Below are 56,738 nucleotides of genomic sequence, written 5' to 3' on the forward strand. Positions count from 1 at the left end.
AATAAAGTTCAGATTTTAAGTTTGTTGACTAACCCCTTCATTTCAAGTTCATTGTGGACTACCCCCTATTTTTTTTTATTTTGGGCACTTAATACCTTAAACTGTTTTCCGGTGCAATTTACATCTACCAACAAGTTCAGTTTAATTCATTTTACGTACATAGTTCAATCACTTTAATTTTCACTTTCACTCTAAGAATCTAGAAATTGGAGAGAATCGAACGAAATAAAAGATTTTTGTTCGACTATCGATAAATTGTGACTTCATAAATAAAAAGCGAAGAATTAGTAAAAAGAAAGTCGGTGCTTTGTAAGATTTTCTAATGTTTTATACTTGAGGATTTGGTTCCGACTCTGAGACGCTTTTGTCAATTTCTCCCTCTCGTTAATACCTTTCTGAAGGAATTGAGCTTGCAATTAGCCTGCTGACAGCGGATTTTGGCCTAGGGAAATTCGCGAGTCCTGAATTTGGCGAAAACCCGAAAGCGACGTTAACAATCTCGACACCTTCTGCACACAAAGCGAAGAAACCCTACTCAGAATCAATACGAGCGAAAAGTGGTTAAATTCCTACAATTGAAAATTTGCTAGCTGAATAGAAAAGCTGGAGGCACAATGTTGTTTCAGGTGGGGGGTCAAGGGGCTCGGCCGACTTTCTTTGAGATGGCAGCCGCTCAGCAGCTGCCGGCGAGTCTCAGGGCTGCGCTTACTTACTCCATCGGTGTAAGTGTCTTCGTCCTGAATTTTATTTTTTCTTTATTATTATTATTTTTTGCCTCTATACGCGCAATATTCATAGTGGATTGTGAACATTTTTTCCTGCTTTGAGCTCGGATGCACACAGTACGCAAGCTCGTTTCGACCCGCTGAAACCTTTAGCTAAAACTAACAGTAAAAGCCGTCGATTTATTGGGAAAAAAAAAGGAAAATGCTCTCCTTTCTTGTTTCGCCCCCGTCTGGTCACAACTTCTACTTTGCGGGTTCACGTCAACCCTGGTCTGAGCTCGCTACTAGAGCTCTAATGTATAGAGTCCAGGCGTTTTTCTGCTTGATTTTCTATTGGCTTAGGCTATATCTAGTTGTCCTTCATTCAGTAAGTTAGCTTTTTGGCAGCTCGAGGGGGCCGTTTCATTTCTGTTTAGCTGATTGTCTTACTGCCGACCTGCTTGCCGGGCCTGGAACAGGCAAGAGGGACAGGCGGTGGAACTTCTATGCTATGATGCTTAAAGACCCTCGCTCGTGGTTATTGATACAAACTGAGGTTTATTATAGTGAATTTGATGGCTTTGTAAATTTTGTTCTGGCAAATTATGAGCTACATTAAGGTACGGCCAGGCCAAAAAGAGGAGTAGGTTTGTCATGATAGGATATGTGAAGTTTGATAGAAGCTAGTTGATATTTCCCTGCTTCTGCATTAAAAAAAATTTCTATTCCTTCAACTGCAGAGTAAACCTTATTGGTAGTACTGCTTAATTATACTTCATGTGTCTGTGGAAAAGAATGGTGATGCTCCAGCAGGTTAAGATCTCTCCCTGCCAATTGAAGGCTAGAGGCAGAGATGCATGTTATACCTATATCAATCTTAAGAAAGCAAATGTAGACAAGGAGGAAGGCATTGCTCCTATCTGAAGGGCCACTTCTGATAATAGCATTGTATTTGTCATGATATTTTCTCTAGTTGTTGATTTTTATCTTCCAAGTAGTTCTCGTTCGAAATCAAATATTTTGCTTTTTGCTTTTAAGGTTGCTATTTTATGATTATGCAGGTGCTTGCATTGAGAAGGCCATTTCTCCATAAGGTGTTAGATTATGATGATGAGTTCTTTGCGTTGTTGATGATGGTTCTTGAGACTCACAGCTTGCGAACAACAGGTGTTTATATTTTTACGGCATCTTTTTATTAATTTATTTTTCTCAGAGTTCACTATTTCTTTTATTTTTTAATATGTAAACCACTTGGGAATGGGATTGCATTAAGTGGCAACATGAGTGCCAAGCGGGCAAATAATAAACAATGAAGAGGGGGCCTGAGCCACAAACTAGCAAGTATAAGGGAAATGCAAAAAAAAAAAAAAAAAAAAAAAAGAAGAGAAAGTGGCAGGAAACAAAGAAAAAAGGGTCTGGAACATATCTAACAGAGGGGCATCTGCTGCAAAAGAAACATTGTTGGGAGAAGGCAGATCTAGCAAGTGAATCTGCAATGTTGTTAACCTATATTGGATCATGATTTCAAGGAATGGTAAGGAGGCAGCCAGGGGAGTGGAGGGAAGTGGTGACTTCTTCAGACCCTGTTGATAGTGGAAAAAGAGTGCTTTTCTAACCACAATGAGTGAAGAAGTGAAGAGAATAGTCTCTCAAGTCATCAATAAGATCCCTCAACTTTACTTTTTTGGAGTCTCAATAACCAAAGGGTGCAGAAAATATGTAGCAATTGCCTCCCTTGCTGTCTACAACCCTAGGAAAAACTAGGTTAACTCTAGTAGTTTAGTTTCAGCCAGCTACGAGGAGGGGGTCCACTTTGTAAGAGGGGTAATATGGTGCTCATCGTAACAGATAATGGACCTAGGAAGGTGCCCAGTTTCTTTGAGTTTTGCGTGCCCAAAAAAGCTCCTTTTGGTGCACATTTTAATGACCTGACCGATGGATCCTGATGTGCCCTCAAAGGTTATTTTACTTCTCTTTCCTTAAGTCCCAACAATCCTTGCAAAAGAGAGGAGCCAGAGTTTTTCTGTGAGTGAAATTGCTCCCAAAAGTGGGGGCAAGGAAGAGAGAAGGCAGTGGATTGAGCATTTGTGAGACGGGGGAAGAAGCCATGGTGTAGCCAAACACCAAGGCCAAAGACTGTGCAAGTCCAGTACACAGCAATAGCAGCGGCGGCCAAGGCCAAATGCAAAGGCACGACCCAGAGGGGCGCACGCATATGGCCGGCCCGGAACCAGCTGCAACGGAAGAAGACACACTTGAGCTTGCCAAACGGATGGCCAAGCAACAAGGTATGAGACGGAGGATGAAGCCATGGTGTAGCCAGACACCAAGGCAAAAGACTGTGCAAGTCCAGTGCACAGCAATAGCAGCAACGGCCAAGGCCAAGTGCAAAGGCACGGCCTAGAGGGGCGCACACATATGGCTGGCCCGGCATCAGCTGCAGCAAAGGAAGACACACTTGAGCTTGCCAAACGGATGGCCAAGCAACAAGGTGCACAACAACCCCAGTAGCCAGCCCAGACACAAGGCAGCACGCCAACATAGAGTCCTGGCGGGGCGAAATGGGGTTGCTGGCGCCCATAGAGTCCTGGCGGGGCGAAATGGGGTTGCTGGCGCCCATAGAGTCCTGGCGGGGCGAAATGGGGTTGCTGGCGCCAAGAGAGTCCTGGCGGGGCGAAATGGGGTTGCTGGTGCCAAGAGAGTCCTGGCGGGGCGAAATGGGGTTGCTGGCACCCAAGAGAGTCCTGGCGGGGCGAAATGGGGTTTCCAGGAGTCCGGCGCCTGGCGCCAGGCGCGCTCCAACAGAGTCCTGGCGGGGCGAAATGGGGTTTCCAGGACTCCAGACGCCTGGGCGCCCAGGGCGCCCCTGACGCCAGAATTCGGATTTTTCGGATTCTAGCGGATTTCTTGGCGTTTTTAGAGATATCTAAAGCCAAAGGAGAGGTTATAAATAGAGGGGCCTCTCCCATTGTAAAGAGGTCGAAAATCCTTAGTATTCTTTACTTTTCAAGTGTATAGAGAGAGTTTTTAGCCTTGGCCTTCAAGAGTGTTTGGCCATCCTTTGTAATTTTGTATTCTTAATACAAAGTAGGCTTTTCTCTGCTATATCCCTTTCATTGTCCCTTTTGGCTTGCAACTTCTTGTGTGAAGTATTGGTTGGAGGATCCGAGGCTCAAGGAGGCTGACTAGTTCTTCGGAAGAGCTAGGCCGCACGGGGTAGATATTCCGCAAGGCTAGACGGACTTAGCCTAAATCTAACCGCGTGACAATTTGGCTCAATGGTCACATGGGAAGGACTGCTTGTGCGAGGTCTTGGTTTCAAGTCTCACCAGGTTTATTGTGTGCATTGAGTAATCAACTTCGAGAAAAAGGAGGGAAGATACATGTAAAAACTGAACTGCACATGAAGTAGCCCTAAACACAGAAGGGGCAGTGGAGGAAGATGGTCCCTTGTCTAGTCTGCTTCAAAGTAGAGCTTGCAAGTTTGATTTTAATTGCCGGCCCACACTTCTAAAGCTGGTTGAATGTAAGGATTTTTCCTTTGATTGCATACAAAAGGAGCTGATATGTTCTAGATGAGCACTGCTGCAGCTCTAAGACTATGATCGTGGTTATTTGCTTCAAAGTCTCCATTATCAAATAGAGCATGTGATGCAATACATCATAATGTGGAAGAGTTAGCTGAAAATACCTATGGACATGAGATGCCCTAAGGTTTCTCTTGTTTATGAAAGAAGAAGGAAGAAGGAAACTCAAATTTATTAAACAAAAGGCTCAATCAAAAGAGAAGGAAACTGAGTTTAAAGTGAGGTGACTTTTTTAAAGAGGATGTCCTAAAGTGGAAAGTCTATAAGCTGCAATTTCATATTTCAAGCCTGTTGCTGTTTGAAGTTTTAGCTAAAAAGTAACATGCTATTTTGATGGAAAGCGTCACTTTGGTGGCAACTTGTTATTTTAGTTAAAAGGCTTAGAAAGTCTTTTTTAATTAGAAGTTTCCTCCCCCCCACATCCCTTGGTGAGATTTGAAGCCAAGATCTCATGTTAGAAACCCCTCTATGTGACCATTGAGACAAAGGCCCAAGGTACACTCTACAAGTTGGAGATTCTGTTTTTTAAATTTCCTTCCCAGCAAGGTAGAACTAGATTTAGTAAGTATTAATTACAGTTTATTTATTTTTTATTTTTTGAAATAGGATTAGAGTTTATTTCTTGGAATGAGACAACATAGAAGTTCCCTATTTTGTTAATTTGTTTGCCTACAAATAGGCCTTAATGTAACACAAAAATCATCTTTTGCCTTCTGATTGAAGTTCTGGTTTATGTTCTCTAGTGAATAAACTTTTCCTTTTGTTTTTATTATCTGTTAGCTATTTTTCTTAATTGCTGTGGAAACCCTACTTTTCCTTTCAAGTTTAGCTTAGAGATTACATTCATACACCTAGCTGAATCAAAAATAACTTTCACTGAGCATATAACTGTAAAGATGTTATGTCTTTTATCTTTTTATTGCTAAGGAATGTAAAAAACTTTTGTTCACCAAATTAGGGCCATAATCCTAAGCATCAATTACTTCAGCTTTTTCTTCCACATTTTCATCATGATTTTCTTCTTTCTCCTCGTCATTAAAATAACAGTAAATAATTCTACCCTCTTTGTACTTCTATCTTCATGCACTGGTAGTTGCTTTCCTTTTTGAGGATATTGAGATTTTAATGACCTGATTTACCACAGTGCGGGCAGGTAATGTTTGACTTAAGTTGAGTCAGTTTTGAGGTAGAATTCTGTATGGTTGGTATACTGGATGGTGATGGATTATTTTTTTGTGTTTTGGATGAGGTAGTGGTGCATTAAATGTTTGGATGTTCTTTAGGTTGGTTAGAGGCTTGGAAGAGTGTTGGCTATACTACTACTTCGAAACTTGGCCTTTTGGATAACATTAGAAACATTCACGATTGTTTGGATATGCAATTCTTTGTAAATGTGAGGTTTTAGGCCATTGACATATCTTAGCATTGAGTCTTCTTGGCTTTCTTAAACTTTTAAGTCTTGCAATCAGCTAATGAATTTTTTGGGTATATCCATAAACAAAATGTTTACCTTGAGCGAGCTAGTTAAAACCTCTCATCCATCAGTTGTCTAGTGAGAGGCAAGATCTCCTAATTCATTAGTTGCTTCATGTGTTCCCATGTCTAAACTTGAACATTTATTTTTCAATGTATGGTGAGGGCTTGCTTCCAAGCAGCTGCTCTGCCCCTTAATTTGCATGAAATCATGGTTATTTGGATTTCATGTTGAATTTTTTTTATTTGAATACATTGTCATTTACATATATCCAATCTAGATAATCATCTACTTTTTTGTCCACCATTAAATTTAAGGATTTCCACTTTAAACCTGGTATCCCATTTGGCATTTTTTGAGTTTCTTGGGGCTCAATTTCAATAAAATTATCATCATGTAGCTTGTGGTTTTATTCATAAAACAGTTTTGTTGGACTTGAACCTTTCACTGGTGATGGATGGCTTGGATCAAGTAGTTGTGGGTCCACTCCACTAATTTATCTCCAAGTTGAGAACTTCCAACTCCATAAAATTTTGAAAATTGTTCAAGGATCAAGTTAAAGTTAATGGTCATCTTTGCTAGTAGCTCGTCTTGAGATTTTTGGAATTCCTCGCAAGTGATTGTATTTTGACTTGCCTCCGTATTTTCAATGCTGAGATGAAATCAACAATCTCTTTGCTTTTTATAAAGGATGCCTTGAAGCTTACCTGTATGTGAACCTTAGCTTTGATACCTATTTGATGCAACACATTAGTTTAGAATCATGGAATAATGAAGTTGAAAACTTCTTCTAGATTGTGGGTAACCTAAATTTCTACTACTTAGAGAACTACAATTTGAATGCAAAGTTTGATGCATAAAATTTGAAGGACAAAAAGTAAGGTTCCTACAATTATTAAAAGAAATAGAAAATAAAAAATAAAAACTTAAAGATGGGTATATCCAACAAAGAACATAAATTACAATGTTCAAAAGGTAAAAGATGATTTTTTGGTTACATAGGAAGTTCTTATATAGACAGAAAATCAACAAAACAGAAAACTTCTATGCTGTGCCATTCTACATAGGAAGAAGACAAACTAATGAACATCAAAAGGAAAGGAATCGACATCTAAAACATCTGAAAGATCAACACCCTGCCTTGCTAAAGAATCTGCCATGACATTTGAACTATGCACACGATGAACCCACTGAATGTCAAGATGCCTGTACTGTACAATCTCTTCTTGAATATGTAAAAATCTTCAAGGGGGTGATTTCATGAAAGAAAAGGGTATCATGGACTTTTTTGGAAAATTTGAGGACTTTTTGGGTTTTTTCCTATTTTTAGGTGGGGGACTTTTCTGGAATTCACAAAGGTTTCTACGGCTTTTTTGTATTTCTCTGTATTCCTGGAATGCTTTGGGACCTACTTATAATTTCAGGCAACTTCTTTTCAAAAGAGTCAGAAACCTCTTTCTGGTAAAACTAATTGATGAAGAGAATTAAGATTCTCATCTTCAACCTCTAGATTGGAAGTTAAGGGTTTCTTCGACAAAAAGTACCTACTGCTAATTTTTCTTCAAGATTAACCTCTGATAATGACAAACACTTGATTACGACTTCTCTGTTGAAGGCTAAGACCTAGAAATCGAAAACAGAAATGTTTCACAGTTTTGCAACAGACCCAACGAGCTTTGGGAGCTTCGAAATTTTGATTTTTTCTTCAATTGAAGATAAAAAACCTATGAACTAAGATTTCCAATGCCGGCGGAAAGGAAGCATCAAAGTAATAGGTACTTATCTGGATTTGTGTTCGTCTGCAACTTCTAGAGGTTCTGTGGCTGACACTCTTCAGTTTCTAATCTCGAGCTGTAGCTTGTGGGACTCGAGAACCTGCTTTAATACGATGTTGAATCGTATAATCTCATTGAGGTAATAGTAAGTAGAATAAGCAAGAGAGACAAAACAATGAGATGAAAAGAAAGGGAAATAGATGTTTTATCCAGAGTGAGCATATTCCTCTTGACCCAACAATTCTTTATTTATATTCTTCATACAGTAAGATATTGTAGATTTAGTAGGATTAAAAACTTATACAAGTTCCAATCAACTAAGACTTTACTCAAAGTAGGATGCTAATTTCTCCAATTCTTCATATACTTAGAATACTTTAGGTGATGTTTTCCATGAAAACAATTACTTTTTAATTAAAACTTCCAACTACAACAACTTGAAATAGGAAAATGTAGCTTATAGACTTTTCAATTTAGAATTCCCTGTTTATGAAAGTCATCTTTCTTTAAATCAGCTTTCTTCTCTTTTGATTAAGCGTCTTTTTTCCTTCTTTTTGCATAAACACGAGTGACCTTAAGATGATCTTGTGTCCGTATTCTTCAGCTAAGACTCTTCTACATTATGATTTACGGCCTCATCATGCCTTGAATTAAGGTCACAAGAAGAATGATTAAACTCTTGCCAATAGGTGTCTGTGATCTTAATTTGAGGATCTTGAACATATCTTAAAATGCTGGGGATGGTTTTAGCAAGAGTCCCAACCAAATATCCCACCAAAAGTTGGTAATTTGGACATGGACACAAAAACCATTTGAAAATTCCTGGATGAGCTTACAAATGAATCTCCAGATGCTGGAGGCAAAGCATGGGATGGGGTTTGGAGGAAACCAATTAAGATCATATTTTGTACTTTTCAACAAGAAGGCTTCCCAATATCGCACCACAATTGGTGCTATATCTCAAAATCCATTTTTACGAGAGTGGCTCATTGAGCTTTTGATCGCTGTTTGCTTTTGAAGAACCTCTGATTTAAGGGAATCTAATTGGCTTTCTGCTCTTGAGCTGCATGGCACTGTAGCCAGAAAAGAAGCAATAGAGCAGATTCACTTGTTGGGCAAAGTAGTACTGCTGCCTTTTGATAGACGATTCTACCTTTTTCAATAGATGAATAGGCTTTGGTGGAAAATATGGAAGAGAGCACTGAATGAACATGGGTCAAAGCGCAAGTCACACAAAATGCAAATTTGGGTTACTTCTCTAGTTGCCTTCTCCACAGAGTTTTATTCCTATTTCTAATTATTAAATTTATGAAAATTATGAAGAACTCTCTTCATTTTCAACATTTATAAAAGACCCCTAAATTTCCACTATTTATAAAAATACCCCTAAGTTCCCACTATTTATAAAAATACCTCTGGTACCCAAACACCAATAACTCACACTCACCCTAGCCCCAGCTCATAGGCTAGCAGTGCTAAATATTGTTTGAAATGTACTTTCTGTTGTTGTGCTTGTTTCCTTCTCTATACATGCTGTTGTAGTTTCAAATTCATTTTCTTCTATATAGATACTTATCAATCTTATTTTCAGATGCTTCTTTTTCCGAATCACTCTATGGCTTGCGAAGGAGATCAGTAAAGATTAGTCCTAGTAAATATGTACCTCAAATTGAGGCAGGTGGTCATATTCGTAATCCTGGATTGGAGAAGCGCCAAAAAATTCTGTCAGTTGTTTTTCTGGTATGAATCTCTTTGCTTAGATAATTTTGCTCTGAAATGTTTTGAGATGGAGCTTGTATTCATTTTCAAAATTGATTTATGCATACCCTGCTTCCTCTGGAAATTCACTATACTAACCATTTTTGTTTGAAAGACTATACTACCTAAAATTTTCAATCATCTAAGGCTATGTCCTCATTTCAGATACTTGTCTCTTTTCATGAACACTATTGTTGTCGGAATAAAACTTCCATTATTGGAAGGCACTGCTACCGCAATAAGGATAATTGCATTGCCTGTTTCTTTACGTGTCTTTTTCTTCCATACTCCTTTGCATAATGACTGAACTGGTTCAAGTTTTTTGTACAAACAATGACCAGAGTGCTTGTTTATAGGTCATTTTACCATACTTCAAGTCGAAATTGCAGTCAATATACAATAAAGAAAGAGAGGCAGTGCTGCAAGCAAGTTTATGGGGTCGTGACGATCCAAGATATAATGACACTGACTATTCTACAGGAGAAACTTCTAATTTACACAATGAAGCACGTGATGGTGGACTTTCACATTTGACACTCTTGAAAAGGAGGATCCAAACAGTTGTAGGTGCTTGCTACCCTTGGTTGCATGCAACTAATGAAGGTAAGATACAGCTTAAGGTGATTGCCTATAGCTGTTGTGCATGGCCAAAGCTTAATTTTGTTAGTTTATGATGTAGCTGTTTTATATTAAGTGGACCTAAGTAAAAAATACATAAGATGACTAAACTGTTCCTCTGGGATTCCTTTACATAAAAAGCCAATTAAACCTGAAAATAACTAAATAAAACAGATCCAATGCCACCCTATCTCTTAGCAGGAACCATATAACCTCGCTGGTTGTATGGGCCATGACTCTATACTCAGCCCACATAAGCTTGTTGGTTGTATGGGCCATGACTCTATACTTGGCTTTAGCATTGGACTGAGCAACTATTGTCTGCTTCTTGCTCTTCCAACTGACAAGGTTGTTACCCACAAATGTTCAGTATCCTGAGGTAAACTTCCTATCAAGTTTTGACCCAGCATAATCCGCATCTGAGTACCCCTTTACTTCGATGTGTCCATGGGAGTTATCAAGAAGCCCCGAACCTAAAGATCTTTTGAGATACTTTAAAATCCCTTGTGTAGCCAAGAAATGAGACCTTGTAGGATTTTCTATAAATTGACTTATTATACCAATTACAAAGGAAATGTTAGGCATAGTTTTTTGTATTTTTGGGAGAAAGTGAGAAAACTTAGTCTTCTTTGTCGACTTAGTCTTATTTTTGGGACTCTAATCATTGTGTAATTTAGATTGATTGCCATAAGGGGATCAACTGGTTTTGCTCCTAGTAGCCCATACTCTTGTAAAAAATCCATAATATATTTCTTTTGGAATAACACCTCATCTTTTCCTCGAGCTGCTTCTATACTCATAAAAATACCTCAACTATCCAAGATCTTTTGTTTGAAAATGATGCCTTAGATAATGCTTCACTTCTTTAATACACACTTTATCACTTCCCGAGAGGGTGATGTTATCCACATAAAAAATCAACACTACAACTTCAGAAGGACGTCTGAGAACAAAAAATGAGTTACCACAGTGATTGCGAGAGAAGCCGGAAGCAATGACTACCCGACTGAATTTCTCAAACTATACTCTTGGGCTCTGCTTTAACCCATAAATTGCCTTACGTAATTTACACACTTTGCTAGTCTCTCCCTAAGCAACATACCCAAGTGGTTGTTCAATATATACCTCATCTTGAAGGTCCTATATAAGAAGACATTCTTTATGTCGAATTGATGTAATTGCCATCCTTTATTTACACCTTACCAAAATCAGTATACGAATAGAACTAAGCTGTGGCATGGGAGAGAACGTATCAAAGAAATCCACACCATAAGTTTGGGTGTACCCTTTGGCAATAAATTGAGCCTTATAGTACTTAATGGACCCATTAGAATTATATTTCATAGTATGCACCTATCGACATCTTACAATAGATGCAACAAGAGGGGGGTTACGAAGACTCCATGTACCTTAAGACAGTAAAGCTTCCCTTTCGTCATCCATGGCTGCCTTCCACTAGAAACATTTTCAAAGCTTCTTCCATAGTGCAAGGAATAGAGACCGAAGACAAGGAAGTTGTAAAAAATTAAAAACGAGATGAGAGATTATCAAAGGAGACATACTTGGAGATGGGATGTCTAGTGTATGTATGTTCCCTTCCTTAAAGCAATAGGAAGGTCTAATTCATCTTCATCAAGACCATCTAATGTAGGAGTGATGGGGGAAGAAGCTTGGGCTGATCATCTTGTATTGCAGCATGTGAAGGCTTCCTTGAGTGCAAGAGAGAATCCTTATGAGCCTTACCACCACTTGTACAAATATGTTCCTATACTGGTACACTTGTGAATTTCTTATAATAAACTTCTCCACTTGGGGTAGGGGTACATCCCTAGGAGCATCCATCATTGGAACAAGGAAAGAAATACTTAGGCTGATTGAGGAAAGTAAGATAGAAATTGTGGTAGGCATGAAACAAGGGACATGCTAAAAAAAGGTGACATTAATAGAAATATATTACTTTTTAGTCTTAGGGTCATAGCAGTTGTACCCTTTTTTATTTCGTAGATACTCCAAGATTGTACACTTGATGGAGTTTGTCAATCGAAGACATAATCACCAAGGATGAAGTATGTACATCCCAAAACCCAAGGGCAAGTATAAAACAAGGTTCCCTTAGGTAGAAAAATTTGAATTAGTATGCAACCACTCAACATGGAGGTGGACATGCTATTAATCAAGTAACATGTAGTGAGTATTGCATCACCTTAGTAAGGTTTAGGAACCCTCATTTGAAACATAAGAGTCCTAGCAATATCTAGTAAATGACAACACTATTTAAAAAAAAATCTAGTAAATGATGATTTTTTACGTTCACCAACTTCAGTTGTCATGGGGTATAAGGACAAGATGTTGGATACAAAATGCTTTGGGAAGAACAAAAGGTAGGAAAATTCTTATTGACAAACTCTAGTCCATTGTTAGTATACAAAATTATGAGAGAAGCACCAAACAAATTCTTTATTTCATTGTACAATTTCATGCGTACATCAAACACTACAAATTTATTTTTGAGGAGATACACCCATGTGACACAACTATAATCATCAAGGAAAAAAAAAAGTACTTAAAACCCAAAGGCACTAGGTAGCGTATATCGACACTACACATCAGAATGAACTAACTCAAACACATTGACTACTTTTATGACTATTGGATGGAAACGATGCCCTATGGTACTTCCCAAGCTGCCAAGCGTAGGGATCGAGTGGGAGAAGGAATGTGGGAGCAAATGTTAGCTGGAGATGGATGTCTCAATTTAAGATACCAGTGGTATGGAGAAATTTTTGTGTGAAGTGGATTAATCATATGTGACTCTTCGAGGTAGTACAACTCATCACGTTTTTGCCCCCCATCAATAGTCCTCTTCGTTCTCAAGTCTTGAAAAACACAACTTGAGGGAGAAAATCTTGTGATGCAGTTTAAGTTCTTTGTCAATTGACGTACAAATGATACATTGATGGGAAAGTTGGAAACGTATAAGACAAAACACATTGATAGACTGATGTGGCTTGAACCACACTCTTCCCCTGGATAGTAGAAGAGGAACCATTAGCTAGCACAATTGATTTATGAGGAGATGATGTAGTTTAAGGATAGAAAATGGGAAGACATGCTTGACATGTGTGCTAAAACACTTAAGAGTCAATGATCCAATTGGGAGAGGAAGACACGTGTAAGGTAGATATGCCTGAAGTAGCTTGGGTGGCGTTAGCAATGGAGGGAGGATCAGGAACTGAACTACCAAATGAAGAGGACATCTGTCCGAACTTTGAACTAATGGTTGAATTTCAGTTTGAATAGATGCAACAAACTGACCCCCTATGCCCATTCTGCAACTCTGACGCTGAAACCACAAGCCACATTCTGCTTCAATGCATATTCTCTTAGAAGGTGTGGACCTGCATTCTTAGTAAGTTTGGGTTACAATTCTGCATGACGGCTGATCTACTCTCGTTCAGTAAGTCGCTCACTAGTACCTGCCTGGCCTTGCAAAAATGATGCTCTCTGCCTGTGTTGGTTTCATCACGTGGGAGCTTTGGAATGAGCGCAATAGAAGACGATTTGATGCAAAATGTGAATTTGCAGATCGGGTTACGGACCGAGTGGTGGGTCATATATCTACTTGGCTTCTGCCTAAGAAAGCCTTCACTTCTTTGTTGGGTACCCCTATTTGTGAAAACTGGAGAAATTTGGCAATGATGCACTCTGGAACAAAGATCCCAGTTTTGCAAGAATGGACTCCTCCTGAACCCGGTTACCTTAAGTTAAACTTTGATGGCTCGTCTCTTGGTAATCCTGGGATTTCTGGTTTCGAAGGAGTTATTTCAGATCATTCCGGTTATCAACTTTTCTCTTATGCTGGCCCTCTAGGCATATCTGACTCTACGTCTGCAGAGCTACATGACCTCCTCTCTGGTCTTTGCGTCTTCAGAGACAAATGCAACGGTCCTCTTCATATCGAAGGAGACTCAAAAGTGGTTGTTGGATGGTGTGAGAGTTCATCCCCTCCCCCGTGGCGGCATTGGGATACCTTTCAGGAAATTTTAGAAATTACCTCAATTGTTTCTTGTATTTGGTCCCACATTTCGAGATCCGCTAATTCGGCAGCAGATGTGCTTGCCAGGCAGGGAGCTACCCTACAATCGCTGGTTGTAAGGGACTTGCTCCCCCAAATTTTGTAATTTCTATCGTTTTATTAATATAGTTTTTTTAAAAAAATAAAAAAAATAGATGCAACAAACTAACCATTGCCACCACAACTCAATGGAACATCTTTCTAATTGGGCTTCCCAAATTTATCCTAATGTCTATTTGATACATGGTTTGTTCTTCCACAATGGATGCTCCTTGACCTATATCATGACCAGCCCCATCTCTTCCTCGACCTTGTCCACCACTTCCACCCCGAGTCCTCTTGCATTCTCTGTTCTATTGGGTGTGGGGTGGGTGCGTGGGGGCAGAATTCATTGCAAACACAATCAGGTGATTTAAAACTCTTTATCTCTAGAAGTTATTGTATCTTTAGACCTTGTCCGCCAGAAATAACTAAATTAAACGGATCTAATCACACACTATCAGTTTTTTTTTTCAAGCTAAGGGAGCTCTTGTTACAACCAACGATTGGAGGGAGATTCCCACTTTGGCCTGATTGTCAGCAAAAGAATTGGGTGAACGGGGGACCCGATTCCATGTATGTTGTAAGTCTGAGGTAATACTACAAATATCAAGAAAGGTGTCCCAATGTCTCCATGGGGGAGCTTTGGCTTTAGCGCACTATGTGATGACGATTTTGGAGTCACCCTATACATTTAGTGTGGCAGTGAATCTATCACGGTTGAGTTTGAGGCTATGGAGGAAGCCGGCACGTTCGGCTGATATGGAGTCTAAGAGGCCAAGAGGGCCAGCATAGGCAATAAGGAGGGAGCTGTTAGCTGAATGGAATCCGCCGCCAAAGCTAGCAAGGCTTGCGCAACCAATGGCGCTACGGTTGAAGTCCAATTTGAGAGTTCTAGCTGGTGGGGGTTGCCATTCTGCCATAGTGACTCGGCAAGGAGGGCGCCATGACATTTGAACTATGCACATGATGACCCCATCAAATGTCAAGATGCCTATATTGTACAATCTCTTCTTGAATATGTAAAAATCTTCAAGGGGGAGATTTCATGAAAGAAAAGGGTATCATGGACCTTTTTTGGAACATTTGAGGACTTTTTGGGTTTTTTCCTATTTTTAGGTGGGGAACTTTTCTGGAATTCACAAAGGTTTCTACGACTTTTTTGTATTTCTCTATATTCCTGGAATACTTTGGGACCTACTTATAATTTCAGGCAACTTTTTTTCAAAAGAGTTAGAAACCTCTTTCTGGTAAAACTAATTGATGAAGAGTGTGAAGTTAAGTCCACTACCCATCCCAAAATGATTAGCCAACTTAGGAAACCTCTTTCCTAACTAATAAACTCAAGATATTTGTATGCACTAATCTATGTGGGACTATTTCTTAACACTTCTCCTCACGTGTAGGCCTTCTTTTTTGTGGCTCTACAAGTGGATAATTTAGGTGTAAGCTCTACAAGTGGATAATTTGGTGTTGATTGGCACATTTGGCCAGGTTGTTAGTGGTCAGAATTTTATTCAAGCATGTAGTCTAGAGGAAGAATCTGGCTTGAGGTGGGGTGTTGATGTGCTGGACTTGGGCAATTTGGTGTTGATCGGCAGAGGAAGCATTCTAGTAGAGTTGGTGGTATGATGAGGCAACATAGAAGGAATCACTGGGGTTGGCTAGCCAGATGAGCTTGTCAGGGATGCGTGGGCGAAGTTTAGCCTGCGCCAGCTCAGAGATGAGTTGGGATGCAGCCATAATTTCCGTATCAGAGAGGCCTTGTCGGAATTAGAGGTCCTAGTTGCCATTTCCCCGCCAGACTTTGGCCACCGAAGATGAGAGGCAGGTGGTAATGCTCGAGAGCGTGTGGTAGGTATCAGCTAAAGGCTTGTTCCCCAACCACCAGTCAATCCAGACTTTGGTCTGGCAGCCATTATCAACAAAGCATTTGGTTGAAGAGGTGAAGTTGGGAAGGAGCTGAAAAAGTCGCTGCCAAATAGGGGAAAGGCGGTGCAGGTGGCCGCCCTTCATCCACCAACCATCACTGATTCCAAGCTTGCAGCCACAAAGAGACACCAGATTAGAGTGGGCTTCATATTGAATTTTCACAGCCATTTCATGAGGGCAGAATTGGTATCAGCAGTGGTTTGAATGCCAAGTCCACCAATGTGTGTAGGGCTAGTAGGCCTCCGGCCAGCTGACAAGTTGATATTTGTGTTCGCTATTTGGTCCACCCCAAATGAATCTATTCTTCAGGACTTCAATGCGTTGGTTGACCGATGCTGGGCAAGAGAAGATGGACAGGTAGTAGTTAGGGATGCCAATGAGGATAAGCTTGCTGGCTTTAGATCGGAACTTCCCCCTCCAAGATGCAAGTCGATTTTCTAGCTTCTCAATGACCGTACTCCAGTGTCGAGTAGAGGGAGTCCCAGGTAGCTACAGGGTTGTTGATTATTGTGCAGCCAAGATAGGTAGCCATCATGTGGAGGTTAGTGCTGTCAATGTTGTATGCCATGAGGGAGGACTTGTTCCAGCTAATTTTCTGGGCAGAGGTCAGTTTGAATAGATTAAGGAAAGTTTGATATTCCTGATTTGGTCGATGGAGCCAGTGCGACTGGGAGGATGTCATCTGCATACTGCAGAAGGCCAATGTCCTGTGATGCATGGTTTGATATTGGGGGCAGCCATCCAATCTGTTTAGCATGTTGGACCATAGCTGACTGATATTCTCCGACGATATTGAACAAGAATGGGGAGAGCGGATCCCCTTGCCTGATTCCTCTGGAGCCATGGAAGTGCCCGCAAGAGGTGCTGTTGATGAGGATTGAATATGTGGCCAAAGAGAGGCAGCATCGGATCCAAAACCTCTAGCGGTTACCGAAAACCATGCACTGGAGGAGGTGATCAGTGAGCTTCCAATTAACCTGATCAAAGGCTTTTTTCAAAGTCGAGTTTGAGGGCAATTCTTGGAAGCCTAGATAGGTTGAAAGAATTGAGCATCTCGTGGTCAGCCATGGCTGAATTGAGGATGTTTCACCCATGAATATATGCGCTCTGCCCGTGTTGGATAATTGTCGGAAGGACTACTTTCACGGGGGGGAGGTGATGAGCCTGGCGATCACCTTATAGGCTTTGGAGATGAGGCTGATAGGCTGGAAATCCTGTGGCCGTTTGACATTGGCTTTTTTGGGGACCATAGCCATGAAAGAGGCTCCTAGTGCATGGTTGGTTATGCCACATTGATGAAAGTTGTGGACCATGGCAATGACATCATCCTTGATGGTTGCTAGAGATTGGCATTTGGATTCTTGGATCCTGATAGTAGCTCGCTTATGGCGTGAGCTAATTCCCCGGACGTTCTAGGAGATAATTATCATCGGGATTATGATTTTGGGATTCCAGCTGGCTCGTCCACTCCAGGAAGTTGTCCAGAGTATACTGCCCCAAATTTGTCGGCTAGCTCCATCATCTGGTTCCATGTCATCTCGTCGTACTTGTCCTTTTCGGATTTGGAGTCCAGCAATGAATTGTTTGAATCGCTCGCTGGAGGAGAGAGGAGGGGGGGGGGGGGGGGGGGGGGGGAGAGATGTGGCTCGAGGCTTGGTCGAGGTAGAGACTCTTTTGTTAGAGGATGCTGATGCAATGATCAAGGAATAGAGAGTACATTCATTGTGGTGGAACCGACCGGTTTTTAGACAAATATTGGGAAATGTTTAGAAAGCCACTATGAGCAAATTCTACTATGGCCAAAATGGACCACACTCCGTACTCTAGCCCAAAAGAAGAAATTCAGCAACTACTTCAGAGACTGGGTCAATTGACTTCCAACTTTACCACCACCACTTGCATACAATCAGATTCCTCCACTACAAGTGCCTTAATGGCAAGTAGAGGTATGCAAACATTGAATGTGTCCCATTCTCCCTCTTGGATCATTGGGGTAGGAGCGTCCACACACATGTCAGGTATGCCATCTTTATTAAGCCTATCACTCAGTCTTATCATATTGTTATGATAGCTGATGGGTCTAACTCTCCAATTCATGGGGAGGCTACCATTCACACTACTCCTTAGATGTCCTTGCACGTAGTTCTTTTTGCATAACTTTCGTATAAATCTTTTATTTGTTAGTAATATTAAAAAATCTCTCAATTGTTTTGTAATTTGTTCTCCTACTTCTTGTGTTCTTCAGGATTTACAAACAAAGAAAACGATTGGTTCAGGATATGAGAAAATGGGCTCTATGTTCTAGATGATGTGTTTATTTAGAAGGCAATTGCTCTTACAACTAAAGATTCTTCATACCAGTGGCACATGTGGTTGAGACATTTACCCCCAGCTAAGCTTCGCCAATCCTTTCCGTCTTTACCAATTGATCTTATCTTTTAATGTGAATCATGTCAACTTGGGAACTAGTTTTCGAGCCAGTTCTAGTCTTAGTTCTAGATTATTTGAATTAATCAATATTCATGTATTATGCCCATGTTGAGTGCCCGGTTCGTTTGGTCTCAAGTACTTTGTTTCTTTCATAGATGATTTTAGCAGAGTTATATGGATGTCTTCTGAGGGAAAAGTTCGAGGTTTTTGATGTAATTCTAAAATTTTTCAATGAAATAAAAGTGAAATTAGTGCCAATATTCATGTTTTTCGTATAGATAATGAACTTGAATTTCTAAATCACAAGTTTACTACTTGTGATCTTCATGGTATTACTCATTAAACTGTGTATGTACCCCTAAACAAAATGGGGTTTGTTAGAAAATCAATTAAAGGAAAAATATTGTCATTTTGAACTCACTGTAAACTCCAGCAGCTACATCATCTTATTCTGTGTTTAGTTTTGTCTCTAGCCCTATTTTCATGTAATTTGAACAAGTATGTAGAGAGATATAAGCGTTCAAGTGTTTTTAATTTATAAGGGGCATTTTTGTAATTTATTTTCTAAACTATTAGGAAAAAGCCTGGGGGTTGTGCTCGACCCCCAAGAAGAGCCTTTCCAGTGCTCTGTTGTCTCCCTTCTTTTCTCTCTTTTACTCTCTCTAAAACCCTAAATTTCACTCTTTTATATGGTATTAGAGCAATAGATCTTGGTTGGAGCCCTTAGTTTTCTTGCGATTCCTTCTATTGAAGCTTGCGATCACATAGAAAGGGGATTTTTCGAAATCTGCTGACTGGTAGGTAAAAATTCGAACTTTTGCATTCTTCTTCTGCCATAATCTTAGGGTTGATGGCTCCTGCTGCTTGTTGAGTAGTTCTGAGACTGTTTATTGCCTCATGAAGGTTTACCAAGTGAAAAATCACTCTTTTTGCTTTGTGTGACCCCAATCCTGGATCCTCTGCTTGCATCATCTTGGGCTGTGTCTGCGTCAGCCCTAATTTCTTGGATTTTTTCATGGCGTATGCAGCTCTAAGTGCATTGAAGTTGACTTATGTCCTAAAGGAGGGTTCTTTCTTGGAGTTTTCTCACTTTTTCTTGCTGTGCAGCTCATTACTGGGCTTAACCTGCACATGTCATCACTATGTCAGATGATGTCAGCCCTAAAAATTGAGAAATTTGTGGGATTTCTGAGTGCTACCTTCAGCAGCATGTAACTTACATGTTAGGGCTGATTGGTAGTCCCAATTGGTAAAATCCCTATTTTTTTTTAATAGTCACACTATTGTTTTTGTGTGTTTTTTTTGGACTGTTTAGGGTTCATATTTGTGACATACATGGCTGATTCTGGTGAGGTGTTTGCCCCTTCGAGGGACTCTAGGAACTTAGAAAGGAAGGATACTATTATGATTATTTCTGAGAGACTGAATAGATAAAACTATCTGAGTTGGTTACGATCAATCAAATTATACTTGAAAGCTAAGAAGAAGTTATAATGCATGGGGATGACCCTCTTGTCCCTTTGAATGATGATTGGGAAGATAAGAACAGTCAGGTTATGACCTAGCTGATTAGCATCATGGATTCCAAGTTAAGGAATCAAGTTATGAATTGTGACACAGCTAAGGAGATGTGAAAGTCTTTTGAGTCTGTTTATGCTCATGAGAGCAACTTGTCTCGAGTTGTTGAACTATATGCCAAGATGTTTAGCCTCAAGAGAGGTGAGAGATCTGTAACTGAGTACTATAGTGAGTTGGTTGGTATATTGCAGGAGATAAGTTTTTCCAGCCATTTCCTATGGATGAAAGGGAAACAAGAAAACAGGATGAATTGGTACACATTGCAAAATTTCTGGTTGGTTTAGGGCCAAAATTTGATGCTATTAGGCACAACTATTGGTCTCAAAAGATGTTCAATCATTATCCACGATGTATAACAACATACTATGTGTAGAGAATGCTATTTTAGCCCAGGAAAATAAAGATATGAGCAACATCTCTGTATTAGCATTGAATACTCAAGGTTACTCAAGAGTCATCTAGGGGCAGAGCTAGAAATACTAGAGGTAGAGGAAGAGATAATCAAGGAGAGCAAAAGGTAGAGGTGATACTAAAGGATGGTTATTGTTCCAACTAGTATTAAAAATGCCTTCCTGTATAGTAATTTGAAAGAGGTCTATATTGAGCAACCTCATGGGTATGGTTGCTCAGGGAGAAATATGGAATGTGTGCAGATTGAAGAAGGTTATGTATGGACTTAAGCAAAGTCCTAAAGCATGGTTTGAGAAATTTAGCAATGTGATTATAAAGTTTGGATTTCATAGGAACCATTGTGATCATTCCATGTTCATATTAAAAAGGCAGTTTGGGATTGTTCTCATTTATATGTGGGTGACATGTGTTGTCAGGAAGTGAGTTGGAAAGAATTGAGCAAATTAAAAAATATTTGGCAATACACTTTCAAACAAAGAACTTAGGACAACAGAAATACTTTATTGGTATCGAGGTGGTTCATCATAAGAAAGGCATTGTTCTATCTTAGATATGCTATAAGAGTATGGTCTCTTGGGTGCATGTCCAGTGGATACGCCCATGGAAGTTAATACTAGCCTTCATGATTCTCAAAGTTTTGAAAATAAGGATAAGACACAATACAAATGCCTTGTGAAGAAGTTAATTTATCCCATTGTTACAGACCAGATATATCTTTTGTAGTGGGAGTGGTCAATTAGTTCATGGAAAATCCGAGAAAAATACACTTAGAAGCTACTCATAAGATTTTGAAATATTTGAAAGGTACTTCTGGAAAAGATTTGTTGTATATTTTTCACGGGAGAATTGATGTTTTGAGATACTCGAATGAAGAATATGCAGGATGTAAGATGGATAGGTCTACCGTTGGGTATTATTGCTATGTTGGAGGTAATCTGATGAGTTGGAAGAGTAATAAACAAATAGTAGTGCCAAGATCTAGCGCAAAAGTATAGTATAGTAATGGCTCACACAATGAGTGAACTTATGTGGGTAACATTGGTACTTGTTATTAAGTGTGATTGTTAGGTAGCCATTTTTTATAACCAGTAATCTTGTTTTCCATGAGAAAACTAAACACATTGAGGTAGACTGTCATCCAAGGAAAAGTTGTCACTCTATATGTGAAATTATCTGAACAAGTTGTTGATGTATTTACTGAGTCCATTGGAAGACGTGCATCTGGTGTTTTGTGAGCTGGGTACGTTTGATGTTTATTCCTCAGCTTGAAGGTGAGTATTTTCATTTAATTCTGGGTTGTATTTAAGAAGTTACGGGAGATATTATAACGAGGGGCAATTCTGTCTTTTTGTACTAACCCTCACTTAACTGATTCAATCAAAAGATAAGAGGGCTTGAATTCTGAGCCTTCCACATGCGCATCCTCCTACTGCTTCCTCATTCTCCTCTCCTGTTATTTCTTCTAATTTTCCTCTAATCTGAATTTCATAATTTTACACAGTTTTATAGGAGTAATTTTGTCTCTCCATATTATCGTTTAAGTTAACCAATGGAGCTAGATGATAATGATCGTTTGGAGTCAAGAACAGAACTTTAATTGTTTTCCATGGAGTTGGGGCTCCATAAATAGATATTTTCAAGTATGTGTTCAAATATGCTATCTTTTGGGATGTGTAATGGCCCTTGATTTAAATTATTTTATACCCTTCGAAAACTTATAATCATAGTCTGAATGTGCTTAATTTCTTTGAGAACTTTGGCCATAAAATGATTGCTTGTTTTGCACTTATAGCAAACTCTCATTTTTTGAACTTGCTATCAGACTGAGATTTGGGTCCAGCTCTTGAATCTGAACTGGATAGGTACCGTTTGCAGGATTATCATTTGCTTACCAACTGCTATATCTATTGGATGCGACTGGTTTTTATACTCCAGGGCTTCATGTGCTTGGGGTCCATGTATGCCGAGCAACAGGACAGGAGTTGGTGAGTCTTTTGTTTTAATTTCTTTTTTTGTCCCATCCTTAAGTTGCCTGCTAGAAAACACTTCACTGGAAAAGATGGGTTACTGGATAGGAAAGATCTTCGAACTGACAAGTTGTAGACTGTGTTAGTGCCTCACCCCGAAATTGAGGCAGATTAAATTATTGGTTAAGAGCAGTGCTTGGTTGCGTGTGGATGCTTTCTGGAGCATGACCTAAAAGTTTTGATTTGTGTGCCATGTAATGTCAAGGTAGATGGATACTTCTTCAAGAATATCAAAGATCAGAAGCCGTGAACGTGAAAGACTCCGTGGTCCTCCTTGGTTGAAGGTATATCTTTACCATATGTAAAATGCAGAACTTTGTCAAGGCTCTGTGATTATTACTAAGGTCATGCTTATCTTCTTTAGAGTAAAATGCAACTAGGACTAATTTCATTTCATTTGAGAAACTTAGTTTTTCCTTTGTCGTTCATACCTTTTTGATACTTTTATATTTCATATTTATGGGTTCATTTGTTTTCAATGTTTTGTTTACAAGCACAATTTATTTATTTAATTATTTGCAATGGACAGACATGACTTAAATGAATGAAATGGTTTTGGACTGTTTCTTAGGTTAAAATGTTTCTTTCATTTCTCTAACTGTGTTTAGATATTCTTTTTTCTTGTAAACTGCATATTTTATGTGGGAATTAACTTCGTCTTAGTATTTAACAGATTAAAAAAATGACAGGCTCAGTTTCTCATTAGCAGTTGACAGATTTTAGAGTGGTTGTTACAGTCATTTAATGATCTTCACCTTGGCTCTTATGATGCAGGCACTACAAAGAGTATTGCTGAGCTGCATCTATACTACACTAGATTATGCTCAAACTGGGCTAATTACTGCAGTTTTCTTCTTTAAAGTGAGTTTGTTTAACTGCTACTTCTGTTCATGACTTGACCTCCATACATTGTACATTAGTATTCAGTCAACTTCTGTTTCTGTTCTTTTATAGCATCAACTTGCTTCCTGACCTGTTCTGTGTAATAATGGTCCATGCCTTGAAGCTACTGGTGCACTAGTAGCTGAGTTATCCGATCTTTTGCATGTAATTTGTGTTACACATCCTTGGTAGTGTTAGCAGCCATTGCAATTTTAGGGGCTGTTAGTAGGCTTGAACGTGAGAAAGAAAGAGAGAGAAGAGCGCCAGAATTTCCAGATCTTCAGCTAAATATTGGATTGGGAATGCCACACCAATCTACAAATTATCTTTTCCCCTCTTGATATACCCAAACTACCCTTACATAGCTTGAGCTCTGAAGAGAATTGAAGGTGCACTCCTTCCAAACAAGAATTAGAAAGTCGGTTTGGAAGTAGAAAGTTTTGAAAATAAACTACTACACACATTCCCTTACACCCTTCCTATGATATTGTTGAAATAAAAGAATCTTATGCACATGCTGAAAAAAAAATCTTAGTAAAAGTAGCCTAACAATCCTCCATTCCTTAAGAAACCTTTTTTTCAAGGTTTGAAATCTGGATAACTGAAGAATAAGTCATCTTCCACTTCCCATGTGGTTTCCTCGGTTGGTAACCACTGCCAAGTAACTAGAATATCTGTGCACATCCTGCAGCTCACTTGAACTCACCTCTTTCCATGGATAGTAGAAGGGCGAGGGATAGTGCTGTCATCATGCGAATGCTGGAGAGATGTATAAAGTGGCTGGAGTAGGCCCTATGTGCTTCTTCAGCTTCAGTTCATGGAAAATAAGATGGATCAATGCATATGCTGGGAGGTCCAACTTGTAAGCCACAGGGCTGATCTTCTCTAAGATCTTGTGGGGGCCAAAAAATTGATAAGAAAGCTTGTGATGCGGCTGATTTGCCATTGACATTTGTTGGTAGGGCTGCAACTTGACATAGATCCAATCTCCCATGAACAACTTACAGTTAGTGTGGCCTTTGTCATAAACTTATTTCATACGATTCTGGCAACGCTAGGGATAGTTTTAATACCTGCTACATCTCATCTCTTTCTTAAAGCTGCTGCTCCAAAACATGAACTGTTGTAGTGCCAAAAACTTATGAAGGAAGACTTAGGGGAGGTCTATCATAGACCACCTCAAAGGAGTGCATTCGATGGCTGAGTGGTAGGATGTATTGTATGCATACTCTGCTCATGGAAAGAAACACACCCATTGTTTGGGTGCGTCTCTGATGAAGCACTGTAAATAGGTCTCCATGCAGTGGATTAAGACCTGTTTGTTTAACAGTTTGCAGGTGATAAACAGTGCTGGTATTTAATGTAGTGCATTCAAGCCTGAAAAATTCTTGCTAGAAGGAACTAAGAATTGTAAGGTCACGATTAGATACAATGGAGCAGGGCATACCATGTAATTTTAGTAGCATGAGTGATGAACACTGCCGCCAAGGTATTGGCTGGATAGGGATGCTTAAGAGGCATGCAATGAGCGTATTTTCTCAAACTGTCAACAACCACCAATATGATCGACTGACCTTCAAAAAGAGGCAAACCATCTACAAAATACATGGCGATATCCTCCCATACTTGCTGGGGAAAGGGGAGGGCTTGAAGTAAACCGGCAAGAGCTGTTGTTTCATATTTATTTCTTAACAAACAGAATTGGCCGCCACATAAGACTTGTTGTCTAGCTTCATGCCCACCCCAAAAAACTGCTTCAGCCACATGTACATGTGCAAACAACCTTCATGGCTGAGCGAGGGAGTGATGTGGTGTTCCAGCAGAAAGGCATGAATAATGGAAGAGATGCGGAGAACTACAATGCAGCCTTTGTACAACATGATGGAATTGCATAGAGAGTCCGGTGGCTGACTTTCCAGATCTTGTTGCAACTTCTGAAGGAGCTTGCTCAATAGAATACAGCAACGGTGGCTGGGGATTCCAGGTCTTGTTCAAGATCTTGCATCAATGGCCCAACACGAACTTTTTCATGTTGTGGCATTGCGAAAACTGTTCCAAGAGTCGCAACAATTTCTGCTCTTGCATCCTAGCTAACCAGACAACATAAAAAAAAAAAAAGAAGAGGTGGACCGACATACACACCTCATTTCCAATGTCAGCCCCTAGACCACTAATGAAGCAACCAATGAGAGCTCTTTCGGACAATTGCACTCAATTAGCAAGCTTCTTAAATTTGTCTTGGTTTTTATTTTTTTATTTTTTTATTTTTTTGGAAGTGGGGTGATTGGCTTGGTAGTTTTTAACTATGCTAGTCTGGTGCAGCTAAGAAAGTGTGACATCGAAATGTTGGTAATTAGTGGGACTAAAATGGACACAAAGAGCTCAAACCAACACCTCCCAAGAACGGAATGGTTATATGACATGCAACTGGAACAACGTGAGACTGTCAGCGAGGGTAATCTTATCCTTCATTGGGTGCAATGGTACTCAAAAAACTGATTGGCCTTGTAAGTCCATCTTGTTAGGTCTTTTGGCGGTTTGTAGACTGCAAAATTTAAAAGTATGGGGCTAGAGACCTGCCTTCTGAGGTGGAGAAGCCCCTGGTTTGTTAAAAGAGCCCCTACACTTGGAACTTGAGACTAGTTCATAGGCAGGAGGTGGTCTTGGCCTTTCTCGTGGAACCCTTCCCTTGAAGATCGTGGGTGTGGGTGCTGACTGCAGTTTGGTGTCTGCCTCATTCACTTCCTGTGTTTGGCAAGGAGAGCTGGAGCTTTTCTTCTTAAGGTTGTCCACTGCATGAAAAACATGCTGCATAGCTGCTAACAATTTCTCCTCTGAAGTTTGACGCACAACTCTCTTCTTGGCGGAAAGTGATTAAATCTGCTCAGAATTCCTCCTTTGTCTTCCAAATGTGGGCTTGAAAAAACTTCCGCCTTTGCTGTAACTCCATCGAAATGACTAGTCATCGATGAAGGGAAAAAGGTTAGTTGGAACATCGTCTCCGACCTTCTCTTTTGAGTTTTAGCTCCTAGTAGTCGTTCCCATGGAAATTGTTTCCAAAACGAAATCAGAGACAAACAAAGAGAGTAGCTGACCTCACGAACAGCAATACTGAACCCTGGAAGACTTTAGACTTTCCCTTCTTCCTTGGAAAACCACTCTGATACTAGTGTAAGCAACCATTGCAATTTTGGGGCTGCTATTAGGCTTGAAAGTGAGAATGAAAGTGGGAGAAGAGCACCAGAATTTTCCAGATCTTCAACTACACGTTGGGAGAGAAACAATAGGAAGAGGGAGACTGATTTGTGTGGATTGGGAATACCCTTGGAGTCCACGAATTCTCTTTTTTATTAGGGTTTTATCCTCTTAATAAATTCTCTAAATAATTTCTCTAACTACCCTTGCTTAACTTGAGTGCTCAAGAGCATTGAATGTCTGCTTCTTTTAAACAAGAATTAGAAAGTTTTGAAAATAAACTACTACCCACTTCTCCTTACACTCTTCCTAAGATATTGTTGAAATAAAGAAACTTATGCATGCTGAAAATAAAACCTAATGCTGTAAAGTAGTCTAGCAGTAAGCAAGTAGGAAAAGAAAGAATAGAAATGTAATTTAGGACACTGGAGTATGAAATTTGCTGACTGTCTATGAATTTTTTGTTTTATACATTTGTTTGATTTATGTTATCTTTTGCCAGATGATGGAGTGGTGGTACCAATCTGCTGAAGAGAGAATGTCAGCCCCTACTGTGTATCCTCCTCCCCCCCCTCCACTCCCTCCTAAGGTGATTCATATTCTTTTCTACTTGTAAAAACGTTCCTCATGGAGCATTTTCAATTCTGTAGCACTTATAATTTATTGATGGGAAAAATGATATAAATTCTAAAATTTATTATGTTTCACTGTAAGTGTTGGTTCCAATCTAATTGTGGTCAAACACAGGTAGCTGAGGATGGTATTCCGCTGCCACCAGACAAAACAATTTGCCCGTTATGTTCACAGAAGCGTGCTAATCCTTCAGTTGTTTCAGTTTCTGGATTTGTTTTCTGTTACACCTGTATATTTAAGTATGTTTCACAGGTTAGAATCTGCAACACTCATTTTAAGTTGCAACTGGCAAAATATTTTAACGTTTCATTTCCGAGAGAAAAATTGTCTGAAATATATTCATTGTCGTTATTATGCTTTTGAATGCAGTATAAACGATGCCCAGTGACCTTAATGCCTGCAGCAGTTGATCAGATAAGGAGGCTTTTTCATGACGTTTAAGGGGACGTCCGAGATCCCAGATTGCTCACAGAACCATTCTAATGATGGTGGAAAGCAGGAAGATGCCTCTGCCATTTTTCGCTTGGCGTGATTGTTAGTCTCAGATAAGGCTTTTCTGCATGATAAGGCATATTGGTTGATACCAACCCCTTGTGGCTGCAGCTATATGTAAGTCATGATAAGTTAATATTAGTTTTAGATAAAAAAAAAAAGTCTTGCAGAGCTTGAATTTATACATAATGCAGTCTTTCTGTAGTTGAAGATAAAAACTTGTGGGAAATCAATGTATATTCCCCTTTCTCTCTGCCCTTGCAAGTCATAAATCTTATTAAGAAGTCACTTTAACAGTTTTATATTTTTAAAGTAAATAAAATTAAATAAAATCTAATAGCTAATAATTATATTTAAAGAACAATTACAGAATTGAAGAGTGAGGGACAACCCTTGTGCTTGAGATACTCAAGAACTTGTACAGCAGTTGATTGGTATCTCTAATCCTCGCATAAGGCATCAATCTTTAGTTGGAATGGAATTATGCTATCGGAGATTTTTAATATCACTTTGGTAGACAACGTGGCTGATGAGTTCAAAAAGATGGAAACCCTTGTGCTTGAGATACTCAAGAACTTGTACAGCAGTTGATTGGTATCTCTAATCCTCGCATAAGGCATCAATCTTTAGTTGGAATGGAATTATGCTATCGGAGATTTTTAATATCACTTTGGTAGACAACGTGGCTGATGAGTTCAAAAAGATGGAAACGAGGTGGGGCATGACAGTGAATTGTGAAGAAAATGAGTGATTGTAGGTTTTCCTCCATATTAGTTTGGTTTTATATTATCACCTAGATATGTTTAGAAGAAACGGGATAAAGAAACCTTTATAATCAAACATACTGTCCTCGTATAAACTACACAAGCAACTGAAAAAGTTTTACAAGGAAATATATAGGATGGGATGGTCTGATATTGATGATATTACAAACTAGAGAAGAACACCGACTACGTGCATCAATGGTGAATTCCTTCGGATACTAAAACGAAGGGCAAAAATTTGGTTTATACAATGGAGAAGAGTACATAACATGATTAACTTATTTTACTCAACAAAAAACAATGCTTCAAGACTGGGGGCCAGTCGCTTTCTGTCAAGCCTTGCCTGCCTAAAACACCTTTTAATTGTAGGACACGCAATGTCTTCCAAAAATTGTGCACTTTATTCTAATTCACATCCACCCACAAACATGAAAAATGTCTAGAAACTTCAGTTGACAACATCAAGAACCAATTTGCGCGACTTCAGCACAGACCATTTCAATCGTCGGTAATAGGCTGCTTGGAGAAGAGCCAGAGACAGAACGAAGATCCATTTGAATCCCATCTGTAAATGATAGGCACAGTCAAATTATGTTACAACAATGAAATTCCACCGCAACTTTCTTAGGATGAATGCACAAAAAAGCATCAAATTAGTTCATCACTCAAATTACCAGCTTCCTCTCCTCCATTTCAGGTTCTGCTGCCCATGACAAAAATGTGACCACATCTTTTCCCATCTACATTCAGCAGTACGGCACAAAATTACAGGCATAGAGAAATGGATACTGAAAATGTTTGACATGGAGAACTTTGACAAAAATATGGCAAGTTTGGGAGAGAACCTGTGCTTCACTAGCTGGTACCCCGTCCTCGTACTCAACAGCACCATCAATGAGCATTTTTGGCATTGCTATGGCGCCACCAGGGAAGTAAGGATTGTAGTGGAGACCATCTCGAATCTATACAAGAAACACAGCTGCTCATATCGAAGGTCATATTATGGATAGCTAGCTCTCCTGACCTTTTTACTAGTTAGGCAGTGCTCACATTTCAAACTTCTTTTTTTTTTTCTCTCTTTTTCTAAAAGAATCAGTTAATACTTATAAATGAATTATTATAAAAAAAATTCATCCCAGAATGATAAAAGTGAGGTCAATAAAAGCAGAAGTGTATATATACAAATTATCGAATGGTATATACAACAGAAGAAGGCCATTAGGTTGGTAATCCAAATGCTGCTGACATCTGATTGAAGAGAACAAGAATATGGAGGGATAAAGGGCAGCAGCACATTGGTCGATAATAGTTAAAATAGGAACAAAATATCTTTGTAACATCATTACCAAGACTAGTGTATTGAAAAGTTTCAGATTACTAATTCAGCTAGTGATAGTTTCACTTCATGTAATATCTAATTTATATGATCATTTGCATACAAAACCAAATGTAACATCAGAACAGTAACATGAGTTGCATGCATCATCGTTTCAGCTTGCAATGCAGAATTTGGAAAAAGAAAATATTAGAATAATAGTAGAGTTCACTGAAGTAAAAGTTCCGGATAAAGCTGGAAGTTCCACAGAAGGTAGACATGTGTTTTATTATTAGTTGATAGGACTGGCCAAAAATTTTATTATGGTTCTTAATGTGTTAATTAGTTCTATTAACCGGCCATTGAACCTGGATATGCACAAACTTGTAACGGGAATTCCCAGTTAATTACAGGAAGCTATTTAACATGATTGTAAAGATAGATATGGTGAAAAATCAATCAGATCATAATCACCTAATCCTTGCTCCAACTATTTTGGAGATGGCAGAAGATTATCACATGATCTTATAATGTTGCAATGGAAGCAGGGATTCATTCAAGATTGAGACACAGATGATGTGATTACAATATGGCAACTGAACTTTCAGATGTGGAACCAATAAAGGTTAATATGTAGCCTGAATGAACAGGAAACTCAACGACTGAATAAAAATTACAGGAAAGAAAAGCTTACTTGTCACCCACCAGCCACAAACCAAACACTCGGTTAATAAAAATGAGACACTGAAATAAGATTGTAAGACTCACTCCTCTAGGTTCTAACAAAAAACTAAAAGGCAATCTCATTGATCCTTTTTGCACGCTGGTTCCCAAGCCCTAGTAGGACTTCAGTTTAAGAATAAAAAGAATCTCCATGTAGCCACTGAACTAAAGGATCAATCGACAGAAGATAAATTTAGCATATGATAATCACATAAATCTCAATAAGCAAAAATCGAAAGCAACGGGCAAAAAGAGGAGCTCTGATGGAGAACTGCAGGACATGAAAATATAGCAGCTACCATAGTACTTGCTAAAACATGATAAAATTCAAGTTGTTGAGCACAAGAAATTCAAAGCTCAACATATTTTTTTCTTTTTGAAGTAATGAGCAGGGGGATTCCATGAAGAGAAATTCCCAAAGGAGCAAACTATAAGGGAAAGGCTAACACCTACAAGGGGCAAAAAAGAAGGAAAGAAAAAAAAAATAAAGCAAATCACAACAAGAAATCACCAAAAGACTAGTCTAGAGGGAGCGCATTCCCAACAAGAAGATGTGGTGGGGAGGCACCACTCCTAGCAAAGGAAACAATGAGGCTATTGGCACTAGTTGGAGAGTGTGCCTAAGAAATCATGAAAGCCTGACAAAGATCCTCAATCTCATTGAAGAAAACAAAGAACTGCCCATCAAATTGCTGTCCTAGAGGGGTTTTTTTTTTTTTTTTTTGAAAAAGATGTATTTGTATTAACAAGAGAAATTACAGACAAGGGAGCATATCCTTGACAACCAACGATTGTAGGGTAGCTCCCTGCTTAGCAAGCGCATCGGCTGCCGAATTTGCGGATCTCTGAATGTGAGACCAAATACAAGATAAAACTGAAGTAATTTCAATAATCTCCTGAAAAGTGTCCCAATGGTGCCACAGGGGAGGGGATGCACACTCGCACCATCCAATGACATCTTCGAGTCCCCCTCAATATGAAGGGGACCGGTGCACTTATCTCTGAAAACGCATAGCCCGTTGAGAAGGCCATGAAGCTCCGCAGACGTAGAGTCGACGATTCCTAAAGGGCTGGCATATGAGAAAAGTTGGTTGCCTGAATGATCTAAGATAACCCCACTAAATCCAGAGAGCCCGGGATTACCAAGAGAAGAGCCATCAAAGTTCAACTTAAGGTAACCAGGTTCAGGAGGGATCCATTATTGCATAATCGGGACTTTTGTCTCCAGTGCATCCTAGCCAAATTAATCCAATTTTCACGGATAAGGGAAACCACAAAAGAGGAGAATGACTTCTTTGTCAGGAGCCAAGAAGAAATATGTCCCACCACTCAATCCGCCACCCGGTCAGCTGCTTCACTTTTACCATCAAACCTCCTATGATTGCGCTCATTCCATAGACCCCACGGGATGAAACTAGCACAAGCAGAGATCCTAGAGGGGCATGTTGAAGTGATCTACATAGACTGAACACCTTGAAGGACCCTCAACTCCACCCCTACTGACACACAAGCCAAATGGAATAGACAAGACAAAGCATATAATGCCTATGTTATACTGAATCGCACACTATTGCCAATAGACCCAAGGTTTCCTGTAAAAAATTAAGCTTAAGCCAGCTACCCAGAGGGAGAGATCAAAGGCATCATATAATATATGGCAAGCCAAAAGGCTCAAACGATAGATTTCACACAGATTTAAATCTTGTAAAGCTTGAGCTTTTGTATTTGTGCGGACGAGATGCTGATATATTGAATCTTTTAAAAGGAGGCTCAGATTAAATTCATGTGAAGCATGTTGATGAAACAAAATGTACAAGGTTGGGCTACAAGACTAATCCAAATTGTTCAATATTGTTGCCTCCTATCGAGAAATTTGAACAGACGATTGGGAACAAGAAACTGAAGTTCACTAGTAAGAGAAAGAAGAATTAGCTACTTGGAACTAGACAATTTAATGGATGCATTTCAGAAATCTTACTCGTAGTTAGCAGATTTAGAAACTAAAGTTTAAGAATTTATTGAGTTTTGTTAATATTTCAATTTTTATATTAGTTAGCTTGCCATTATGGTTACATTCAATAGGGTTTTCTTTGGGTAAGCTTCAGTGCCCATTAGATCACTATTTGTGTTTATTGTTAGCTCCTATATTTTGGTTATTAAGTTGGTCCAGCAGAAGTTATTATAATATTCGAATAGGCCCTCTAATTTTACAGCCAGTGGCTTAATAAAGCCACTAGAATTTTGTTTCAGCAACAATGAGTAAAGCTGAGGAAGGGAATCTAATTTTTATCTATATATGCAGATACCCGATAACCAAGATCAGCATTGTATGCCCCCCAATGACTTAAACCTGCATTGTGACTGTTTCTAATGTTTTAATATCCTTTGTGCGGGTAAGAACATTTGAACATCCAGATGGACAAGGCACTATAGCAGATGCCATTTAACAGCTATACATAATCAATATTATAGAAGTGATGCTGAAAGGTTCATCACTTTCATAATAGTAATGATTTCCTTTTGCCATTCTACTTTTACAAAGCCAGTGCAGAGAACTGTCAGCACATAGACCTATTTCTGATAAGCAAGTGCAGAGAACTCTCAGCAAATAAGCCTACAATATATGTGTACATCCGCCATTTTGTGTAAATGGATGTTTCAAAATTCATGCAGGACACAACCCTTTACTTGGATTGGGCTCAACCAATGATCAGTGCAAGGTAAGACATAGCGACATAGTAACACACAAGTCAAGAGGAAGGGAATAAACATGAAGGATATAGAATATGTAAATTACTGCAGCAAGAATTATAGGATAAAGGCATAGAGGATGAAAGTGGGAGATGAAGCCTAGTAGCCTCACAAGCTGAAGCAGAAAACAGATACAATGGGCACATTAAGATTGAAAGAATTCAAAAATGAATCATGGCTATCCAAAATAACTAAGACTAAATATATGCATGCTTTAGATAACAAAATACTAAATGTCAAATCAGATGGCATAAGTATATTACATATACACCAGCAGGAGGATCACGATAACCAGTAAGCAGCGCAAATACATAGTTCTGTCCATTATGACGAGCCTGCGTCCACATAACAGACTTATGAGTATTAAGAAGACCAGAAGAAAGAGTTAAAATGGTGTCAAATTAACAGCGATCGGATTACCTTAGTGATGAGGCTGAGATCAGGAGGATATGCTCCTCCGTTAGCAAACCTTGCAGCCTGTTCATTAGCATAAGGTTGAGGGAAGCGATCACTTAACTTACCAGGACGAGTGAACATCTCACCCTCATCATTTGGCCCATCAACAACCTCAATCTCAGCAGCCATAGCCTTGGTTTCCTCTTCTGTGTATGCCACTCCCACAAGATCACGATAAGAAACAAGAGACATTGAATGGCAAGATGCACAAACTTGTTGGTAAACTTGATGGCCTCGACGGATCCTGCTCAATATCCATCAGTGTAAGAAATTGGAAGTGAAATGAGTTCATTAAGTTACGAATGTGCTGAATCAACTGATAGACAAAGGCAGTGGTAAGTTTTCACTCACGATGCATGGTCATAGGAGCTGAGAATGCCTTTGTGAGGCCAGGGATAGCTAGGACATTCTAACCCATGCTCTGCTTCATCAGCAGATGCAACAGTAGCAAAAGTCAGAAAACCAGATACTCCTGCTCCAATGAGAGCAAATGCTCGGAATGCTTTGGTGCCAGAAGATTCAAACCCATCTTGATCCTGCTTCAACTTTAATGATGACATTACTGGAAGGGCCTGCAATTTAAAGGTAACAATAAAAACAAGAAACACCTAAGACATCTTCAAATATCAATGGTAAAAATGCATCAATGTAGTGGCATTATCCCCCAAAAACAAAAAGAAGACACAAACTCAAGAAATGTGAAACACAATATAAATTACAAGCTGAAGACCAAACCAACCTAACAACTTCATACAAAGATTTAGAAGCCTGAACATTGAAACCCAGACTAATTCTCATTCAAAGAACCCGAGGCTAACTAACAGAAAATGCTGTCCAAAACCAAAAGTATGTGCATTAAAAACAACCTCATAATGTTTTCAGATTGTCATTTCCGTCCCCTCAACATTTCAAAAAATTACATATTTTTGGAGAAAAAATATATGGAGTTGCATTAAGTTATAAAAAAAAATCTGTCCCTTTTACATATATTATAGGAAAATTTTAAACCAAGAGAAAGGAAAGGAAAAAAATGAAAAAATGGACCTCTTACTTGAATTTTCAAGAAAAAAAAAAAGCATCATGCTTGCAAGTATAAGCCACTGAATTTGGTTATTAACCAGATCCAACTCATTTAGGCTCAGTTTTCTAGTCAGCTGTCTGGTTGGGCCCCTAATACTTTCATTGACAACTAATATAAGTAAATTGATAGTACCATCATTGAATCAAGCAAAATATTTTAAACCAAGGGTACATGTCCCAAATATCAAAACAGGATAGGTCTCTCCCATTGCTAATTTTTTTAGAAAAATTTACTAGCTAATATCAAAGGTGCAAATACATAGAATCAAAGCCATCTTAATGGAATTACCTCCTCATCCAGTTATCTTTCCTAGCTCACCATAGAAATGATGCTGGGTACAGTCTAAGTGATAGCTGATAACAGTTTAAGGTTCTAGAATCATGACTGATGCCAATACCGCAGTATGATTCTCTTTAGATAGTTTGGTTTAATAACATTCTTGAATAGATCACCACCAGCCACAGTGATTGTAGAATATACCGCTTAAGCTAGAATAATTCAATACACTTTGTTTTTCCATTGACATGAATGTAAAAAAAAAAAAAAAAAAACAGAAAAAAGAAAGAAAGAAAGGAACCAACTTAAGCACACCGGGTGCATCGGTCAACAAAATCAATAGTTTAGAAAAACATATATTTCCAAAGCCAAATCAGCGAAAAGAAAGAAGAGCCTCTGCAAAAGGATAAAAATTAGGGTTTTTCAAAAGTATCTTACTAGAAACCAACCTCACAATATGAAAGAAGGTTTATCATCGATAGGATAATCTTACATTAGATTTAGATTGAAAACTTCTCCTCAGAAGCTGATGAATGGCTCTGCCCGTAGCCATTTCAGTGGATTTGACGCGTGTTAACTTCACTGCCAAAAGGGACGACGAGTATTGGAGATAAACATTTCGAGAGGACTGAACAAAAAACAAAAAATAGAAAATCTGAAAGTGAATAGATCGTGGCCCTCATTTACGCACCTGAGATGAATGGAGGAGACAAAAACGCGAACCAAGTCCGGGAGACTTCGATCTTCCAAAAGAAGAGGGATAAAAAACAAACTGTTTGAAAGCAAATAGAAAGAAGGGTATTCTCGTAATTACATGAGACGATTTGATGCTTCTAAAGTGGCCACAGTTCCACAACGCTTGGCCTCAGCCTCGCCGCGTTGTCTCTTTCGCGCGACTGGTATTCTACTATGCATCGCCTCCAAACTTCTTCTGATCGCGTTGATCACAACCGTCAATGTTTCGGTCATATGCATGCGGGTTGTCTTTTCGGAATTCGGGCTGCAGCGACTCTAGGCGGACCTCACAAACATTAGATTCCAACCGGCCCAAGCCCGGTAGGTTTAAGATCTATAATCGGTGATCTGATTCCTTTTCTCCTCAGACTTTCTCGCACTGTGTCTCGAGTCGCCGGTCGATCTGCTCCTTTCTGCGTTGTGAGACAATGGCAGATGTATCTGAATCGACGACCAGCATGGAGTTGGCTGAGCCCAAACTGCCGCACCACCTCGAGCGAAAGTGGACGTTTTGGTTCGATAACCAGTCCAAGCCAAAGCAAGGCGCCGCTTGGGGGAGCTCTCTTAAAAAAGCCTACACCTTCGACACAGTCGAGGAGTTTTGGTGGTGAGAGATGCAAAATAATCATCCTGTTTCGTTTTAACGATGTGGTTTGGTTCTTCCCTCTGGTTGCTATTCCTCTCTTATAATTTGTTATTGGTTGCTTTGGTGCTCGCAGCTTGTACGATCAGATTTTCCGTCCGAGCAAGTTTCCGGCCAACGCCGATTTTCACTGCTTCAAAGCAGGGATTGAACCCAAGTGGGAAGATCCGGAGTGCGCAAACGGGGGAAAGTGGTCTGTAACCAGCACTCGGAAGGCCAACCTCGATAGCATGTGGCTTGAAACGGTAATAACAACTATTTACTGTTTTATTTTGGGTTTTTAAGTGTCTCATCCTACCTAATGATAGTCTTACAGCTAATTTGGTCATATTTTGCAGTTGATGGCTTTGATTGGGGAGCAATTCGATGATAGTGATGAGATATGTGGGGTTGTTGCTAGCGTTCGTCAGAGGCAGGACAAGCTTGCCCTTTGGACCAAGGCAGCACCCAATGAAGCTGTTCAGGTTGCTACTTCTATCCAATTGTTCAAAGTCTTTTCATTTTTATATTTATTACCACTAATCGTTTAGAGCTATCCTCTAGTCACTGCAGAATGCTAGTATTTAATGTTTGCTTTCTCAGTCACAATAAGGATCTCTACTGTTGTTTTTTACTCTGAAAACAGACAACTTCTGTCAAACAGGCACTAGAAGTTACTGTTATTATTTGCTTTCAGCTATTAAGTTTCTTTCAGGTCCAGCTTTCTTAATGAAAACACTGCTTGGGTTGGAATATTTCTTATGTACTATTACATTGGCAATAAAGCCACTATAATCGTGCTCAATAAGTATTAGACTTCTAGAATCCATGATGTCACAATCAGAGGAAAGGTAGTCAAAGATAACTAATGACTTTATTTTTTTTTATTTTTGTAACAATGACTGAGGGGATTCCATCAAGAAAGCTCCTGAATGAGAAAAATACAAGCAAAAGGGAAAACAGATACAATGGTATAACCATTATAGAGGCAACACGGGTAAAGCATAAAAGACAAGAGACAACAAGTAGGGGGGAAATTGCCAACAATGAGGTTTAGCTGGGAAACACCCTCCCTGGACAATGAATTAGGTATGCCATGTCAAAATAAATAAATAAATAAAAATTAATTAATTAACTATGCCACTGGCACTCTTAGGGTTATGCGACCAAGTAATGATCAAAGGTTTACTGATATCTTCACTTTCATCAAAGCATATTAGGAAGCAACTCCACATATGACCATTGCCTGATCCCCTTTGACAACTAGGAGAGAAGAAAGTTTGCCAAAAAAGAGTTGTCCATGGAGTAGGACCCATAACTCTACTGCCATAGATTCACAATGATCTAAAGAGCAAAGAAAACATGTTACCTAAAGTGTTTCAAATGACCCTCCCTGACCAGTTGGCCTCAGATTGCCCTTTGAGCTATCATGGGATTGAGCTATATTCATTTCATCAAGAGGTTTGGTCTGTGAATCAAAGTTGTTAATATCATGATTAACAGAATTTATTAATGTCTTCAGTTTTTTCTAATGAGTGAGGCAAGAAGATGGGAGGTTTCCAGAGTTTTACTTGCCTGGAAACTAATACAGTGTATTGCTCTCTCTATAACTTCATATAGCCAATTTTGCTCCCCCGCAAAAGACCTGTGGCACTGTTTGGCAATATCCTAAGGGGTGGCAGCAATGGGCAACATCAAAAAGTTTTTTTGTATCAGCACAGCCTGGTTCAGGGAGAGGTTATTACTCAGTAATTTAATAATTCTGTTTTTTTATGTATCTCTTCTCTAGGTCTGCTGGTTGAACACATCTTGTTACCAAATTTTATTTTTATTTTTTTCTAACAAAGGATGGGATAGAGATCTTTATTAAAAAAGAGGGTAGGATTACAAATTGCAGTCTTCACAACACTTAGGGGGCAGGCTATAAAATTAAAGGGTATAACAGCAGAACAAACAAGAACAACTATAATAATTAACAGAACCAAAGAACAAAACAAAGAACTTAAGGCCTAATAATTAGACCGGAGAGAAATCGCTCCATGAGATAAACTGTAAGCGTTAAGAGTTTGCACTGTGTGAAGTGTGAATCCAAGTAAGAGACAGATTGCGCCAAATTGAACACTCTTATCCATCTGGGCCAGGGGGTTAGCCTGCCTCTTGCACCACGAAATGACAACATAGGAGTTGCCTTTGATGATAATAGGACAGTTGAACCGCTCATGGCAAGGTGGATGACATTGTGGAGAGCATGAGTATTCTTGGCAAGAGAATCAACCTCTCTTAGGGGTCAAGCAAACAAGATAATTGATTTTCCATCATGATCCCAAAGACCCTACCGAAACCAGCAAGTCTCAGGTGACCCTTCGCATTACCATCAAAATTCAGCTTCACTAAGCCAAGGGAGGGAAGATCCTATGAGACCAAAGGTTTTGTGAGGTGAAGAGCAGCAATTTGATCCCAGTTTTCTCTTATGTAAGCATTGGTGAATTTAGAGAAATCCTATTTGGTAAGAACCCATGAGAGTGTGAGAAAGGATAATTCTCTCTATCACATGGTTTGGAGTTTTAGCTTTCTTGTTGAAAATCTGATTGTTGCATTTGGTCCATATACTCCAAGGCAAAATAGCAATATTTTGGTAAAGGGAGGTAGACCGATTGTTGATTGATGGCAGCAAAGTTGGCCAGTAGGCACATGCTAACCTTGAATAGCTGCAACATTTGACACCCAAATGGTAGGTGAAAGGGTAGAAAAGGAAGAGTTGGTCAACAGATTCATCCATCTCTCCACATGTCTGCAAGAGGAGTTATTATCATTGTACTTCTTTTCTTACTATTGTCATAATTGAGGATTTGATTTTGACAGCACACCACCCAAATAACAGGTTAAAAGGGGGGGGGGGGGGGGGGGGGGTGTACTGAATGAGTAGCAGGGTTTCCCCTTCTCTTGTGAAAGGATGAAACTGAGTAGACCCCTGTGTGATTACACTTCCAATGGTCATTGAAAAATAAAATCATTTTTGGAGTCGGCACCATTGATTGTGCAATAAAGATCAAAGTTGTGTTGGGGCTTTTTGAATTAGCCTCTGGTCAGAAAGTAAATTAGGGAAAGACTTCCCTAATGGGCTTCAATGTTAATCTTGAGGTTCTCACAGAGATGGCAAATATATTTGGATGAACCTTAAGTGAATTACCCGTAAGATATCTTGGTTTACTTCTCTTCAATGGGCGTATATGCAGGAGGCTATGGAATCCGGTAGTAGAAAAAATGGAATCCCGATTATCATCATGGAAGGGGCGTCTTCTTAGTAAAGCGGGGAGACTCGTTCTTCTAAAGTCATGCATAGCAGGAATCCCAAATTATACTTTGTCTTTCATGCCTTGCCCTATTGCTATTTGTAAGATCATGGATGAGCTGAAAAGAAGATTCTTATGGAGGGGATCAAGTGATGCTTTTAAGTACCACTTGGTTAGTTGGGGTGAAGTTTGCAAGCCAAAGAATATAGGGGGCCTGAAAATCCGGAAATCTAGAGACATGAATCAAGCTTTGTTGTTAAAATGGCTATGGAAGTTTAACACTCACTCCTCAAATCTTTGGAAGGAAATGGTTCTCACAAAGCTGGGTAGTGAACCTCATTGGTGGATGTCTGGTGGGAACCGTAGAACCCTCTCCCCTATATGGAGAGCGCTATATCTTCTGCTCCCAAAATTTCAATCTGCAAGTACTATGCTGGAAATGGTAGATCGCTCAAGTTTTGGGACGACTTGTGGATAGGGCTGGAACCCTTGCAGGCTGCATTCAGAAGTCTTTTTCTTCTCACGACTTGTAGAGACATATCAGTAGCAGAAGCTTTTGAGGGGGGAGGTATGAGCCTCCATCCTAGAAGAGTCTCTCGGACAGTGAGGCATTGGAAGCTAGTCGATTGTTGGACCTTGTCGCTTCGTTTAAAATCCGTCCTTTGGAGGTTGACAAGCTCGTTTGGTGGTCGGATAAAAAGGGTTCTTTCACGGTCTCATTAGCATACGGATTTTTAAACGGTAGTAATTCAGCTTGGAGGGAGAATGGGATCAATTTCGTATGGCGTTTATATGCCCCTCCAAAGGTAAAATTCTTCATGTGGAGTGCCTGTCTAGGTAAAATCCTCTCGGCTGATGTATTGAGAAGAAGAGGCTACCCCTTTGTTGATCCCTTATGTCCATTCTGCAATTCTGAGAACGAAACTACCAGACACATTCTACTGCATTGTAGTTTCTCTTGGAAGGTGTGGATAAGCATCCTTGGTAAGTTTGGGCTTCAATTCTGCATGGTGGCGGATCTCCTCACTTTTAGTAAATCACTCATGGGTACCTCTATACCGAGTCTTGGAAAGATGATGCTCTCTGCCTGTTCCAGTTTCATCCCGTGGGGGCTTTGGAATGAGCGGAATAGAAGACGATTTGATGCAAAAAGTGAATCTGTAGACCGGGTTGCGGACAGTGTGGTGGGTCATATATCTACTTGGCTTTTAACAAAGAAAGCATTTTCTCCCTATCTAGGTTCCTCCATTCGTGAAAATTGGAGAAACTTGGCTTTGATACACATTGGAAAAAAGCCTCCGGTCATGCAAGAATAGACTCCTCCGGCTCCTGGTTATCTCAAGTTAAATTTTGATGGTTCATTTCTTGGCAACCCTGGTATTTCTGGTTATGACGGAGTAATTTCAGATCATTCCGGCAATCAGCTCTTCACGTATGCTGGCCCCCTTGGTATTTCTAACTCTACAAATGTTGAGTTACAGGCTCTCCTCTCCGGTCTTTGTGTTTTCAAAGATAGATGTAGTGGGCCCCTCCAAGTTGAAGGGGATTCAAAAGTGGTGATTGGATGGTGTGAGAGAGTGTCTTCTCCTCCGTGGAGACACTGTGATACTTTTAAGGAAATTTTAGATATTACCTCAATTGTTTCTTGTTGTTGGACCCACATTCCAAGATCCGCAAATTCGGCGGCAGATGTACTTGCTAGCAGGGAGCTCAGATTTTGTAATTTTCTTCTGTTTTATTAATACATCTTTTTCAAAAAAAAATGGTCATTGAAAAATAGGTGATTTGGGGAGAAAATAGAAGAGAAAATGAATTTTTAGAAGAGAGGCAGCTTTGCTGCCTTGGAATCCGAGCCTGAAGGGCCCTTCCTGCTTCTTTATAATCAGGGTTTAAGTGAAATTTTACAATAAGACAAAAATGCCCCTCAATACTCAAAATTACATATCTCCTAAAATACATGTCTAAATTGAATGAAAATTTAACTAGAGATAAAATAAGACATTCTCTATCTAATAGCCATACTAAAAGAGAAAAATGTAATATTGAAAATATAAGAAATGACCAAAATACCCCTGAACTTGTATTTTAACACTCCCCCTCAAGCTGGAGAGTAGATATCAAACAATCCCAGCTTGTCACTAAAGGATACATGTTCACGTATCTCCAAAGGCTTGGTAAATATATCTTCCAACTGGTCTGAAGACTTTACATAAGGAGTTACCACCTTCCCCTGCATAATTGCATCTCTAATGAAGTGGCAGTCAGCCTCTATATGTTTCGTTCTCTCATGGAATACAAGGTTGCTAGCAATAAAAATGGCTGCTTGGTTATCACAATTCATAACCATAGGGTCAGGTAACATAAAACCAAACTCAAGAAGCACAGACTTAATCTACATAAGCTCACTAACTGTATGAGCCATTGCTCGATACTTTGGCTTTTGCACTGGACCTAACCACAATTGTCTGTTTCTTACTTTTTCAACTTATCAAGATGCCTCCAACCAAACAACAGTAGCTTGATGTAGAACGTCTATCCATCTTACACCCAGCATAATCAGCGTCAGAATAGCCAAGTAATTCAATTTTCCCATTATGAGTATACAGAAGACCTTTTCCAGGTGCACCCTTCAAGTACTTCAAAATCCTTTGAGCAACTTCGAAATGGACTTTTTGAGGATTTTCCATGAACTGGCTCACAACTCCCACAATAAATGAAATATCCAGCTTAGTAATTGTAGCATAGATCAGTTTACCTACTAATCGTTGGTATTGAGTTTTATCCTTGAGTGTAGGAACCTGGATGTCATGTAGATTATGATTAACTTTCATGGGGGTGTCTATAGGTTTAACACCTAATAAACCATACTCTTGTAACATATCCATTATATATTTTCTCTGAGAAAGAACAATACCTCGCTTGCTATGAGTGACTTCAATGCCAAGGAAGTACTTGAGAGAGCCCAAATCCTTTGTCTGAAAATGTGTGGCCAGATATTGTTTAACTTTTGTAATACCATCAAGATCATCACCAGATAACACAATGTCATCTACATAGACAACCAAAACCACCATACCAGTCTTCCTTTTAAGTAGGAACATAGAATGATCACAATGACTCCTATAGAACCCAAATTGTAGTACCACATCACTAAACTTTTCAAACCAGGCCTGTGGGCTTTCTTTAAGTCCATAAATAGCCAATGTAAAAAAAAAAAGTCCATAAATAGCCTTCTGCAACTTACACACCTTTTCTGTCTCCCCCTGAGCAACATACCCAGGAGGTTGCTCCATATACACTATGTAGATCACCATATAAAAAGGCATTCTTCACATCAAGTTGAAAGAGAGGCCAACCCTTATTAACAACCACAGATATTAAGATACGTACCGAAGTAAGTCGGGCCACAGGAGAGAATGTCTCAAAGACATCAACTCCAAAAGTCTGTGTATACCCTTTTGCTACCAGGCAAGCTTTGTACCGTTCAATAGAGCCATCAACATTATATTTGATAGTATAAACCCAACGACACCCTACAATAGTTGCTCCTGTAGGTGGATCACATAGATTCCATGTTCCCTGAGACACCAAAACACTCATCTCATCATCCATAGATTGTTTCCATTTTGGAGAGCACAAGGCTTCCTGCACGAAACGAGGTATATGGGAAGTAGACAATGACATAGCAAAGGACTTGAAGGATGGGGACAAAAAATCAAGTGACACATTTAGATATCGGATGAGAAGTACAAGACCGTTTACCTTTTCGTAGACTAATAGGCAGGTCCAAATCAGAGACAACAGGATCTGCAGGCAATGAGGAAGCTGGTGAATCATGAGGATAGAGCTCTGTAGAGGTAACTGCTGGAAGCATTGTAGGAGTACAAGAGCGACGGCTGTAAACACGAAGAGGCAATGAAGAACTCGATGACGCTGGTACATCCAAAACTGCAATAGGAACAAGACAGTCTGAAGGAGATTTAGGTGATACAGGAAGCTCAGTAGATGATGAAAAATATGGAGTATGTTCAAAAAAGGTCACATCGGCTGACACATGTTTTCCGTTGTACAACTTATCGACCGAAGTTCCAAGCATATGAACAAAATAGGTACATCCAAAAATATGAGGAACCACACCAAACAATTTACAATTGGGTTTTAAAACTTGAAGTGGAACTTGACCACTCAAAATAGTTGAGGGCATACGATTAACCAAGTAGCACAAGTTAAAACTGCATTTTCCCAAAAAGATTTAGGAACATTCATATGGAATAATAGTGTCCTTGTAACCACAAGGAGATGTCTATTTTTACGTTCAACCACCCCATTTTGTTGTGGTGTATAAAGGTAGGATGTTTGATGGGTAATACCATGACACTCACAAAACACTGAAAATTTATGGTTAAGATATTCCAAACCATTGTCAGTACGAAGTACATGAACACATGCACTAAATTGATTTTTTATTTCATTGAAAAAATTGAGGAATACATCAAATACTTCGGACTCCTCCCGTAGGATATACACCCAAGTGGCTCTACTGAAATCATCAATGAACGACACAAAATACTTAAAACCAAATGGGCTAGGAACCCGACATGGACCTCATACATCAAAGTGGACTAATTCAACAACTTGGTGCTTTGACTAGAACTAACTGGGAAACTGGAGTGACGATGCTTTCCCAACCGATAGGATTCGCAATCAAATGAAATATTGGCTGGCAGAGAAGGAAAAGATTGACGCAACTTAGCTGGTGAGGGATGTCCCAAACTCAGATACCACAAGTAAGAAGAATTTGTAGTAGTGAGAGCTACAACTCGAGAAATGGATACATCATCCTGCATGTAGAGCCCTCCCTTCTCATGTCCTGAACCAATCGTCCTCTTCGTCTGCAAGTCCTGGAAAACACAAGTAGGATAAAAGGTTACTGAACAGTTTAAGGATTTAGTTATATGACTCACAGACAAGAGATTAACTAGAAACTTTGGTACAAATAAAACAAAATCTAAGGATATTTGTAGAGTAGTGCGAACTATACCCTCCCCCTGAATGGGAGAGGAGGATCCATCAGCTAAAGTAACTTGACGATATGAATGAGATGGACTAATGGACTGAAAAAGAGAGGGCATACCTGACATGTGTGTAGAGGCTCCTGAATCAATGATCCAAGAGGGGGAATGAGACACATTTAGTGCATTCATACCTGTACTAGCCATCGTGGCACTCGCTGAGGAAGGAGGAGTCTCGGTAGTCTGAGAAGTAGTAGATGAAGCAGTCAGTTGACCCAGTTGCTGTAATAATTGCTGAATTTCCTCATACGATCCAGTGCATGAGGAGGCGTCCTTATCTGTGACTATAGAAATGGCCCAGGTAGGTTTACTAAATTTGTCCCAGCATTTATTAGAAATATGATTAGTCCTACCACAATAAACACATTTTTGATCCCCCTGATCATTTCGGTCACGACCACGGGGTGTGTAAGAGCGACCTCTACCTCTATTATTACCACCATGAAACTGACTGTCGGGCTTACCAGTAGAAGATTGAAAGTTAAGAGCAGCTGCTTCTAAGAGGGCTCCACCTGTCTCATTCTTATTTACAGCTACACTTTCAGCTCGAAGAACTCTGTTAAAAGCTTGCTCAAGAGTGGTCACATCCTCATTAACCAACAATTGGGCTCTAATAGCATCATACTCATGCCCCAAACCATCCAAAAATCGGGCTACTTGAATCTGATTTTCTTTCTTATGGATGTCTTCAACATTCGTAGTAGAAGGATGGAATGTACTAATCTCCTATAGTACTCCCCTCATCTCAGTGAAATAAACTGTCACTGATCTACCTCCATGCGTCATATTAAAGAACTTCACATATAACTCATAGATCCTTGATAAATTACTTTCTTGAGACAAAATGGAAGCCAATGTAGTCCACATTGCCTTAGCAGTATTGCAACTCAAAATCTGATCACTAAATCTAGATTCCATACTATTGACCAACCAGGTCATTACTAAATTATCTTCTGCCACCTAATCTTCAGTAATAGGTACCAGGGGATCATCATTTATATATTTTGCCATTCTGGCCCTCAAATACATCAAAACTGATCTAAACCAGTTTACATAATTCGATCCATTCAACAGGATCGTAGTTATCTGAATAGACTGAGAGAATTTCATATCTGAGTTCTCAGCAGTCCTTTGGACAGCAACCTGTGTGCTGGAATTAACCATTAAATATCACCAAACACCACAATTCAGTACACAAGAGCGTCAATTAACCAAAGGAAAACACTTTCCCCAAATTTCAATATTTGCGTAGTCAAGTGGGCCCCACACCAAATTCAATTAGGGCAATACAACACCTAATTCATTCAATTTAGAACCAATAGTGATCAATTCCAGCAATTGAGACCATACATCAATGAAATCAAGATGATGTAGGCTATATGGTTAACGACGCAAGCATTAGGTTGACGATGCAGGCAGATTTGAAAAATTTCCTCAAATTGGGATCATTAAACACTTCTAAATCCCAACATTTAGTCAAATAGAAGCAGTAATCATTAGTCAATAGGCTAAGATAGGCACAAAAAAAAAAAAGAAAAAAATGAAAACTTTACCCTACCAGTCCAGAAATGTGGGAAAACCTTCAAGGAGATTGCTAAAAATGGAGAGAAGATCCACAAAATCCGAAGGTAGCAATTTACATTTTTTAGTTGTTCATTGTGTCTGAAGTTGGCGAGGTTTGCAAATTTTTGACAAAGTTGGGCGTTGTCTAATACTGAAAGTTCAAGCTGATTAACTAGGAATGTTTCTGAGATTTGGAGTAGGCCTCTTACTTGGGTTATTTTAGTGAGTGGTTGATGAGGTATCTATGCTATTTCCACAGCTATTGGAGTCATAAGGTATAAGTGGGGGTAATTTAGTCCATTGGAGTAAAATTTACTTAATTTATCAGTAAGAAGGTTCAGGGGTGGAATTTGACCCCTAACAGTCTAAAAAACCAATGACTATTTAAAAAAAAAAAGGAATCAATTGTGAAAAGTGATTCTAAGTATTTTTTATGTACTTGTATAGTTTACATCCTTCAACAGAAAATACTTGTAATTATATCTAGTTCTAGAAATGTTTCTTTATTGTAAAGGATAATATATCTGGATCTCGAAATGTTTCTTTATTGTAAAGGATAATTATATCTGGATCTTGAAATGTTTCTTTATTTTAAAGGAAAATACAAGTCCATTGTAAGCCCCTAGTATTTGACAAAGTGCTCCCACTACTCGAAATCAATTCCATTTGGACTGTCAAGGATAATTTGCATGAAGAGCACTTAGGTTTGAAATATAAAATGATTTTCAAATCGAATATTTGTCTGGACATATTGGACTTAAGTTGTAGGATGCTTTCATTACTGTAATGCCTTCTAGCTAATGTTTGCAAGAATGTGGTCCACCCTACTTCTGAATGTTCGTAAATTATTGGGCTTCATACATCTGTTAGATGTCTTGATCCAATCTTAGTCAAGCATTGATGGGGCCATACTTGAATGCAGTACATGAGTGTTCTCTTTCAGATTGTTGCTTATTGATCATATGAGTGGGGGTGCTAATGCATGTGCCTCAATTGGTATATTAAGTAGAGCTTGAAGAGTTACCTCATAATCTATGTGCCACATTTGAAGCATGAATAGTCATCTATATTATTGAACAAAGGTTTACAGTAGGTGTCAAGTATGAAGTTTATTATTGAAACAATTGGGCCAGCCTTACAGAGACGATTTAAAAATCTTTCTCATTGCCAATATCTTTTAACTATGACAGGTACTTCGATCTTCCGAAGTTACGTCTACCTTTGCTCGACAATATTTAGGCTGCCACTGTGAATTCATTTTCCTATCATATGCCATTTCCATTTTGGACTAACTATTTTGTAGCCTTTCAACTGCAATCCACATCATTTTTTGTCCTTCCCTATTTCTTGTGGGTTTGCATCTTAATAAAAGTTGAGATAATGTTTTTTACAGTGGTTGTTAGCTTTAGTACTTAACAAAAACTCCTTTGGTAGGAGTTGCAATTCTATAGAACCTTTTCAGAAACTGGAAACCTTTTTTTTTAAATTTTGCAGGAAACCTTTTGTAAGATTTCCGAAATGTCAAAATATTAAGTTTGAAAACAAAATTATTATTAATTTGGTATTTAACTCATTCATTATAGTTTGTGCATGGAGCTTCTTATGTGTTTCTTTGAGGCTTCATAGAAGTTTATTAAAAGTGTCCTGTCTGTTTTTTAATATTAACTTGTCCTTTATGCTATACTCCCCTTTTCTGTTTTGGTAATCAAGGTCAACCCCCTGTCACGACCCTCGTTTACTAGATTGTCAGCCATTGCTTGAAGTAGTAATTTATTACATCCGTTAGCTGCAGTTAGGCAAATTATGGAATCTTGTGAACTATTATTCTTTTACTAACAAATAAATATTATTAACTGTACCTGGTACTTGTGGTATGCATTTTGATACATTTATGCCACAAATATGCAGGTAAGCATAGGAAGAAAGTGGAAGGAGATCATTGATTTCACTGATAAGATCACATACACATTCCATGTAAGTCTTTTATTGGGGACTTCCTTTTTTGGTCCTATTTTTGTTGTTGCTGTGCAACATTAACTTGTGGGGAGTTTCATTTTTGGTCCTACTGCTGCTGTGCAACATTAAAATGGTGGTATGTTGCAGGATGATTCGAAGAGGGAAAAGTTAACTAGAAGTCGATACACAGTTTGAGCTGTCTTTGTCGTCTCTGTTTACTTATATATTTAACAAGAAACAGGAGATGGGTGGCGTCTTGTTTTATGCGTTTATGAGTCATGTATTCTGGTGGGTAACTTTGACTTGATACATTATTCTTTCTTAAAGTTTGAGAGCTTTATATTTTTTGTTTCATGACCTGTGTATCTCTAATCTTGGGCGTACTCTTCCTGCATGTGAAAGCAGTAGAATTAGCAGTCCATCTAGTTTGGAATCCTGTTTACGGAGAAGCTGACTGCTCGTTCATATTCAATCTATATACATCCGGTGTTCAGATTGAATTTTTAACAAACTACGACTCAGAAGAAAATACTTGCTTCAGTTGGGAATCCCCACAAAAGCCAATAATGATATCTTCTTCATCATGCCAGAAATCCAAGACGCTCCCCATTCTTTTTCGCCAGCCGAATCAACCCTTGCCGTTGTTTCCCATCAGCACCGATTGCCTTACAGAATTCCGTAATCACCTGGAGTTTCATAAAATGATCGATAAGGAGCAAGCAAAACTGAAACGGGTCCGTGACTGATAGACCTGAGAGGCCTCCACCGGAAATCAGTGAATCGTCGGAGATCGGTGAATAGTCAAATAATAGGATTAACCGGAAAAACTAGACGGAGCCTGGAAATTGAAAAATGGCAGGGGGGTCTCAGAGGAACGAAGAACAAACATACCTGTGAGTGCAAAGCGATTGCTTTGCCTCTGAGCTGATTGAAGCGCTTCTTCCCAATTATGTTACGGGTGAAGACGACCAATGGCGCGAACAATCCTTTCCCTTCGTTAACATTCTTCATCACCGGATTGGCCCGAGTGGGCTTCCCCACTCGCACCCACGTCGGAACCGACCTCGCCAGCATCGCCCGGTCTTCTCCGGCGAAGGACGCGCCCCAACTTCCACGAAAAGAGGAAGAGAGTCCCGAAGCAGAAATTGACGTTGCCATTGAGGGAACAGAGAAGCACGCTCCCTCCTAATGCTACAACCTCCTCTTCTACTTCTTCTTCTTCTTCTTCTTTCCTCTTCTCTCTGAACGTTTCCAGCTGAAAGAGCCTATTACTGTGCTGTTGGAGGCGATATAGAAGTTCACTTGTGAGCCTTTCATTTACTGATTAGTTCTCAAATCCACGGTCTCTTTACGGGAGAAAAATCTGAAGCCACACGTTAAGAGGCTCTGCTGTTTCGATTTGGGATTTTTTGTATGACGCGGATTGTGGCAGTCTCTAGAGCCAACGTTGTCGTTGGTCGGGTCCCTTTGCCACTCTCTCTCTTCCGAGTTCCGAGATAATGGGACCCTTTCCCATCGGTACCCATATGCCCTTCACGTGTTTGATTAATTGCCAAAGCCGTGTGGGAAGTTTGCTGCTTCACAGGAAAGGTTCGACGAACTTTTTGCAGAGGAAAAAATGTAAAATTGGGAAGATACAAAAGTAACTGGAAACTAAACCATTGAAATGGACCTCCGGTGAGGAGGCCGTATACAATTAAAGAGAGAGAAAAAAAGACATGTAAACTGTTGAAAATCAACCCCGGCCATTTGGGGGGGACCCAACCTGTGTGGGCCCACATGTCAGGGAAGTTGACTATGTCAGCAAACCAAGGCAACTGGGATACTCGGAGAACTTGTTCATCAGGGAAGGAATCATTTAAAGGAAAGAATCCTTTCTGAGGTGCTATACAGATCCTAAATAGATGATCAACAACAACATTCTCATAACCCTTCTTATCTCGAATCTCAAGGTCAAATTCTTGCAATTGCAAGATCCATCTAATCAAGCGAGTTTTAGTGTCTTTGATGGATAATAAGTACTTCAAAGCAGAATGATCAGTGAACACTATAACTTTTGACCCTAACAGATATGATATGAATTTGTTCATGGCAAACACAACAGCTAACAACTCCTTCTCAGTGGTAGTGTAATTCAATTGAGCATCATGAAGAGTGCGGCTAGCATACTAAATGACACAGGAATTTTATCCGTCTTTTGCCCCAAAATAGCCCCCAATGCATAATCAGAGGCATCATACATCAACTCAAAAGGCAAGATAAAGTAGGGGGTTGGACAATGGGTGCAGTGGACAAACATTTCTCCAGTGTCTCAAAAGCATGAATACATGCATCATCAAAGGCAAAAGCAACATCTTGAGCAAGCAAATTCGTCAAAGGACGAGAAATTTTGCTAAAGTCCTTAATGAAGCACCTATAGAACCCAACATGGCCAAGGAAAGAACGTACCCCCTTCACAGAAGTAGGTGGTGGCAAATTGGCAATTAGGTCAACCTTGGCTTTGTCCACTTATACACCCCGTTCAGACATTACATGTCTTAAAACAATTCATTCTTTTACCATGAAGTGGTATTTCTCCTAATTCAAGACTAAATTGGACTTAATGCAACGGGACCATACGAGTGAAAGATTGTGCAGATATGTATCAAAACTAGAGCCAAACACAGAAAAGTCATCCATAAAGACCTCTAAAAAGTCACCAATCATGTCAGAAAAGATAGTCATCATGCACCGTTGGAAAGTAGCGGGCGCATTGCATAAACCAAAAGGCATGCGTCTGTAAGCATAGGTGCCAAACAGATACGTGAATGTGGTCTTTTCTTGGTCTTCTGGAGCAATGGGAGTTTGATGGGTAAGAGTGCTAGTGAGGCGTGAGACTTATTTGAAACGTTGAGTGATCAATCTCAGCAATGGGGTTTGTCATTTAATGTTGATAGGAGATCCCACGAAGCCAAAAGAGGGGGTCTCTACGAGGTTAGTGAAACACCCATGCTCATGGCCAAGATTGAGGGGTTGACTAGAAAAATTGATGCCCTTATGGTGTCCAAGAGTTCACCTGCTCCTAACCCATCTACTGTCTGTGCCATATGGTCTGGTTTATCTCATCCCACACAAATGTGTCCATCTAGTTCATCCTACCCGGAGCTCATTGAGGACTTGAATGCAGTCCAGAATTTTCATAGACCAAACTGGAACGATCCTTTTTTCGGAAACATATTATCTGGGTTGGGCTAGGCACCCAAATTTCTCATGGTCCAAGGGCCCACAGGTTGGGGGTCCTCCAGGGTTTACTCAACCCCAAGCTCCGCGCCCACACTTCACTCAACAACCATTGATTCCACAAAAACCTTCACTTGAGGATACACTTCAATTATTCATGCAGAATACACAATCCTCCATTGCTAAACTTGAAATGCAAGTGAGTCAGTTGGCTAGCCACATGAGTGAACAGGCACAAAATAGACTCCCGAGTCAAACCATTCCTAACCCCAAAAGTACACATGAGAGTGGGTTGAGTTCCAAACCCCACCATGAGCAAGCTAAAGCCATAACTGCCCTTAGGAGTGGTCATGAGTTGAACAATGGGGTAGGGACCACTAAGTCTAAGGAGTCAAAGGATCACAATGGGGACACATCATTGAGTGAAGAACCTCCAAGTTCTCCACCAACAGTCAGGCAGATCCCTAACCAAGTCCCACCGGCTCCTTATCCGTAGAGGTTATCGGGCCCACCTAGGAAAGGAGATAGCATGCATGAAACGTTGGAACTGTTTAGTAAGGTTCACATTAACATTCCACTTCTTGATGCTATTAGGCAAGTCCCTGCCTATGCCCGATTTTTGAAAGACCTTTGTACACAGAAGAGAAAACAACATGTTAACAAAAAGGTCTTTCTTACTGAGAATGTAAGCTCAATTCTAAAGCACAATACTCCTCCTAAATTTAAAGATCCTGAATGCCCCACAATTTCATGTGTCATTGGTGAACATACCATCCAGAGAGCTCTTCTTGACTTAAGGGTAAGTGTGAATTTGCTTCCTTTCTTTGTGTACCATCAATTAGGTTTGGGAGAATTGAAGCATACTCCCATCACACTTCAACTAGCTGATCGTTCTGTTAAGATACCACGAGGAATAGTTGAAGATGTTTTGATAAAAGTGGACAAATTTTTGTTCCCGGCTGATTTCATTGTTCTTGATACAGAACCAGTAGTCAATGTGACCTACCAAATTCCTGTCATCCTAGGACGTCCCTTCTTAGCCACATCTAATGCTATCATTCATTGTAAAGTGGTGAGTTGGAGTTGTCTTTTGGAAATTTTAAGGTTTCGTTGAATGTGTTTAATGCCGGGCACCATCCACTTGAGTCTGATGATCTCAGTCCTACATTTAAGATAGAGACTGTTATGCTTGATGACGATTCCACTCTTGAATCTTTTGAGTCTTACATAACATCTTTAGACATGGACTATTTTGATGAGGAAACATATTTCCGAGAGGTTGACTCTTTACTCAGTTCTGTACCTCTGTTGGAGGAAGCTTATGAGGTTGTCACAACTGATCATCCACATGATCTTCATCTTGCCTTGGACAAACCTCTTGAAACTTCCAAGCTAGATCTTAAGCCACTTCCTCCCACATTGAAGTATGCATTCTTGGGGCCCATGAACTCCTTGCCAGTCATTATTGCCTCTGATTTGAGTACTGAGCAAGAGGAACAATTGACTGAAATTTTACAAGCACACAGAGAGGCATTGGGGTGGACTCTTGATGCCTTAAAAGGGATTAGCTCCTCCATATGCATGCATCGTATTCATTTGGAGGAGGGGACTAAAGCCTCACGTGAGATACAACGTAGGTTAAATCCCCATATGTTGGAGGTTGTGAGAGAAGAAGTGACCAGGTTGCTTGTGACAATAATCATTTGCCCTATTTCCGATAGCACCTGGGTGAGTCCAATTCAAGTTATCCCTAAGAAAGGGGGGATAACGATAATGAAAAATGAGAGTGGTGAATTGATTCCCACAAGAACTACCACCAAGTGGCGTGCCTGCATTGACTATAGAAAACTTAATTCTGCCACTAGGAAAGATCACTTCCCACTACCTTTCATTGATCAGGTGCTAGAGCGATTGGCCGACCACAATTTTTATTGCTTCTTAGATGGATACTCCGGCTACAATCAAATTCCCATTGCTCCAGAAGACAGAAAAAGACCACATTCATGTGTCCGTTTGGCACCTATGCTTACAGACGCATGCCTTTTGGTTTATGCAATGCGCCCGCTACTTTCCAACGGTGCATGATGAGTATCTTTTCTGACATGATTGGTGACTTTTTAGAGGTCTTTATGGATGACTTTTCTGTGTTTGGCTCTAGTTTTGATACATGTCTGCACAATCTTTCACTCGTATTGTCTCATTGCATTAAGTCCAATTTAGTCTTGAATTGGGAGAAATGCCACTTCATGGTAAAAGAAGGAATTGTTTTAGGACATGTAGCGTCTGAGCGGGGTGTAGAAGTGGACAAAGCCAAGGTTGACCTAATTGCCAATCTGCTACCACCTACTTCTGTGAAGGGGGTGCGTTCTTTCCTTGGCCATGCTGGGTTCTATAGGCGCTTCATTAAGGACTTTAGCAAAATTTCTCGTCCTTTGACGAATTTGCTTGCTCAAGATGTTGCTTTTGCCTTTGATGATGCCTGTATTCATGCTTTTGAGACACTAAAGAAATGTTTGTCCACTGCACCCATTGTCCAACCCCCTACTTGGTCTTTGCCTTTTGAGTTGATGTGTGATGCCTCTGATTATGCATTGGGGGCTGTTTTGGGGCAAAAGACAGATAAAATTCCCTGTGTCATTCAGTATGCTAGAGCGATTGGCCGGCCACAATTTTTATTGCTTCTTAGATGGATACTCCGGCTACAATCAAATTCCCATTGCTCCAGAAGACCAGGAAAAGACCACATTCATGTGTCCGTTTGGCACCTATGCTTACAGACGCATGCCTTTTGGTTTATGCAATGCGCCCGCTACTTTCCAACGGTGCATGATGAGTATCTTTTCTGACATGATTGGTGACTTTTTAGAGGTCTTTATGGATGACTTTTCTGTGTTTGGCTCTAGTTTTGATACATATCTGCACAATCTTTCACTCGTATTGTCTCGTTGCATTAAGTCCAATTTAGTCTTGAATTGGGAGAAATGCCACTTCATGGTAAAAGAAGGAATTGTTTTAGGACATGTAGCGTCTGAGCGGGGTGTAGAAGTGGACAAAGCCAAGGTTGACCTAATTGCCAATCTGCCACCACCTACTTCTGTGAAGGGGGTGCGTTCTTTCCTTGGCCATGCTGGGTTCTATAGGCGCTTCATTAAGGACTTTAGCAAAATTTCTCGTCCTTTGACGAATTTGCTTGCTCAAGATGTTGCTTTTGCCTTTGATGATGCTTGTATTTATGTTTTTGAGACATTGAAGAAATGTTTGTCCACTGCACCTATTGTCCAGCCCCCTACTTGGTCTTTGCCTTTTGAGTTGATGTGTGATGCCTCTGATTATGCATTGGGGGCTGTTTTGGGGCAAAAGACGGATAAAATTCCCTGTGTCATTTAGTATGCTAGCCGCACTCTTCCTGATGCTCAATTGAATTACATTACCACTGAGAAGGAGTTGCTAGTTGTTGTGTTAGCCTTGAACAAATTCAGATCATATCTGTTAGGGTCAAAGGTTATAGTGTTCACTGATCATTCTGCTTTGAAGTACTTATTATCCATCAAGGACACTAAACCTCGCTCGATTAGATGGATCTTGCAATTGCAAGAATTTGACCTTGAGATTCGAGATAAGAAGGGTTGTGAGAATGTTATTGTTGATCATCTATCTAGGATCTGTGTAGCACCTCAAGAAGGATTCCGTCCTTTAAATGATTCCTTCCCTGATGAACAACTTCTCCAAGTATCCCAGTTGCCTTGGTTTGCTGACATAGTCAACTATCTTGTAACTCATAAGATTCCTGATTATTGGAGTAAACAAGATCGGTTGAAATTCTTTTTCCAAGTCAAACATTTTTTTTGGGATGACCCTTATTTGTTCAAGGTGTGTCCTGACCAAGTCATTTGGCGTTGTGTATATGAGCAAGACTTTGCCAACATTCTTGAATTTTGTCATTCCCACGCATGTGGTGGACATTTTGGTGCTAGAAAGACCGCGACAAAAGTCTTGTAATGTGGTTTCTATTGGCCTTCATAATTTAGAGATGCCCATGAGTTTTGTCGTGTATGTGATAGATGCCAACGGACTGGTTGTTTGTCTAGGAAGAACATGATGCCTCTTAACCCCATTCTTATTGTTGAATTGTTTGATGTGTGGGGGTATTGACTTCATGGGTCCTTTTCTTGTCTCGTTTGGCTATCAATACATCCTTGTTGCTGTTAAATATGTCTCTAGATGGATTGAAGCTATTGCATGTAAGACAAATGATCACAAAGTGGTGGTAAAGTTTTTAAAAGAAACCATCTTTAATTGGTTTGGTACCCCGAGAGCGATCATCATTGATGGGGGATCTCATTTTTGTAACAGAGCATTTGAGACCTTATTGAAGAAATACTTCATCACTCATCGGGTGTCCACTCCGTACCACCCGCAAACTTGTGGTCAAGTGAAAATCTCTAATAGGGAGATCAAACGGAATTTGGAGAAGTCGGTTCGCTTTGATAGGAAAGATTGGTCCACTCGATTGGACGATGCTTTATGGGCCTATCGAACCGCTTATAAGACTTCTATTGGGATGTCTCCATTTCGCCTAGTGTTCGGCAAAGCATGTCAACCACCTGTTGAGCTTGAGCATAGAGCTTATTGGGCCATTAAGGCTTTGAATTTTGATTTGACTCAAGCGGGTGAGGAGAGGAAATTGCAATTGAATGAGTTGGAGGAGATACGTCATGATACTTATGAGAATGCCAAACTGTATAAGGAGCGAACAAAGCTGTTACATGATAAATCTTTTTTTCGCAAGTCTTTTACTGTTGGGCAGAATGTTTTACTTTATAACTCATGATTGCATTTGTTTCCAAGGAAGCTGAGATCCAGGTGGTCCGGTCCATTTGAGGTTACACAGGTGTTTCCTCATGGCGCTATTGAGATCCGCAATCACAGAGACGGGTCGATCTTCAAAGTTAACGGTCAGAGGCTCAAACCGTATCATGAGAATGTTCCCACACCGGAGGAGGTGATGGTGATTTTCTTGGAGGAACCTGTCATTTCATCTTGACTGCGTCAGAGTCTTGCTTATGACTATAAACTTAGCACATTGTGGGCAATCCCCACGTTTCTATCCCTTTGTACATTATAATTTTTATTTTTGGTTTATTCATTTTTATTTGGGATAACCTTTGGTGTACTCTGGTCTTGATTGATTGGAGGTCCCCGGCGATGCCGGCCCCGTCATGGACTCGGGGTACTCTCTTGCCGGCTGAGAGCATAAATGGTTCCAGTAGTCGATGACCAGACTTTTGGTCCCTAGTTTGAG

The 56,738-nt window shown here is 39.8% G+C and overlaps 4 protein-coding genes across 4 annotated transcripts; 2 read left to right on the forward strand and 2 right to left on the reverse strand.

Moving 5' to 3' along the window:
• The first annotated feature begins 361 nt into the window (after positions 1-361).
• Positions 362-27,880, forward strand: LOC137950887 (peroxisome biogenesis protein 12). Its single transcript, XM_068797551.1, has 10 exons — positions 362-722; positions 1,766-1,871; positions 9,132-9,280; positions 9,655-9,901; positions 22,257-22,366; positions 22,618-22,692; positions 23,183-23,269; positions 26,988-27,074; positions 27,233-27,370; positions 27,488-27,880. Exons 1-10 carry the CDS (start codon positions 615-617, stop codon positions 27,557-27,559), a joined length of 1,179 nt encoding a protein of 392 aa, XP_068653652.1. The 5' UTR covers positions 362-614; the 3' UTR covers positions 27,560-27,880.
• Positions 27,881-28,633: 753 nt separating this feature from the next.
• LOC137960293 (cytochrome c1-2, heme protein, mitochondrial) lies at positions 28,634-35,776 on the reverse strand. The gene is made up of 8 exons (XM_068807870.1): positions 35,668-35,776; positions 35,470-35,558; positions 33,971-34,191; positions 33,584-33,863; positions 33,427-33,498; positions 29,220-29,336; positions 29,049-29,114; positions 28,634-28,939 (listed from the first exon to the last, which is right to left on the reverse strand). The coding sequence occupies exons 2-8, from the start codon at positions 35,527-35,529 to the stop codon at positions 28,823-28,825; spliced, it is 933 nt and encodes a 310-aa protein (XP_068663971.1). The 5' UTR covers positions 35,530-35,558; positions 35,668-35,776; the 3' UTR covers positions 28,634-28,822.
• Positions 35,777-36,063: 287 nt separating this feature from the next.
• On the forward strand, positions 36,064-48,571 carry LOC137950896 (eukaryotic translation initiation factor-like). The gene is made up of 5 exons (XM_068797562.1): positions 36,064-36,318; positions 36,431-36,599; positions 36,693-36,818; positions 48,170-48,235; positions 48,365-48,571. The coding sequence occupies exons 1-5, from the start codon at positions 36,140-36,142 to the stop codon at positions 48,410-48,412; spliced, it is 588 nt and encodes a 195-aa protein (XP_068653663.1). The 5' UTR covers positions 36,064-36,139; the 3' UTR covers positions 48,413-48,571.
• A 28-nt stretch (positions 48,572-48,599) lies between these two features.
• LOC137950907 (protein PROTON GRADIENT REGULATION 5, chloroplastic-like) lies at positions 48,600-49,561 on the reverse strand. The gene is made up of 2 exons (XM_068797572.1): positions 49,109-49,561; positions 48,600-48,903 (listed from the first exon to the last, which is right to left on the reverse strand). The coding sequence occupies exons 1-2, from the start codon at positions 49,373-49,375 to the stop codon at positions 48,799-48,801; spliced, it is 372 nt and encodes a 123-aa protein (XP_068653673.1). The 5' UTR covers positions 49,376-49,561; the 3' UTR covers positions 48,600-48,798.
• Between the last annotated feature and the right edge of the window lie 7,177 nt (positions 49,562-56,738).

The sequence above is a fragment of the Aristolochia californica genome, unplaced genomic scaffold (assembly GCF_029961685.1).
Source record: "Aristolochia californica isolate CCGP_79_NKW_82.1479 unplaced genomic scaffold, dmAriCali1.0.hap1 SCAF_1, whole genome shotgun sequence".
Classification (NCBI taxonomy): Eukaryota; Viridiplantae; Streptophyta; class Magnoliopsida; order Piperales; family Aristolochiaceae; genus Aristolochia; species Aristolochia californica.

What these genes read in the sequence shown, in the direction of transcription:
- LOC137950887 (XM_068797551.1), top strand. Translation starts at nt 615, where the DNA reads ATGTTGTTTCAGGTGGGGGGTCAAGGGGCTCGGCCGACTTTCTTTGAG. An exon ending in GTGGTCCTCCTTGGTTGAAG is followed by an intron (nt 22,693 to 23,182) that starts GTATATCTTTAC and finishes CTTATGATGCAG; the next exon opens with GCACTACAAAGAGTATTGCT. An exon ending in CTGCAGTTTTCTTCTTTAAA is followed by an intron (nt 23,270 to 26,987) that starts GTGAGTTTGTTT and finishes ATCTTTTGCCAG; the next exon opens with ATGATGGAGTGGTGGTACCA.
- LOC137950896 (XM_068797562.1), top strand. Translation starts at nt 36,140, where the DNA reads ATGGCAGATGTATCTGAATCGACGACCAGCATGGAGTTGGCTGAGCCC. An exon ending in ACAGTCGAGGAGTTTTGGTG is followed by an intron (nt 36,319 to 36,430) that starts GTGAGAGATGCA and finishes TGGTGCTCGCAG; the next exon opens with CTTGTACGATCAGATTTTCC. An exon ending in ATAGCATGTGGCTTGAAACG is followed by an intron (nt 36,600 to 36,692) that starts GTAATAACAACT and finishes CATATTTTGCAG; the next exon opens with TTGATGGCTTTGATTGGGGA.
- LOC137950907 (XM_068797572.1), bottom strand. Translation starts at nt 49,375, where the DNA reads ATGGCAACGTCAATTTCTGCTTCGGGACTCTCTTCCTCTTTTCGTGGA. An exon ending in CAATCGCTTTGCACTCACAG is followed by an intron (nt 48,904 to 49,108) that starts GTATGTTTGTTC and finishes ATGAAACTCCAG; the next exon opens with GTGATTACGGAATTCTGTAA.
- LOC137960293 (XM_068807870.1), bottom strand. Translation starts at nt 35,529, where the DNA reads ATGGCTACGGGCAGAGCCATTCATCAGCTTCTGAGGAGAAGTTTTCAA. An exon ending in GTTTTCAATCTAAATCTAAT is followed by an intron (nt 34,192 to 35,469) that starts GTAAGATTATCC and finishes TTTAAATTGCAG; the next exon opens with GCCCTTCCAGTAATGTCATC. An exon ending in TACCAGCTAGTGAAGCACAG is followed by an intron (nt 29,115 to 29,219) that starts GTTCTCTCCCAA and finishes TGCTGAATGTAG; the next exon opens with ATGGGAAAAGATGTGGTCAC.